This window comes from Antechinus flavipes, chromosome 4 (assembly GCF_016432865.1).
Source record: "Antechinus flavipes isolate AdamAnt ecotype Samford, QLD, Australia chromosome 4, AdamAnt_v2, whole genome shotgun sequence".
NCBI lineage: Eukaryota > Metazoa > Chordata > Mammalia > Dasyuromorphia > Dasyuridae > Antechinus > Antechinus flavipes.
This window is the reverse complement of record NC_067401.1, coordinates 189,956,739-190,017,686: the sequence shown is the minus strand read 5'-3', so window position 1 is coordinate 190,017,686 and position 60,948 is coordinate 189,956,739. Positions and strand designations below refer to the sequence as shown.

The 60,948-nt window shown below is 39.0% G+C and overlaps 3 protein-coding genes and 1 long non-coding RNA gene across 5 annotated transcripts; 2 read left to right on the top strand and 2 right to left on the bottom strand.

The window, feature by feature from the left end:
* Positions 1 to 842: 842 nt before the first annotated feature.
* Positions 843 to 3,887, bottom strand: LOC127559175 (uncharacterized). The gene is made up of 2 exons (XR_007953072.1): positions 3,672 to 3,887; positions 843 to 1,695 (listed from the first exon to the last, which is right to left on the bottom strand). It is a non-coding gene; the product is annotated as an uncharacterized LOC127559175 (long non-coding RNA).
* A 1,644-nt stretch (positions 3,888 to 5,531) lies between these two features.
* Positions 5,532 to 19,638, top strand: ABHD16A (abhydrolase domain containing 16A, phospholipase). The gene is made up of 20 exons (XM_051996217.1): positions 5,532 to 5,702; positions 6,770 to 6,826; positions 8,007 to 8,073; positions 8,287 to 8,373; positions 9,729 to 9,814; positions 11,619 to 11,692; positions 11,939 to 12,061; positions 12,553 to 12,667; positions 12,742 to 12,843; positions 15,277 to 15,340; positions 15,990 to 16,039; positions 16,518 to 16,641; positions 17,544 to 17,648; positions 18,187 to 18,250; positions 18,358 to 18,414; positions 18,523 to 18,585; positions 18,666 to 18,742; positions 18,823 to 18,921; positions 19,070 to 19,116; positions 19,302 to 19,638. Exons 1-20 carry the CDS (start codon positions 5,571 to 5,573, stop codon positions 19,383 to 19,385), a joined length of 1,677 nt encoding a protein of 558 aa, XP_051852177.1. The 5' UTR covers positions 5,532 to 5,570; the 3' UTR covers positions 19,386 to 19,638.
* A 16,262-nt stretch (positions 19,639 to 35,900) lies between these two features.
* Positions 35,901 to 40,388, bottom strand: CSNK2B (casein kinase 2 beta). 2 transcript variants are annotated; one of them, XM_051996215.1, is made up of 7 exons: positions 40,305 to 40,388; positions 39,551 to 39,633; positions 38,873 to 38,975; positions 37,369 to 37,484; positions 36,679 to 36,754; positions 36,349 to 36,538; positions 35,901 to 36,156 (listed from the first exon to the last, which is right to left on the bottom strand). In XM_051996215.1, the coding sequence occupies exons 2-7, from the start codon at positions 39,620 to 39,622 to the stop codon at positions 36,066 to 36,068; spliced, it is 648 nt and encodes a 215-aa protein (XP_051852175.1). In that variant the 5' UTR covers positions 39,623 to 39,633; positions 40,305 to 40,388; the 3' UTR covers positions 35,901 to 36,065. The 2 variants fall into 2 exon arrangements, with proteins under 2 accessions (XP_051852175.1, XP_051852176.1); XM_051996216.1 differs by having other exon boundaries at positions 40,309 to 40,384.
* A 3,118-nt stretch (positions 40,389 to 43,506) lies between these two features.
* On the top strand, positions 43,507 to 46,555 carry GPANK1 (G-patch domain and ankyrin repeats 1). The gene is given in 4 exon segments (XM_051996675.1): positions 43,507 to 44,329; positions 44,535 to 44,605; positions 45,878 to 46,250; positions 46,252 to 46,555. Coding segments are annotated over 4 exon segments (708 nt in total). The 5' UTR covers positions 43,507 to 44,128; the 3' UTR covers positions 46,315 to 46,555.
* Positions 46,556 to 60,948: the final 14,393 nt, after the last annotated feature.

Genomic DNA, 60,948 nt, shown 5'->3' with positions numbered 1-60,948 from the left:
CAAAATAGATGAGTATTTACAAAAATATAAATTGTCCAGATTAACAGAAAAGGAAATAAATCACCTAAATAGTCCTATTAAGGGGTGAGGATACCCTAATAGTGATGAGGGTCCCCAGGCCAATGTCACAGGTGAATTCACCATCCCAGTCTGCAAGCAAGGTTTTTGGCAAAAATGGGTTCATTTCACTGAGAAACTCTTTCCCTTAGTGAGCAAAGTTTTGGGTATAGAGTCTTGTTTTTTTATTTAGCCTTCTACGGTTTGCTAGTAGGGAGTGATTAGGGGCTAATTTCTAAATCACTAAGGCTGGTGATTTTTCTCCAGACCAAAGTAATCCCCAAATTAATTGGAGGTGGGAGTAAGAACCAGGTAGTTTCCCCAGAGCTGGGAGATTCAGATGGATGGGTATCATTTTTAGGAATTTCCCCAGGCCAGGTGGCCCACCCTATATAAAGATTAGGGGGGACACAAAGTCCTGTTTTAGAAAAAGAAATTGAACAAGTCATTAATGTACTACTCCCTAAGAAAAAGTCTCCAGGGTAAGATGGATTCACTTGTGAATTCTACCAAATATTTAAAGAACAATTAATTACAATACTATGTAAAGTATTTGGAAAAATAAGTAAAGAAGGAGTCCTACCAAATTCCTTCTATGACACAAATATGGTTGCTATCTAAACCAGGAAGAGCCAAAATAGAGAAAGAAAATTACAGGCCAATCTCCCTAATAAATAGTGATGCAGGAAATGGCTTCAAATAGTTGATATGGTCTTTGAAAGAAAGTAGTGTTAGGGGCTTTGTTGAAGGTTTAGCATGAGAAAATGAGAAAATACCAAGCTAGATTAATGCAGGGTCAATTTATCAAATTGATAGATAATAGCAATGAATAAGATTGGATATAAGCAGGACTGGTGTTGATACTTACAGATCTCATTGTACATGTACTCAGGGCCTGTTTTCCAGGTCCCTGAGATTATGATTGTTGACCATTGCTATTGCTGAGGTCTTCAGAGTGTTTGTTGTTATACATAATACCTTGATAGGGGATGCATGCACAGGTATAAGCACAAAGATCTGAGAAGACCTTCCCCAGCTTTAACTTGGCTATAGTTCTTTAGGCTTTATATGTGGCACTGAGAGCTACAGGATATAAAGAGGCAGGCGGAGAGGCAAGAGAAGAGTTCTGAACATGTAACAGATTGGCAATAAGGCTGTCTGCTATTTCCCACTCCTCTGGTTCCTGACTCTTCTCAAGAAAATGGCTGGCCATGTACTCTGAAGACCAGTAATGGTAAAACCCCTGGCTGCCCTCAGTGGTAGGATCTAGGCAGAAGAGCACCAGAAAGATGGAGGTCATTTCTTTTTTAAAGTTCCATTTAGTTATGGACTCTTCCTTCTTGATGGCCAATAGATCGATACATTATCCAAAAATGCCAATCTTTCTCAGTTCTTGGTTACGCTCACATTGTGTCCAAATCAGGAGAGATAGTTTTTCAAATGTCCTGTTGTTAAGGAGAAACAAGATTAAGGTTCATCTGGTCAGTGTTATAGGTTTGGTGAAAGAATTTGCACACTGGGGCAGCATAATGGATAGAGCATCAATCCTGAAAGCAGGAGGACCTGAGTTCAAATCTGACCTCAGACACTTAATACTTCTTTGCTGTGTGATTCTGGGCAAGTTACAACTCCAATTGCCTAAGCAAAAAAAAAAAAAAAAAAAGAATTTGCACACTCAGTCTCCAAGTTAAAAGGCAAAGATTTACAGCACTGCTTGACAATGGGTTATTCAAGGGAAATCTAGGTAAGAAGCAGAATCTAGAAGATAATCTTGCAGAAAAAAGAAACAAAGATTAGGTTGATATGCTAATATTATGATATAGAGGTACAATTGCAGAGTAGTAGGGGTAGTGTAGTTCTCATCATTATGTTCTACAAGTTAGGAACCAACTGAATCAGTATTAAATTAATACTATTGGCCAGCATTGTTTGTGGTATTCCCAAGGCCAGCTAGCCTTCTCAGGCCTTGCAACTTTTTCAACTTCATCACCATACAAAGTATAATGGTATGTATTCAATTTTCCTTCAATCAGCAAGAAGCATTTATTGATTACATTCTAATCATTGTGTCCAATACTAGGAATAAAAAAACAAAATGGACACTGTTCTCATCCTTAAGGAACTTAACCTTCTAATAGTGGAAAAGAGTATGTGTATATGTGTGTGATATAAACTGAGATCTTTTGGGGAGAAATTATGGGGAGATGAACCCTGAAATTTACCCCTTCTCAGGGAAGTTCCTTTATTTCAAATTCTTCTCTGGGAGAGGCCCATCCTCAGGGAATCAAGATAAGTGGTCTCACTCAGTTGGAAATCTTGGCCAGGGATGTAGTCTCACCCTTTATTGAGTTGAAGATTAGTCCGGAACCACTCCCAGTTAAGTAATTTTATTCAATTGAAGATCTTGGCCTGATAGTCAGCTCAAACTGCTCCCCAGCCCCTAGGCCAAGATGTAGTCATATAATCAGTGGTTGGTCAAACTATCCTTGCAGAAGTCCCAACCAGGATTATGCCCACTGGTGTAAATATTGTCTTCTCAGTGTCAATAAATCCCTTTTGCCACTTTGATTTTGGGTTTGCAAATTCTTTCACATTGAACCTGTGACTCCGATCAGAGGGCATTTCCCACTCTAGTTCTCAAACCTCGTCACAACTATTTGATTTTTGATTTTCTTCCTGAGTTATTTTTACCTTCTGAATCCAATTCTCCCTGTGCAGCGGGAGAACTGTTCGGTTCTGCAAATATGTATTGTATCTAGGATATACTGCAACATATTTAACATATATAGGACTGCTTGCCATCTTGGGCAGGGGGGGGGGGGGGGGGGGAAACGAAACATAAGTGATTGCAAGGGATAATGCTGTGTAAAAATTATCCTGGCATGGATTCTGTCAATACAAAGTTATTATTAAATAAAATTAAATTTTCAAAAAAAAAAAAAAACAAAAAAACCTCGTCACAACTACCAAAGATCTCACCGTGTGTGTCTATGTGTGTGTGTGTGTGTGTTTTATGGAAGAAAGGGATTGCTAGAGAGAGCAAGAAAAATTTCATATAAAGATTTCCAACATTTTTTTGTCCTCTGTACTCCTTGGCTTTCAGTAAGCATTCCTGTACCCTATATTTAATAAGAGGAAAAAATGAATTTGCCATGTCTTTATATATGACTTAAAATAAATTAATTTTCATAAAAAGCTTATGTAGCATTTTTTAACATCAGAGCAGAGTCAAATTGTTGTGGTTGGAAAGGGACCCCAAAAGTTTGGGGTCACAGACAAATGTCATGGGGTGTCTCAAAAGAATTTGCAGGCTTGAACCATATCCAAGTCAAGGGGCAAAATTTATTTGACATTGTAATGCCAATTAAAGTGGACAAAATTCCAAATGAATTTAGCAAAGAACCAGAAGCAAGGAGACACTTTCGGCTAGATCTTCATTTCATTGATATGCTAATTTTATGGCCTAGAGGAGAACTGAGGAGTGATTTCAAGAATTTGCTTAATCATGACCTGCAAATGCTTAACTTTGCATTTACTATTGCTAGTCTCTCTTAATTCCCAGGCCCTCAGAGAAACCTCTGGTCACTGTCTTAAACCAATTTTACCAAGCTTACCACTTTCTGAGGTCTTCAGAGGTTTCTGGCTACTGTTGCATATGAACAGCAGTTGCAACACAACAAAGCACTCAAGAACAGTTGTATGCAAGCTCAGGATCTTTATTCACCTGTCCACATCCTAGCCTTTGACCTCCTGCATTCTTGCAGAGCTCCAAGGTGAAAAGAGCTCCTCCTCCTTACAGTTTAAATAGGGCCTATGAGGTCACTTGAATAGCCAATCAGAGAAGGAGACACTCCTTGTTAGGGAAGCTATTTTAATATGGCCAGAGTTACCACCCACAAGATAACCTCTTTTGGCTTATAGAAATTACTTCCAGGTATGTCAAGCATTTCCACTTGTTTACTTCCTGATTGCACTGAGCTGTGACCTTTGTCCTCTGACCTTTACACTGACCAGCAGATCTAAAACTATCCTAAAGCTGGTAGATTTTAGAGTCATTGACAAATTGTTAGAACAATAACATCCTAAGGTTAGAGTCTCAGGATCACTAATCTATTTTCCCTGAAGTTTAAGGGAAAAAATATTATTATATTTCTAGGCCAGAAGAGTTTTACAATCATTGACAAACATTTTGCCAGAACAATAGTACTTCAATGTTGGGGGTGGGGTGGGGTGGAGAACGCAGGATCACAGATTCCAAAGCCAAAAGATTTAGAATCACTGATATTGTTATGACAGAAGCTCCTTAAGGTCAGGGGACTGTAAAATTATTGCTATATTTCCCCTAGAAGCTATATCATATTATTATAAATAACGAGACTATTTATAAATAAATCTATGAAATCATAACAAGGATAAAACTTGGTTGACAAAAACAATGCCAACATTGTTTTTTGTCAAGCAAGGTATCTTATGATTTCTGAGATACCTATATATGATTTTAATATTTCAATTTGTTTTCTGCTTTAGACTGGATTTGGACCAGTACTGAGAATCCTTTATTTACAAAGATAAGTTTATATGTGAAATTTAAAACCTTGTGGTATGAATGGGATGTATTCTTTCAAGAGTATTCCAAAAATGTTTGTACCTTCATTAACTGGAAGCTATTTGGGCACTTATGAATATCAATTAGCACGTATTTGAGTCTCTGTTTCCCCTCCTATCTCCCCAAACTCACTAATCTGGTTTTGGTAAAGAGAAATTATTTCATCTATCTCTTACAAAAATTTCAGATAACTTTTTATTTTTTCTATCCAGCTTTCGCTGCCTCAGAATTCCTTCTCCAATTCATAACTCCCCCCCTCCCCGCCCCGCCCCCATTGTTATTTTCGAAATGTTTCACATATTCCCTGTAACCTCTGGGAAGCACTGATATATGTGATGATGGAAACCAGAGGGTTCCAAAAAGGTGAGGCAGAAGAATTTTCTAGAGAACAGGTACTTAATGTAAACTTTGTATCCTTTCAGCACAGAATTGGGCTTAAGCTAAATTTTGTCTCCTTCCTAGCACCCCGTAAACAGTTCTGTACACAGACGGATCTAACTAAACTTTGATACTTCCCCAGTTCCAAGTAAAGTGCTCAGCATACAACTCTGCTTAATCTAAATTTTGTAGCACCAACAGTAAAGTGCTCTGTGCAGCCCCTGGTTTAATACTTTTCCAACGGAATCTGAATAGCCCCAAGCCTACATCCAGGCCGCCTAGTCCAGTCTTCTTAAATCCTTCTTCCCCACCTGTCAGCTCTTCCAAGAAAGACCAGGTAGCGCTAAATGCTTCCCAAAACTGATTTAAGTCTGGACTAAGAGTTTAAGGAAGATGCCGGCACTATACGTGATGACGTAAGGAATCACGCATGACCCAAGAGGCTAGAGAGAAGGCGGGGCGATTTGACGGGGTTGGGGGGGTGGGGGGGAAATTTGCCGCTGAGGGAGCCGCGGCTGGAACCGGGGTGATGGCGAAGCTGCTAAGCTGCGTCTTAGGCCCCCGGCTCTACCGGATCTATCGAGAGAGGGACTCGGGAAGAACCCAATCTAGCGTTCCCGGGACACCGGCTGCCGTCGCCACCTCTCCGACTGAGTCCTGGGTGAGTCTTGTTCTTCTCTCCCCCATCTGGAGTCATGGTATGGTCCAAACCCGTTGCTACTTTAGCTCCCCGGAAGCACCCATAATTGGAATTAGGGGGAGAGTATTAGTCTGCCTATTTCCCCACAAATACTGATCATCTGGATCTTTCCGGTGTAATTTAAGTGCTTGTGGGTGTGAGCTTTTTTTCCTTTCCCTCCATTGTGTTTACACCTTCCTAGTTTCTCATTTATCTCGTTTGCTTTTTTTAATCTTACTCCCCTCTCCTCTTTCCCCCGCTCCCCACTCCTGGTACGGCACGCCACCCTACCCGTGTATGTTCTCATGGTTCATGCCGAAGCGCAGATGCTATTAGAAAGGGTGTGTTCTTAATGGTGTTTGCCATTAAACTCCCTATGTCTCAGTTCGAACTATCGCTTTGTCCTTTTCTCTCCGTGTGTTTTACCTATATTTGGCTCTTAATTTCCTTCTCATAATGACTTCCCATCTACTTATCCGATCGTTCCCCGCCCCACGAAGTGATGGTTTTACCCTTACCTCCTTCCCATTCTGCCAGACCTGGAGAGCCCCACGGGGCAATTCTATTTTTAGAAGCAGGAGACATTTTATATCTACTAATTATGTCCACTGGCACAAACTCCCCATTCCCTTTTTCTAATTTCTCCCATATTTTCAGGCTTTCCCAGTTTATTCTTTCTTCATAAAAGACCCCTTCCTTCTCCTGGGTCTCCTTCCCACCCCACCCCCACCCCCACCTTGGTTTCATCCATTCCCAAGAAGGGAGTTGTGAAAGGAGGACAAAAGTCATTCATTGCTTTCTTCCATAGTCTTTAGTTCTTTGGATTTTCCTTGGAGTAATAGTTGGAGAGATGGAGTGGGAGAGCCAGATCTTAAGGGGGTCCTCTCTGGGAGAGAGGAGACCCCAATCTAGAGAAGGTACTTTTTTGCTTAGAAGACCGAAGGAGATCCGAGCACCCAGAGGCGTGGGAATGGGAAGATAGGGGAGACTCTAAAAAGAAACCCTGACTGGACAGGGCTGGGTTTTTTGGGTTTTTTTGTTTTTTCCAGGAGTCCTATTATCAGCCCAGGGCCCTAGAGAAGCATGCTGACAGCATCCTGGCTTTGGTGAGTTGGTCCTCTGCACTCTTCCCTCCCCAGACTTGGTCATTTTTATGTTCCCCTTCCCAGTGTAGAAGACTGATTAGGTTCTGAGCAAAGGGTTTTGAGTCTCAGCTGAGGAATTCTTTCTTCCCTTCTGTTATGCCATACATCTTCCTCTGAGACAGTACAAGTCATGAAAACAGGGACCTTCCCCGGGTACTAAGTACAAATACTACATTTCCAAAGACATCTCAAGCAACCAGGCTTTCTTTGCTTTGGTGAGAGCTCTTCTCTCCACTAGTTTTCATGTCAACATTTTTTATACTGTCATTTGGGGACCAGAACATACCAAGAAGCAGTGATGTAAAACATTCAGACAAATTGTATAAAAAGAGGGACTATATACCTTTTAAGTTTGAAAAGATATTATTTTTTTTAGATGTGTACCTGAGGAAGTTTCTTATTGTATCAGTATTCATAAGCAGTATTGATCATGACAGATGCATGATACAGTGGATAAAGGGCTGAGCCTTAAGTCAGGAAGACTTAAATTAAAATCATTGGGCACTCCTTAAACTGTGTTACAAGTCACTCAACCCTTTTCTGCCTTAGTTTCCCCATCTATAAAATGGGAAAAATAATAGCACCCACCTTATAGGAGTGTTGTGCAGATCAAATAGGATGATATAATTAGTTAGGCTTCCTGGAGAAGCTAAGAAGTAAGCACTGTGCAAAGTTCAGTCCTAGAAATTTACTACTTATGTAACCTGATTAAAGAAAACAAGTTAATTGTCAGACATACAGATCATATTCTTGAGGCTTGGCTGACTTGGGGAAAAGTGCATTTCCCCTCCTATTTTTCCCCCCACCCCTCCAAATCACTTCTCTGTTGCCTTTTCTCCCATGTATATCTTAATTTTCCTTTCCCTTTATTCTTTGACTTCCCTGTATGATAGTTTGCACAGCACTTCCAGTCTTCTTATCACCATTATTAATCACACTTGGAAGAGTGAATTTTGGCAGAATGGAACATACTTTCCTTAAACTCCTCCTCCCCTTAATGTGGTTGTTCCAAATAACTTTTCATGCCACTATGGAATGCTTGGCTTTCTCCAGATTGGTCAGAATCCAGTGTTGGAAATGGGGGAGCAGTCAAAGCAAGAGGAAAAAATTGACTGTCTATTTGTCCATTTTCCTACCACAGGCCTCAGTTCTCTGGTCCATCTCTTATTATTCCTCCCCCTTGGCTTTCTTCTACTTGTACAGAAAAGGTCAGTGTGGAGTTAAATGATTGGGTGGGATTTTGAATAGTGTGAATTTTGATGTAAAGGAGAATCTTGTCTCAGGAGAAGGGTTCCTCTTCTGTTAGTAGGTATAGCAAATGCTCCCCAGAAGGACCAGCAAATGCCCCAAATTAGCCTTAGAATAGAGGGGAGGAGCAACTGATGAAGGCAGAGCTTGAACTCAGCTTTTTCTCTTTTCAGGTTACTTGTGTATGTCAAAGGTGGTGCCCTTCTCTCATTATGCAGGGACATTGCTATTGCTTCTAGCAGGTGTGGCCTGTCTTCGAGGTGAGCAAACCAAAATAGGCAAATTCAATATGCAGATATTTATTAATCACTTCTTGTGCTGGGCTTGGGGAAATGTAGAAAGCACAAAGTAAGATTCTTTCCTTGTAGAATTTAGAGTTTCATTGGGGAGATAAAACATAGTTGAATGAAAGATAAATATAAAAAGTAGCTTGTGATAAATGGCAATGAATGGTTTGGATGATGAATGTATTGGTTAGAGAAATTCCCCAAAAAGGTAGAATTTGAGCTGGGTGGACAGGACCTAGATTAGTGGAAAGAATAGAGGAAGACATTATATTCCTGAAAAAAATATGATGTGAGCATGGAGGTGGCCTAGCAAATAATTTAGGAGACATTGAGGAAACTAGTTTGATTAAAGTGTTTTTAGGGAAGTGGTGTGAAATAAGGCCTGGAAAGGTAGTTTGAGATTAGACTAGATTCAAAGAAGGCTTTGAAATTCTAAATTGGAATTTATTCAGCCGACCAGGTAAACGATAAAAGTGATGCTTTCTGAAGATTAATATGCTGGATTAGAGAAGAATAAGATTGAGTTAGGAGATTGTCATAATGATCTTGGGATGGGGTGATATAGACTTGAATTAATGTTCTGGAAAAGAAAGAGATGGATGAAAGTAAGAGATGGTTTCAAAGGGAAGATGCATAAAACTATGAGAGAAAGAGGCATTTTTTTTCCCTTTTTGATCTGATTTTTCTTTGTGCAGTTTGATAAAGGTGGAAATATGTTTAGAAGAATTGCACATGTTTAATCTATATTGGATTACTTGCTACCTAGGGGAGGGAGGGACCTGGGGGAAAGGGAGGAAAACATGGAGCACAAGGTTTGCAAGGGTAAATACTGAAAACTGTCTTTGTATATATTTTGAAAAATAAAAGGCTATTACAAAAAATAAGCAAAAAAAAAAAGGTACTAAAGAGTTTTTGATACTGTGACTAAAATAATGGTAATCTCATAAACAGAAATAGAAAAATCAAATTTTTTAGTAGTAAAGTTGAAGAAATTTGGCAATGAAAGGAAGAAGAAAACTAACATATAGATTAGGGCTACATGGATCATTAAGATTGGGGAGGCTAGAGCATGTTAGAGGTGGAGAGATTGAAGAATCCAGGAAGAAGGAAGTCCTTGAGGATACAAGATCTCTAAAGAACTGGAAGGTAAACTAAGGTCAGCTCCTCTTTATTTTCCTTTGAATCAGAGCTTTTATCTTGAAATTCTTGAATTTCCATGTAATACCTTTTCTACTTTGGCTTTCTCTCTTTATAGCTTCATTTCCCATTTCCAAAATCTAGGAGTCTTATCTCCTAAACTAATAGATTTTTTTGGTACATTCATTCAGGCATTGGCCGGTGGACCAATCCTCACTACATTCAGTTCATCACCATTTTGGAAGAGACTCATAGGAATAACTCCCCAGAGAATAAGGTATGGTCTTAGGTGACAGGTAAGAGGAAAGGGAGAGCTAGAAGAGACTTCAGAGATCACATAATGCATTTTATATGATATGGAATTTAATAAACCTAGAGGGACTGATGGACTTACTCAAGATGTGAGATTTTGATCTCACACTAGTAAAGCATCATGTTTCCTAACTCTTTCCTTGCTCTTTCCTTTATACCATGATGCTGGAATGGCACAATGCAATATATAGCTGTCTCATCCTGCCCCTCCCTTTCTTCTTCCTTCCTTTCTTCCTTCTTTTCTTCCTCCCTCCTTTTCTTTCTTCATTCCCCTTTTACTTCCCCAGGTCTCTTTTTCCTTTCTTATCTCTTTCAACTCCTTTCTGTGCCCAGGCAGGAAGTATAGCAGCCACTCATGAGAGTGGCTTTACATTAGTTCATATAATTCTTCCCAGGTTTTTCTGAATCTATTTTGATTATTATAGCATAATTCTATCATAACTTTTTTAGCCATTCCTCAATTGGTGGGCATCCAGTTCTTTGCTACACAAAAAGAGTTACTAAAAAAAAATTTTTTTTATCGGTCCTTTTCCTTTTTCTTTGATACTTTTGAAATACAGACCTAGTAATGGTATTGTTCAATTTTACAACCTACTGGGCATAATTGCCAACTGTTCTCCAGAACGGTTGGACCAGTTCATAACACCACCAACAGTTCATCAGTATACCTATTCTTGCCTTTGTCCCCTCTAGTATTTGTCATTTCTGATAGGATTAAAGTGGTACCGCAGATGATCTGTTTATTTTGCATTTCTTTAATTAGTGATGATTTAGGGCATTTTTTCTTATGATTATAGATAGCTTTAGTTGTTTTTTGTTTTTTGTTTTTTTCTGAAAACTGCCTATATCCTTAATGGCTCTAATTTTTATAAATTTGACTCAGTTCTATATTCAGTATATATTTGAGAAATTAGACCTTTATCAGAGAGACTTGAAATAAAAATTTGTTGATAATCATTTTTATCTCTTAGTCTGGTAGTTCCCTTGATCCTCTTTTAATTAAATCTATTGTTGCTTTTGCTTTCTCTGAGATCATGATTACTACCCCTGCCTTTTTTTACTTCAGCTGAAGCATGTTAGATTTTGCTCTAGCCCTTTATTTTTAACTTGTGTATGTATTTTTTTGTTTCAAGTGTGTTTAAGTCCAGCATATTGTTGGATTCTGGTTTCTAATACATTTTGCTATCTACTTTTGTTTTATGGATGAATTCATCTTATCCTTTTACAGTTATGATTACTATGTATGTCTTCCATCTCTTTACTTTTTCATCCCTTCTCCTACATGCAAGACAAATAAGTAAATTTCTTTTAGAATTAGGGTTACTAACAGCTAATAGATTAGGGAAGACTATCATGTAGAAGCTGTCCCTTAATTGTTTTTAGGGAAATGAATAATTTTCAGTGATAGAGGTTAGGTGTGAGTGTATTCCAAACATGGAGGAATCAAAGACAACTAGTGCAAAGGCACAGATAGGAGGGAAAGTGAGGAACATCTAGAAAAACAACTTGCCTAGACATTAGAATGTAAGAAAGGCAATATATAATCAGATTGAAACAGAAGAGCTTAAATCTGATTTCAGAGGCAACAGTATATAGAGATATTATTGAGAGAATAGTATTATACAATCAGGGTGGAGTGGAAGAGGGAATAATAATAAGTTTGGTTTTGAACATAATGTGTTTGATGCCTACATGATATTCAATTTAGAGAGTATTAATGATGGGTATACTTATTTTCTTCCCCTTTTTTTCCTTCCCTGAAAACATAGAAACAATTATCTGTTTACAATTTTGACTTTAAGAGCTGGCCTGTTGACTTCCACTGGAAAGAACCCAGCAGCTGGTGAGTCCCCTGCTCTCCTGTCCTTTCTTTTAATCGTGTTTGTCCTACCTTTTAGGGATTCAGCCATTTTTTCCTTACATATCTCTGTACTCTGCTACCTCTTCATTTCATCCCATTCTTTCCTTCCTCCTCAGCCATTGCTTAGCATGTCCCTTTCTCAGATACCATTTCTATTAGGGACTCAGGCATCTTTGTCCTTGGTTCCAACCCTGTTGGTGTCTTCCCTCCCATGTCTCTTGCCTTCAGGAAGGATACCCAACATGGTCTCTCCCACAAAGGAGTATCTCTGCTTCGAACTGAACCACTACATCGGGGAACAGCTGATAATTTCCTCAACCGGGTTAAGAAGCTTCCCTGTCAGATTGCCAGGTAGAGGATTGGGAAGTGAGATTCTCTGTTGAGGGGAAAATCTAGAATCAGAAAATTTTGAGATCTAACTCAGTTCCCTCATTTTATGTGTGTGGAGTAAACTTCTGTGAGTGAATTACTCCTTAGTTTTTTAACAGGCTTATGTAGTGGGAGGAAGTGCTAGAGTTGTGATAAGTCTGCTAGTTTTGAACAAGATAGGTAATTCTAGATTATATGATTGTTTAGTAAGTATGCTGTGAAATTCATGGAAAGGATGGGATTTGAAGAGGGATGCTTTTTGTTTATCAATTTGGGTTTACATTTGGTGGATTTGGAAGAATGCTGACAGGGTTACTGTATTTGATACTAGAGGTTGCTTTGACACTTGACAGGCTAAACTTTTCCAAGTTGTTACATGGAGGGTTATAGCTTGCTAATGATTAGGAGTTTGTTGTGTTCAGAATCAGGGTTCTGAGTGCTTCCTGTAAGATTAATGCCATGTTTTTTCATAGTTTTTTGGTTGCACATACCCTGGGACGCCGGATGCTGTATCCTGGTTCTGTGTATTTGCTGCAAAAAGCCCTGATGCCCATGCTGCTGCAGGGCCAAGCTCGACTGGTAGAAGAGGTGAGACACTCTTGACCTGCCCCTCTTTACTCACTGGCTCTCTAAAATTAACCCATTTCCTTTTTGTTTTTCAGTTTAATGGTCGACGAGCCAAACTGGTAGCCTGTGATGGTAATGAGATTGATACCATGTTCATTGACCGGAGAGGCATGTCAGAATCGCAAGGACAGAAGCTGGTGAGTTGAAATTGGAGGATAAGAGAGTTTTTTAAAAATTAGATGTTGATACAGTTGTAATAGAGAGTTTCATCTGTAAAATTAGGAGGCTAAACTTAATGACTTTTATTCACATCCTTGTTTTGATTCTTATCAGCTTTATAAGTTATTAGAAATGCCTGATCCAGACAAAAACTGCTCTACTCTGGCACAGAAATTAGGTCCGAGAATGCTTAACTGGGAATAACTTAACTTATACAGCTGATTCTAATCAGAACAAGAGCAATCTTCAGAGAGAAGCAAAGGGAAATAGATTTCTGCTTTGCTTCTGTCCTTTAAAAACCCTCCCCTGACTAAAGGTTCCTTAATATAGAAAAACCAGTGGATGAATATTAATTGCAAGGTGCAGAAACTTATCTTGAGGGGGACAACATGGTGCAAATGTGAATCAGTAGCTCAAGCTCATGGCTTGAAATTCATTATAACTATTATAAATCCTTCTAGGCCTGAGTTTCCTAATCTGCAGTGGACTGGTGGAATTTAGTAATTTCTAAGGTCTCTTCTAGCTTTAAATATATGATCCCATACTTCTAGAAATACACTATAGTGTAGACATTGCTTTCTAACAAATATGGAGTAGGCAGCTCCTCCATTAATAGATGCTGGGTCCTTAGGCGATGGCAGTAGAAAATAAAGAGTATCCCTAGTCTTGAGGAGACTAGAGGACAAAAGCATACATTTATTTCTTTGTTTTTGAGACTGGGTCTGCATATCTTGCCAGAGCTAGAAGTGTAGTGGTCTCTCATGAGCCCAGTCCCACTGCTGAATGTCAGGGGAGCTTTATCTGGCTTTATTTTTGACCTGGGCTGGTTCTTAGGCAGCTTAGTAGTTCCTCTAATATCCTATCCTCCACCACACAATGTCAAATTGACAATTGAGATCATATAAAGCACTATACTTAGACTCAGGAAGACCTGAGTTCAAATCAGGCTCAGACTAGGTACCTAGTTGTTGTGTGACCCTGGGCAAGTCACTTAAGAGATGTTTGCTTCCTTTGTAAATGAGGATAATAAAATAGCACCTCCCTCACAGGGTTATGATGAGGATCGAATATTTGAAAAGGGATTTGCAAACTTTAAAGAACTGTATAAATATTAGCTGCTGCTATTATTACCACATTCAATTTTAGTTATTATTTAGTACAGATACTGATAGTGTCAAATGTAGTATCTTAGTATTTCCTAGATCAAAGGATACACCAGACTTAACTTTCCCAATAGCAGGGAGTACCAGTTTGTACTACTTTCCTTGATCCAAAAGCATCAGTATTTTGTAGACTATCAGAACTGGAAAGGTTTTTGCATCCAATTTAGTATAAGAGAGGAAGCGTACCCAAAGGTCTAGGTACTTGTTGGAGGTCACAGGTTGTTTTATTTTTTTAATAATTTTTATTTTACAAAAACTTTTTTTTTATTTACAAAACATATTCATGGGTAATTTTTTCAACACTGACCCTCGCAAAACCTTCTGTTCCAAATTTTCCCTTCTTTCTCCCCATCCCCTCTCCTAGATGGCAGGTAGTCCAATACATGTTAAATACGTTAAATTATATGTTAAATCTAAAATATGTATACGTATTTATATAATTATCTAAAAAGGAAAAAAAAAACCTGAGGAGGAAAACAAAAAGCAAGCAAACAATAACAGAAAGAGTGAAAATGCTATGTTGTGGTCCACGCTCAGTTTCCATAGTCCTCTCTCTGGGTGTAGATGACTCTTTTCATCACTGAACAATTGGAACTGGTTTAAATCAACTCATTGTTGAAGAGAGCCATGTCCAATCATATAGTTTTCTTGTTGCCATGTATAATGATGTGGTTCTGTTCATTTCACTAGCTAATAGGTTTTGAATCAGGACTCAAACCCTGGGTATCTTTCTTCTAGCTTCATTTTCTTGCTACAACCTTCTGCTGGCCAAGTAGTTCTACATCATAATTTAAACAATATGTTTTGTGGTAAATTAATAGAAAACAAGCCAGTGGTCTGCTTCAGATTAGGATTAGTCAGGGACTACTTTCAAGAAGTGTTGAATTTCTTGGGAGTGTTCTGAGAAATAATTATTCCTACTAGTAAAACAGGCAACAACGACTGAAAGACCTTTGAGGGGAAAAAGCAATAGAGAGCTATCTTTATTTAGGGCTATGTGGTTTAATGACTAAATTTTTGCTGTTAAAAAAATTCTCGAAGGAGCTAGAGGGACATGCAAATCTACTTTGCATTTTAGTTTTGTGCACCATATATAGTCATTTTCTTAAAGGAGAATTCCAATGTGGCCTCCTTGTTTCTCTCTGAAGAATCTAATCCAATCACTTCAACTGACTCTTAGTTATGCCCTTCTCGCTTGAGAGCACTAGGGGAAATGTCTCTCTCAGACAAGATTCCTTCCTCCCTTAGGTAATCTGCTGTGAGGGGAATGCTGGATTCTATGAGGTTGGCTGTCTTTCTACTCCTCTGGAAGGTGAGACCTCTAAACTATCCCTTTGTTACCTCTATTTATTTTTGTTCATTGGTCTAATCCAAGTCCCCTTTCTTTCTCAGTTCATATGGCTCCTTCCTTCCTTGTGTACTTAACATTTTTTACCTTCTGAGACCTCTTTAACCCCCTTGGTAAGACTCCTTTTCCTCCACATGCCACCCTTCCTTAGCTCCCTTTTGGTATAATTTATCTCTCCTATGATAACATATATATCCCTTTCCTTGGTATAAATGTACTCCTAACTTTCACTTTCTTGATATTCCCCTCATTACAGTGTCCCTCTGTTAAGTAAATGCTCCTGAGTATCTGAGGTAGGAAGAGGTGTTAAGTAGTTTCTTTCATCTGTCCTCAGCTCCCCCTTCTTTTTCCTCCCTGCCTCTTCTTAGCCCTTGATACAGTCTTCCTGCTTTGTGTTAGAATATGTTGGAAGAATTTATCTTTAAATTTTGGAGTGTTTAGAACTCTCTGATAAGTTTTTACTATACTTCCTTTGTCTCTTTTCCCTCTCCCAAGAAGGTGTTCCATTCCTTTGTAATTTTCAGGACATGAGATCTCAGGATTCTGAGATCACTGAGTTCAGATCACTGTCTTCCTCCCTCTCCATCCCTTTTCCCCCAACCCTGTATTACAGCAGGATATTCGGTCCTGGGTTGGAATCATCCTGGCTTTGCTGGCAGCACGGTGAGAGCCTTTCTTTAGTCCTTTGCCTCCCAGTTCTCAGATTGGTGTAAAAAATTTCCATTCTCCCATGGGAGAGGGAGGTTGTAGATCTCTGTACTATCGCCCTGGACTTTCCCCTTTGTGTAATCTCCCACCTAATTGGGTTTGCCTGGGAAGTCCAGTTGTTGGGAGGTGGGGACTTATGGAGATAGAAATTTTGGACTTTTTTTTCTGCTTTTAGATACCTGCTCTTTCTATATTCCAAATAGATTGGGAATATCCTTTATAAGAAGATAGGGAAAGGATATCATTAATTAGAGGAACTACCTTTTCCACCATTTTTTTTCTCTACATCCACTCTGTCAATAGTAGGCTCTGGGAATATTTTCACTGGTTTGGGAAGGTTTTGGAAGTTTCAGGAAGGAAGGACCTGTTTTTAGTTGGAGGTGTATAACCTTTGGTGCTGCAGGAACATTTAATCTTTACTTTGCTCCTGTAGGGAGTGCCATTCCCTCAGAATGAAGCCAATGCCATGGATGTGGTGATCCAATATGCTATCCATCGTCTCAACTTCCAGCCAGAGGACATCATCCTCTATGCTTGGTCCATTGGGGGTTTTACTGGTATATATCTCCCCATGCCCGAAATGTATTATATAGCCTTTGCTTCTATCCCTACCCAAGGTGGTCTCCCTGAGCTTTCTCACTTTGCTTTTCACCTACTACTCAGCTAATATCTCCTTATAGAGCATTGGAAATTAGAGTAGAAAAGACAATGAAGATCATTCTTGTCCTAATTTTTCATTTGATAAAAGTGGAAACCAAATTCTGGAGCAGAAGAAATGACTTGCTTAAGATTACAGTTAGGAAGGGGAGGGTGGGGATTCAGTAGGAAATTAGGCAATGAATACTTTCTCACAGCAATGGATTCAGAATTGTGCTATGGTTTTGTTTGTTTTTGGTAAGACAATTGGGATTGTGACTCCCCTAGGATTAATAAACTAGTAAGTGTTAAGTATCTGAATCCTGATTTGATCTCAGGTCCCCTTGACTTCAGAGAAAGTATTCTATCTATTTTGCTGTCTAACTGCTCCTGTGCTATGGTTTGAGGACAGGGATAGAGAGAATTGGATGGATTACTTATGAGGCTAGAAGAATGGGATACATCCATATTCCCATATTCTTTATCATTCTCTTTTATCCCCATCATTTTGTGACTTTGCTCACTCAGAGTATTACTGAGATAGGAAAGAAACTAGGAGAATATTAACACTTAAGAATGAGGAGTATCCTATGTATTCCTATGTATATAACCTTAATGATGAAGACAAATTTAATTGAAATCCTACTTTCTCCTGAAATAATATATCTTAGTAATTAAAACTTGGAGATTAGGAATAGGAAGAGAGACTAAGAATCTAAAATGAAGTGAATAGCACAGAGTATGGGACTGAAGGGGTGGGCTTTAATAGGAGTTGGAAGGCTTTAGTTCCTATCCTGATTGTGCCTCCTCTTCCCTCATCCAGCCACATGGGCTGCCATGTCCTATCCAGATATCAGTGCCCTGATACTAGATGCCTCCTTTGATGACTTGATACCTTTGGCCCTAAAGGTTATGCCTGACAGCTGGAGTGAGTGGGGACCCATGGAGAGGGCTGGGGGGAGGGTGGGAAAATGGGATGTCCTTTGAAAGGGGCAAATCTCTGATGAGGAAGGTCTGGGGAAACTGCTGTAGAGTTGCTGACAAACAGGGCAATACAATTCCCAAAGAGGGCTCTGAGAATTCTGATTCCATCTTCATATATGGAGTCCTCTTTCTATTCCTCATCAAGATATGCCAGATACTGCCAAGCTGAACAAGTATGGCTATAGACTGTATTGTTCAGGGGCTAGCATTTCTGAGTCCCTTCTCCAAAAGATTAGCTATTGGGGAATTTTTTTTTTTTTTTTTTTTTTTACCCCAGCAAACTCATGAAGATAATGTACCATGGCGTGGTCGGGATCAGGCTTGATGGAGGAAGTTACCACACTGATGAAATAATAGATTTCTGAAATATAGTGGAAATAGCCATATCCCTTTCTTATGTAGGCACAAGACTGCTATCATGGAGGGGTAATTTGAGATATTCTTGTGGTTTTAATGATTTCCTTTCCTTTCTCCTATTCCAGAAACCCTTGTGACTCGAACTGTGAGACAGCACCTTAATCTGAATAATGCTGAGCAGTTATGCAGGTAAAAGAAAACCCAACAGGGCCTCAGGGCTAATGGGGTGGAAAAGGAGAGAAAGTTGTTTTTGTTTTGATCTCTGATTCCATGGACTGGTATTCTTGTTTCTCCAGATATCAGGGGCCAGTGCTACTGATCCGAAGAACCAAGGATGAGATCATCACCACTACGTGAGTCATGAGATCAGCTTACATCTGTTTCCCCCAGTTTCTCCATCCCTATTTCTCAGAGTCCTGGAATTTGGACTTCTCTTAAGTCTTTTTTCTTCTAATATCCAGGGTCCCTGATGATATTATGTCCAACCGTGGCAATAACCTTCTGTTGAAACTTCTGCAACACCGGTGAGAGGTGGGGAGAAGCGTTGAAAGTAAGAGTGGGGAAAGGAAAGAGAAGAAGTCTTGACTTCAACCCTCTCTCTTAGGTACCCCAAGATAATGGGGGAGGAGAGTCTTCGAGTGGTGAGACAGTGGTTGGAGGCTTCCTCCCAGCTAGAGGAAGGTGAGAGGAAGGGGGCTAGGATGAGGACTAAGGATAGCTCCTGCTGAACTATGGTTCTGATTGTGTCCTATTTGCCCTAGCCTCTGTGTATAGCCGCTGGGAAGTGGATGAAGATTGGTGTGTGTCTGTTCTTCGATCCTATCAGACAGAACATGGGGGTGACTTCCCCTGGAGTGTTGGTAAGGCTTGGGGACTTTTAGAAGTTCATATTCTGGGAGGAAGATTTAAGAGATGAAAGGGGGAACTCTGGCTAAAAATTTTAGGCTGAGTAGTTCAGGGGATAGGGAAGGGAATGCACTATATTTGATTAGCTGCTTTTTTTTTCAGGTGATGACATTAGTGAAGATGGGCAGCGGCAGCTAGCCTTGTTTTTGGTGAGTTTTGTTTGATTTCCCTCTCTTTGAGTCTAGATATGAAGGGTGATCAAGATATTCCCAGGGAAATGGTTAGGGAATGCCTAAGAGAAGACGTTTGGGGAAAGAGAGAGAAAATCTTTCAAATGTTTTTACTCTTTGACCTATTATCTTAATTTTTTTCTTCATATTTGGCTCTCTTTCAGGCTCGGAAACATTTACACAACTTTGAGGCCACACACTGTACCCCACTTCCTCCCCATGAATTCCAGATACCTTGGAAGCTCTAGAAGAGCCTGAAAGGGGGGGATAGCTTTTTGGGGGGAAAGGTATAATGAGTGGGGAATCCTTTTCTCTGTGATGCTTCATGTTCACGTAGTCTATTGTTTTGGGGGAATAGAAGGATTGTCCATCCTCCTTTTTTCCCCACCCCCTTCCACAGCATGACTTTGGCCTCCCCTATCTTTCTACATTCTCCTTCCTCCTCCTTTAAAGGTTTAAATGATCACAGATTATTCATAATAATAAAAGGTATTTTTTTTATCTGGCTGGCTGAGTTTGTGGTGGTGAAAATTGGGGTCTTAAGGTGAGGGAGTCTAGGTTCCAGAGGATACTGGGCCTTAGGGATGACTCCTGATGGATCTTTTCTTCTCTGTTCAACCACTCATCTCTTTTGTCCTCTCAAGCTTATAGTCTTGAAAATGGTTACCTCTTATTCCTCTGCTAACATCCAGTTCACCACTATCAGTCCCATCTTTTCTCTAATCCCCTCATTACCTTTTGCCTATACTTGACTCTCACTTTTGTTTCTCTGCCTTTGGGCTCTCTATACATTACAATAAGCAAATTTATCTGATCAAATTTATATTTCTTAAACCAGCCCAAGAGGGTTCAGCATTGACTTCTCCCCCCCAGTGGTAGGACCTTTTTTTTTTTTTTTATTTTATGTTTTCTCTCTGTAACTCTTTCCTGATTACCATTAAAATCTCCTTTTCTTGGTTTCTTCTCCCCCTTAAGTTTGCATAGTATTATCTGCTTTCTGAGTACCTGGTTTCTGGAAATTTTTAAATTCTTTAAATGTGGGAACTTGTTGCTCATAATAAGTGCTTCCCAAGCTTGGAGGTTTACTTCATCTTAGTTTTTTGTGGTTGTGTGGCATGTCTCTTTCATATCTCCAGTCCTAGTGCCTAGGATGAGACTAAGACCCAGAGAAAATAGTATTTTATTTTCTCCAGTTACATGTAAAGGTAGTCTTCAACGTTCATTTTTGTAAGATTTTGAATTCCAAATTTTTCCCCTCTCTCCTTATCTCCTCCTTTCCCAAGACAACAAGCAATCTGATACAGGTTACACATGTACAATCATTTAAAACATTTTCCCACTAATCATGTTGTGAAAGAAAAATCAGAACAAAAGGGAAAACCCACGATATTAATAATAATTATTAATAATAAAAACCACAAGAAATAAAGTGAAAATAATATGCTTCGATCTGCATTCAGTCTCCACAGTTCTTTTTCTGAATGCAGATGGCATCCCAAAGTTTATTGGGATCGCCATGGATCACTGAACTACTGAGAAGAACCAAGTCTTTTATACTTGATTGTAAGACAAATCTTGCTGTTACTGTGTATAATGTATTCCTGGTTCTGCTTGTTTTGCTCAATGTCAGTTAATGTAAATCTTTCTAGGCCTTTCTAAAATAAGCTTGTGTATAGCAAAACTGTGATTTCCTCTAACACACGCACACACACACACACACACACACACACACACACACCATATGATGATAAATTAAAAAGCATTCCTTGTCAGAAAAAAAAATTATAAAATGCACAGAAAATATTCTAAAGTATGTGTGTGTGTGTGTATTTTTTCGCCCATTTTTACGGTGACAAGTGCTTCCTTGTTGGCATCTATTTTTTGGTTTTGTTTTTTGAGAAGCTTCAAAAGAAGTATCTAAACCATTTAGTTTAGTGCAACTTGGTCAAGTGTTACATGACTTTAAACCTTGTTGAAAAATATTCGAGGGGGTGCAGCTAGGTAGTGCAGTGGATAGAACACCAGCCCTGAAGTCAGGACAACCTGAGTTCAAATCTGGTCTCAGATTCCTAGCTGTGTGACCCTGGGCAAGTCACTTAACCCCAACTGCCTCAGCAAAAAAAAAAAAAAATATATATATATGTATATGTATATGTATATATATATGTGTGTGTGTGTATATATATATATATATATAGTCTAGGATATAGATATAGTCTAGAAATCTATCTTCATGTCCTGGACCCTTAAATTTTGAAATGTCTTGTAAATCATGATCATATTACCAATAGGTAATATTTCAAGGTATGATAAATACTTAGTGTGAGGTATATTACTAATGATTACAATATGGATTGATATTCACTATCATCAATGAAAGCAGAAATAAATTAATGTTTCAGATGTTAATAATTTCTCATTTGGGGGGCCAACTTCTTGTTAAAGTTAATTAGTTTACCTTGCAAGATGAAGAGCTTATGCTAGGTATAGAAGTAGTGTCAACTTTTTCATTTTCTCATTGTTTGGTGGTTGTTATTCCTATAATAATAATCTTTTAAAGTTATCTATCTATTTTGTCACATAAGCTGTAAATCCTATGGTGAATAAAAAGGTTAAAAAACATAGTTTCATCGTAATTATTTTATTAATAAGGCCAGTAGGTCATTAATAACAGGATGGCCATTTTGGCCCCCTCTGTTGAATCAAAGACCATCACCTAATTTGCATTTCTATAATCTATAATCACTCACAGTTATATACCCTTTGGAAGAGTAGGTGTTCAAAGAGGCTAAGAGTGACATCCTGTCAAAAATATCTTTATACTCAGACCATCTGTAGCCTCGGGCTATAGACAGAAAAAGATCTGTCTCAATCCAAGCTTGGATAGAATAACACAATAGGCTTCCTCACTTTAGATTAAATCCTTTACTGGCAGGATTCTGACCAAGATCATGGAGAGTTAATTTCATTATCAGTAATATCCTTCCAGAGACTGAACTTTATAAAATCAGGAATTTTGAAGAAAGGGAGAGCTCCCCAAGATACTGATTTTTAATAATTATTTCTCTTTATCCTTTTAAATGGGCACAAATATCTTATAACAGAGGTGTGCTCATGAGCAAAGCAAAATTACATAGAGTTCAAGAATCTACCCCAAAAATTCATGGGGAATATTTGTGTCTGACCTGTGCAGAGCATTCAGAGTTCATATTGGTCTGATCAGTCACAGCCAGATACACTAATTTGACTCAACATAATGATGTCATTTTGGTCCTTTTCAAAGAACAAATGACAAAAATTGGTACAAGTATGTCTGCCCCGTCATCCTTTCTGCCTCAAGGAACTCATACTCTTTCCTCAGTTCCTTGTTATACCACATTACTAACCTTCATCTCTCAAGCTCTGTTCCCCACTGCCAACCTGCTGTATTACCTAGGTAACCACAAAGCCAACTATGTACTACAGGAGCAGCTAGATGGCACAATGAATAGACTACTAGCCCATTTTTTCCATCATGTGCCAACTCCTCTACTTTCCCCTTCCAGCTTTTTTGTGCATGCTATCTTTCTCTCTTAGATTATAAATCTTTTTTTGTATTTGTATCCCCAGTGTTTAACCCAGTGCTTGGCATATAGTAGGTGCCTAATAAATGCTTATTAACTGATTGACATGGGTTCAAATTGCAGCTATATTATTGTCTATTCAGTCAAATCATCTAATATTAGGACTGAGAGTGCCACAAAAAGTTTTTATAATAAACAAATAATAAATGAAGATAATTTTAAAAGTAAATAAAATATATAAGTATTATTTTTTAAATGTACAATTTGTTATTTTTCAGGTTAAAAATAAACAGGACTAGAAATTATAATTTTTTTCCCTACAACCCACAGATCACCTTAGGTCTCCTTTGTACTGTCTATTCCAGGGCTGCTATACACTTAGTTGAGTCACCTGACCTCAACTGCCAATAGGCAATTATGTCATCACTTCGTGGAGTCATTTATCAGTCACCATTTCTTCTTACTTCCTAATCCAAAACATTCCTCCTTGGTCACCATCCTCTTTGTGGATTGTCTATACATAGGCTAAAGTGCTGGACCTGAAGTCAGGAAGACTTTCCTGAATGTAAAGATGGCTTCAGATACTTACAAACTGTATAATCCTGGGGAAATCACTTAACCCTATTTGCCTCCTCCTCTGTAAAAAGAACTGAAGTAAACCACTCCAGTATCTTTGCCAAGAAAACCCTAAATGGGATCGTAAAGAGTCAGGCACAACTAAAATGAATGAACAACACTCCTATTAGAAAATAGGTTCCTTGAAAATAATAACTGTGGGCATCTCTGGATAACAAGTGAGTGAACTCTTCTCAACATCTACTTAGTTGACTGACCATACAACATTACTTTGCATCTGTTCATTAATAAGTCCAATTAATTGTCTAATGGACGATATAGGGATAGTGTATTGTTTGGGATTATTTTACATTATATGACATATATATAAAACATTAAAAAATTTATTCATTTTAAACTTAAATACAAAAGAAACAAAAAGAACATTCCCATGCATACAACAGAACATAAGAGGGTTCAATATAAAATAATAAATTTTCATTTCATGAAAACCCAAGTAACAAATCCTACATGTTTTCAAAGCAACATAGCTTTTCTGTATTTGCTTCTAGGTTTTTTTAAATTCTCTGCTGGGCACTTTTCATTTTTTTTTTTTCTCCCTCTTTCCCTCTCTCCCTATTCCTTCAGAGAATGCCATAATTAAACACAAATATATATATACAAATACAAACATATCCATAAACATATACATATATACACACATATACAGACCATGTTATGCATATTTCTCTTTGTCAGTTCTCTGGAGATAGATAGTATTTTCTTTCATAGGTCCAATTCTTTGTTTTTCTAAATCAACCAGTTTATCACTTCTTAAATTGCAGTAGTATTCCATCACAATCAAATACCATAGTTTATTTAATCATTCCTCAATTGAGGAGTATCTATCATTTTAACCAATCTGATATATGTAGATATTATCTCAAAGTTAATTTGCATTTCTATAATCAGTAAAGATTTAGAATATTTTTCATATATATAATTACATGTTTTTTTAAAAACAGCATGAATGTGATAAAATATTACTGTATTGTAAATAAAAGGATGGGTTCAGAAAACCTGTTAAGACTTGTATGAACTGATGCAAAGTGATGTGAGCAGAGCCAAGAGAAAAATATCAGCAATATTATAAAGAATTGGTAACTCTGATCAATAGAATGACCAACTACAGTTCTAAAAGGTCCTTGATGAAACATACTATCCAATTCCAGAGAGAGAGAACTGATAGAATCAGAATGCATTTTGAAACATTTTCTTTTCTCTCTCTTTTTTCCCCTCTCTTTCTCTGTTTGCTAATGTTGGAATTTGTTTCACATGACTATCCGTAATTGTAATAGGTTTTGCTTTTCTTGTTTTCTCAAAAGGTGACAGGAAAGATAAAGAAAGAACTTGGAAAAAATAAAATAAATGTGAATTTTTATTAAAAAAAAAAAAAAAAAAAAAAATGAATGAAACAGTGGACAGAGCACCAGCCCTGAAATCGGAAGGACCTTAGTTCAAATGTGACCTCAGATACTTAGCACTTCCTTCCTGTGTGATCTTGGGCAAGTCACTTAACCCCAATTGCCTCAACCCCCTCCCCCCCAAAAAAAAAGAGGAAAAAGAAGAAAAAAGAAATGCAAAGAGGTTGGGCATTCATGATCAGAGAGCATAGAATCACAGAATACTTATGTTGAATGAGACTTCAGAGATCATTGAATTATACTTGAATAAATATCCCCTTTATTTATTTGTTTGTTTTTTGGGGGGAAGTCAATTGGGATTAAGTGACTTGCTCAGGCTCACTAGTAAGTGTCAAGAGTCTGAAGCCAAATTGAACTGTCTTCCTGACTCCACAATCTGTTCTCTATCCTTTGTGCCACTTAGTTGCTCTTGTACAGAGTTTTTCCAATAAAGAGATCAAGACCTAGTAGATGGAACAGTTTTGGTTCATTAATATAAATGTTGTCATTAGTATGAATGTTCATATTCAAGGTGTTCATTAATAGGAATATTTAAATCCCTGACTTGGAGTAGAGTGGAAGATCAAAGCAAGTGGCAAATTCCTTGAAAAAGAGAGGGAGAGTGGCCTAGAAGTGGGCAGGTTATAGAAATAAGGATCTGAATGTGGTAATGTGTTTCGACAGCAAACATTAAATAAAGGGAATGTGTTGAAGAACAGCCATATATATGGTTGCTGCTGGCATCGATGAGCAGAGTGAATCTCTTCTCTACAGTGCTTTTCCCCCTCAATAATAACTGTGGAGGCTCTGCTGGATAGGGGCTGAAGGCCTGGGGGATGGTGTGATTCCCAGTCTTCTTGGACTCAGGATCCTTCTGAGTCTCAGAGGAGATAGTGGCCAAGGTGGAGATGGTGGTTTAGCAAATATTGCCTCTTGTCTCTGTAATTGTTTTACAGTTAATTAAAAGAGGTATTTCTTCCCCCAGAAATTAATGGAACTTTTAGAAACTTAAGGAACTAGGGGTAATCCTTAGTTTCTCTATATATGACCCTGCGAGATATTGTTTGCAGATAGAAAAAACAATCCATCATGATACTAAAGCAGTTTACAATTTAGAAAGTGGCCAAGGGTGAGAGATGAAGGGAAGGATGAGGGTTGAGGAACAGATATATGAATACAATACAAGTTAGAGGAGAAGTACATAAAAATCCCACAGAATGATCTGAGAGAGATTCACCTAGGCAGTTGATGACACAAACTGGACAGTGTGCTAGGTCTGGAGTCAGGAAGTCCTGAGTTCTAATGTCATCTCAGACACTTAAATGTGTTCCTAAATAAGTCACTTAACTTCTTTTTGCCTCAACTGTAAAATGAGGATAATAATAGCACTTTACCTCATAGGATTATTGTGAGGATCAAATAAGATAAAATTTACAAAGCATTTAGCATAGTACTTGACATATAGTAAATTCTGTTTAAATCTCCTTCTAGCTTAGAATATTAGAGAAGGCTTTAAGGGTGAAATAACGATGAATGGCAAATATCTACTAAGAATGGCAGTCTGGTCCCTTCTATAACCCTCTCCCAATCACCTACCCACTTTGAACTCTTTTTCTTCACCATCCTGCATTCTGATTATTGATGTCTTCCTCACGACATCATCCAGGGATAACACTCCTAGAAAAGGGGGCTAATCATCTCTACTAATTCATAACCAACAGCTCCCCACCACCACCACCACCACCACACACACACACAGCAAGCAAGCCAGCATACCAAAGTATGCTGGGAGAGACACACGAAGCACCATGTGCTGGGCCAATCACAACCTTGATCACCACCTTCCCTTAGACACCTGACAGAGGCAGCCCAGGACTAAGAGCATTGGGCATAACTTCCAACACAATTCAGCTAGCGCCCTGGGAAAGAATCCCTGAGGAGATGCAGCCTGGCAACTGTTTCTATAGGTGCTGTAGACACAGATCTAATAAAAGATGCAGGAAAAAAAATTGTTCCCAAAGTCTTTGACACAAATAGTTTGTCAGAAACTGATAGAAATTTATCAGTGAAAATGACATTAAAGAGGAGATGTCTTGAATGCTTAAGATCTAGGACACCTTTCTACCTGATTTGTAGCTCTAACACAGGTATTGTCTTCTTCTTTCAGAATATGAAAATGTGAGCTTCCTCCTTAAAAAAAAATAGTATTTTCTCCCAGTTATATGTCAAAACAACTTTTAGCTTTCATTTGTACAAGATTTTGAATTTTTTTCCTTCTTTCCTCCCTCTCCTTTTTTACTAAAGTGATAGGCAATTTGACATATTTGTAATGCTGGAGAAACTGAGGCAAGATAGAGATTAGAGAGTTTTTAATATTTTATTTGGATTTCTGAGAGAGAGAGATAGTCTAGAGGCAGAGAAGAATTCATTCTGTCTCTAGGGCTGAATTAGACTTTCTTCTCAAAGAATCCAGCAGCAATGTGAGATTCCAATGAAATATTTGTTTCCATAGGTCTGGGTAGGCAAGGGAGTGGAGTTTTAACATTGGTAAATGGCTGGAATTTTCAAAAAGGGACCATCAATCTGGTTCTGACAGGGTGGGAGTAGGACATAAATTCTTGAAAACTTAGGAGGACTAAGGAGCCAGGAAGTCTGAACTCCCCCTTATCTGGATTATACATTTACAGTTTATGACTCTTTTGGAGTGTCAGAATGACCAGATCTCCACAACCCTAATTATCTCAGTCCTAATAGTCAGGAAGGATTGCAACCTGGGGGATTGAGGCAGAACAATTTAGGGAAACGGAGTCAGGAAAATTAGGGAAACTGAGGCACAACAATATATATGTGCAGTTATGTAAAACACATTTCCCTATTAGTCACTATTGTGAAAGAAACAAATAAAAATGAAAAAAAGTGTTCAAGATGTGTTTTGATTTGCATTCAGAGTTCATCAGTTCTTTATTTGAATGTAGGTAGTGTTTTCCATCATGTGTCCTTTGTACTGTCTTATATTGCTCAGAAGAACTAAATCATTTATAGTTGATCATCATATAATGTGGCTGATACTGTGTTCTATGTTTTCCTGGTTTTGCTCATTTCACTTTTCTTTTTTTTCTTTTTAGTAATAGCTTTTTATTTTCAAAATACATGGAAAGATAGTTTTCAATTCACCCTTGCAAAACTTTGTGTTCCAAACTTTTCTTCCTCTCTCCCTTTTTCCCCTAGTTGACAAACAATCCAATATAGATTAAACATATGCAATTTTTCTAAACATTTCTACATTTATCAGGCTGCACAAGAAAAATCAGATGAAAAAGGGAAAAACTTGTAATGGCTGAGAAACTGAGCAAGATAGAGATTAGAGAATATTTAATAATTTATTAAATGGAGAGATTTACTGGGACCAAATGGATCCATGGTTTGGTCCTAGAGCTGAATGAGATTATAGTCTCAAAGAATCCAGCAGCAAATGTCAGATGCAGGATTCTTTTATAGAGTAACAAGAACAATGGATGATCTAATGGGAAGTACTAGAGAGGCTCCTGATATTCTAATGATGTCTAAAATGGATAAAGACCTTTATCTCCTCAAACATTAAGAAGGAATAAGTATAGCCTAAGGTCTAAGATATAAGACCTTTATCCTATCAAACAATAAGAAGGAATGGTTATAATCTGAGGCAGAGTAACTGAATAGAACAATTAGGGAAACTGGGTCAGGATATTAAAAGAGAACTGTCGCACAACAAAGAAAGAAAGGGAAAAAAAGCAAGCAAACAAACAAAAAGGTGAAGTTGTGATCTACACTCAGTGGCTATAGTCCTCTTTCTGATGGCTTGCTCCATTAAAGGTCTGTTGGAATTAGCCAGAATCACCTCATTGTTAAAAAGTCAAATCCATTGCAGCTGATCATCACATAATCTTGTTGCATACAATATTCTATTGCTTCACTTCACTTCACACCTGTTCCTGTTTTTCCAGGCCTTTCTGAAATCAGTCTGCTGATCGTTTCTTATAGAACAATAATATTCCATTACATTCATATACCATAACTTATTCAGCCATTCTCCAATTGATAGACATGCTCTCAGTTTATTGTTCCTTGTCACTACAAAAAAGGCAGCTACAAACATTTTTGAACATGTGGGTCCTTTTCCCTTTTTTTCTCATTTTACTTTTCACCAATTCATATAAGGCTTTCCAGGGTTTTAAAAAATCTGCCTGTTCATCATTTTCTATTGTGTAATATTCCATTATATTCATATACCACAGCTTGTTTCAGATATTTCCTAATCGATAGGTATCCCTTCAGTTTCCAATGTTTTTGCCACCACAAAAAGGGCTCCTATAAATATTTTTGTACAGTTCTCCAGAATGGCTGGATCAGTTCACAACTTTGCCAATGTATTAGTGCATCAGTGTCCCAATTTTCCCATATCTTTTCCAATATCTTTTTTTTTCATTTTTTGTCATATTAGCCAATCTGATGATAGGTATAAGTAATACTCAGAGTTGTTTTAATTTGCATTTTTCTAATCAAAAGTGATTTTGAGCACTTCTTCATATGCCTTTAGGTAGTGTTATGCCACAGTTCTCTTTAACTGTCCTGACTCAGTTTCCTTGTACAAGTTTCCCTTGTCTCAGTCTTCTTAATTACTCCCCTAAGCTGTAAATCTCCCTCTGGTCCATGAAGGCTGAGGACCAATTAGTCTAAGGTTATAAATTGTTAACCCAAGCAAGATAAACAAGAGAGTAGACTTCCTGATTATCTTCTGTCCTTGAGAATTTACAATATCCCTCTAAAATATTCCAAGGTATTTCACTAACATCTTTATCTCTGGGTATTCAGACATCCTGTCTCTGGGTTCCTCTTTGATTCACAGCCTTTCCCGCTCTTTCCTACTCTTTCCCTCTTCTTTGTCTCACAAAGATATATAAAGGTTAGAAATTCTCCATTCATTGCTGGAGAATGGCGGCTGGCTGTGGATGCTGGACGCTGTATTCTTTGAGATGACAGTCTCCTCCAGACCTGGGACCAACATGAATTCCTTGGTCCCAGTATATCTTTATCTCTGTCTGACTGGATAAATTTGAGAGGAGAGTCCAGTCAATCTTACTCTCCCATTAATAAAATATTAAAAACTCTCTAATCTCTCTCCTGCCTCAGTTTCTCTGGCATTACAGTAGATTTGATTTTTTTCATCTGAACACTTTCTACTAATATCCTTTGACCATTGTCAATGAGGAATGGCTTGCATGATTTGGCTCATCATATGTATGCTAATAAAGACTTTATTAAAGATACTTGCTATAAAGATTGTTTCCCAGTTTTCTGATTTCCTTCTAGTCCTGGTTGTGAAGCAGGAGGGAACTGTTTCCTTTACTAAAGTTGTGGTTCCTTTAAAAAACTGTATTTCCTTTTGATCTGTGATCCCTTTCAGAGTCTCAGTCCTCCTGGGGAAAGCATATTCCCCCAGATAAGTTATCTTTCCAGAATGCCAGGGCCTTTGATTCAATTAGAAATCCTGGAAGTGTTAATTCCAATAGAAGATCTGGGCTGAAAACTAATAAGAATCTAAGCTAGGAACCTTGGCTCCTGGGGCCCCCACCAAGAACCCTGGTCTGATCAGCTCAGGCTGTCCCAACCCCCATCAAGATACCCAATATAACAGCCTCCCTCAACTAAGGTCTTTGCAGATGGCCCATGCATTTTGCTAGGACATTCTCAGTGTCAAAACTCCATTTCCAATAGATCTTGTCTACTCTAGAAGTCAGTCCCTAGGAAATTTATTTCTATCCAACAACAAACTTTCATTTTGCAACTAATAATTCAAGAATGAGTGAATTCTTTCACTCAAACCTGAGGCCTATTTGAGGGAGATATTTAACAACTCTCTTATTGCCACTAACCTCTTGATTACCAAGAATTGAGAGCATTCAAACTGCATCAGTTGCATTGGTTTTGTATGTATTTTAATGTAATTAAATTTATCTATTTTATATTTCATTATGTTCTCTTTTATTTATCATGAATTTTCTCTTTCTCCATAATAGACTATTCTTTCTAATTTGCTTATGAGGTAACTGTTTATGTTTAAATCATATACCTATTTTGACTTTATTCTGGTATATGATGTGAGATGTTGATCTCTATAGTTTGTGCCTGATTATTTTTTAGTTTTTCCATTAATTTTTTTTCAAGTTCATTTTTGTGAGTTCTTATCCTAAAGGCTGGGGTCTGAGTTTATCAAGCACCAAATTACCATAGTCATGTTTTACTGTATCTTGTGTACCTCATCTATTCCATTGATCCACCACTTTATTTTTATTTATTTATTTATTTTAATGTTAGATATGTTTCACCACTTTATTTTTTAACCAATATCAGATAATTTTGATGATCATTGCTTTTAAGATCTGTTATTACTGGGCCACCTTCCTTTTTTCCCCATTAATTCCTTTGATATTTTTGACCTTCCAGATAAATTGTTATTTTTTTCTAGCTTCATAAAATAATTTTTTGGTAGTTTGATCGGTATGAGATTGAATAAGTGAGTTAATTTGGGTAGAATTGTCATTTTTATTATATTGACCTATCCATGAACAATTGATATTTTTCCAGTTGTTTAGATCTGACTGTGTGAAAAGTGTTTTGTAATTGTGTTCATATAGGTTCCTAGGTTTACCTGGGCAGGTAGATTCTCAAGTATTTTATATTGTTTACAGTTATATATATATTTTTATCTGTTTCTGCTGGGCTTTTTTTGGCTATATAAAGAAACACTCATGAGAATGTGAGTTTCTTGAGAGCCCTTTCTGACTGGGGACGCTTTTGCTTTTGCTCTAATAAGAGCTTAATTTAAAAAAAAATTACATCCTTCTCCAAGTCATCTAGGCTGGCAACTTAGCAGTTATCAAGTCTCATTGATTTTATTTTGTTAACAGCTCTCATATGTTCTCAATACTCTCTAATATTGTTTCCACCTTGAGGTAAGGTCTCATCACCTCATAATTGGATAATTGCCATAGCACAAAATATGGTTTGGAAAATTTTATTTCAAGTTTCTTTCCATTTCAATTCATCCTTCATTCAGCCGTCGACCTGATCTTCCTTAAGTGCAGGTCTGACCATGGCACACTTCCTACCTCCATTCAATCATCCTATTATCTATGGGATAAATATATAATCCTCTTTTTAATAATAGTTAGCATTTACATAGTCTTTATACCAGGCACTAATGTTATCTCATTTGATACAACCATCTTGGGAGGTAGGTGAAATTATCCTCATTTTAGAATTGAGCAAACTGAGGCAAAGGATAAGTTACCCAGGGTTACACAAGTAGTGTCTGAGGTGAGATGTAAACTCAAATTTCTCTGACTCCAGGCCCAGTGCATTATGCTACTTAATTGATTCCAAAAAGAAATAATTTGGCTTGTAAAAACCTCCATATCCCAGCCTCTGCCTACCCAGCTAGTCTTCTTATATCTTATCTAAATTGCACACAACCCTAGACACTCCATCTTCTGAATGGAGTATCTTCCTTGATTGTCCTCCATGCCAGGAATTTTCTCCCTCTTCCCTTTACTTCTCAGGTTACCTGGTTTCCTTCAAGTTTCATCTTCTACAAGTAATCTCTTCCAGAACTTTTTTATCTTAGTATCTCCTTTTGAGACTAACCCTGATTTTTGAGAAGATACTGGGATTTTGTTTTAATTTGTATCTATCTACATTCCTTAATACAGTGCCTGACATAAAAGGAATTTAAATGCTTTTTGACTTGATTGGATATGAGGGGAGCCTGACTTTGGGGTCCTATCTTTCTGCCATCCCCACTCTATTCAGAGAAGACAACTACCAGATGGCTCAAGGTTAGACCCTGGCATCCTGGAGATTACCTTTACAGCCTCAAGTTTGAGATTGGCAAGCAGTTTGATGTAGATGGGAGGGGATAGGTGATTTGAGTCCTGGGCAAATCTATTTTTGCTATTTGGCTATTTGGCATGTGAGGGATTCAAGAAACTCAGCTGGACAAATTTCAGAACTGCACTGGACTGTTGTGCTGCATTGGACTAATCTGTTCCACTTAAGTAGTACTTAATTAGCACTCTTTTGTCTCCTATCATCCTTTTCTCCTATTTCATATCCCTTCACCCTAATCTCATTAAATTTGACTATGGGTTTTTTTGCATCATCAGTTTATTATTGAGTAAAATTAGAGACAAAGACTAAAGTGTGGAAAGACTAGTTCCTTCTCCTCCAAGGGAGGGGGGCAAATAATGAGTGGAGATCATGTTTAAATGACCCAAACAAAACAGAGGGAAGTTGATATGGAAAACTTATTGGTCTGCTAGAATTTAGATGTGGACTTTAGTCCTGATTTTTGCCATCAATAATTAAGCATATATATATGTGTGTGTGTGTAGTTTTATAGAATGGACAAAATATTTTCCCCATAACAATTCTGAGTGTTTTCTTTCTACAGATGAGGAAAACGAGGTCTAGAGTCAACCTGAAAAATGTTCAGCCTTGGGAAGGCATGGCCATTGAGCTAAATCAGGGCTTCTTAAACTTTTTCCACTCATGGACTAGATGACCTTTGTGGTCTATCATCTGGAGTAGTAGAATGCCTAACAATGTCTTGCATGTAGTTGAGATGTTTCATGAATATGAATTGACTTAGATTGCATTGGAGAATCTGAACAGGAAACTTGTAGGCAGGATGTAGGGGTGGGCCTTGAAGAAAAGATTGAAATTTGAGGGATATAATTGGGGTGGAGATCACTAGCTATATTCTAAAGCAAGATTAGATTTGGGACCAAGCAAGTTCAATGGTCTCTACGAGCGCTCTAGAAAGGGCTGGTTAGGGGTCAAAGTCTGAAGGTCATCCAGTTTGGCTGGTTGAGTTTTGTGGGAGAATAGGTGATGGTGACCTAGAACTGGGAATGGAATTGAGGAAATCCAATACAACACTAGTATTTTTATCTTGATTCTGTAACAAGACCTGGTCATAGAGTGGTGGTGAATTACAGAATGGCTCAAGGAAACATCGAGAAGACACTGAGCATTTTGCCAGGCTATCCTTCTTCTGGCTGTCACTTATGACTTCCTCCTTACTGCCTGAAAGGAAAAAATTCTCTTTGTTCCACCCAGATCCCCAAAAATGTCCTTACACCATTCTGCCTCCCCAACTATCTTTTTAGTTCCAAATCGTCCTTAAATACCTCTCAACTGTCATTCTGTCCTCATTTTGTGTATATCGTCCTCTGTCACACTCTCTTCTCCTTCAAATATTTAGTTTGGGGCACTGACCTTTTTTGGTAGCCTAACTACTTTTATTGCCTTCAAGGTATGTGAATCCTTTCCCAAACTTTCCCACCACTGGGGTCAAAAAGACAAAATCATGCTATAGTGAAGATTTGTAGGGATGGACTTGAAATATATGGTAACATGATCTGAGTAAAATTAGAGGAGAAAGATACTGAGAGGGTGAAGTGGGAGGAGGAGGAGGTAAATCAATTTGTTATCTTATGTTTTTTGCACAGAATGAGGACAGTGAAGAACTGGCAGTAAGGCTGAAGGTAGCAGGAACCACCAAGATAGTTTGGGACTAAAATAATTTGGGAACAATAAGGCAGTCTAAATATTAGTGAAGGGCGATACTCTGGATTTAAGTAATTTCAGACAAGACTGGAAGATCTGGAAAGTTATCAGTTTAATTAGGTGGGGGAAAGAGGTGGAGCTCACCATTGTGAACAATGGTAGTTAGGTAGCCTCCACCCTTGGCTGTGAGGCAGATGTCAAGAGCCCAAGATGCAGCCTAGCTCCCTGGTCTCCAGGATGCATCCATAGGTAGCAATGGATTAGTTTGGGGTAGATAGAAGGGAAGAAAGGAAGGGGGAGTTGAGGCGGAGTTTGGCTCCTAAGAGAAGAGGGGCTTATTACTGAGCAACAATACAAACCCTCTCCTTTGGTAGTCATCTTTCTATTGCCAATCAATTTGAACCCAAAGTGAAAAGGATGAAAAAGAACTGAAGCCCAAGATTGTCTTGCTCAAGTCACCCAGTGGCAGAGATGAGAAAAGAATTCAGGTCTTTTCAATCAATCCAGGGTTTTGCTCTATAACATGCTTACCCAAGGTCAAGTCCAGCAACACTCTGTAAGGAGGATGGAAATTTAAGGGATGATACCTAACAGAAGATGCAACTCTGGCAATCAGTGTGTTGCCTCAGAGGGCAAGGCTTTTCTGGATTAGGATTTATATTACTATTGCCATTCCCCTAAGAGGGTTGTATATATGCATATGGGGGTTGGAGGTGGGTGGCAGAAAAAAAAGCTGCCCACAAACTTGGGAGGAGCAGTGTTCTCACCCATTCAAGGTCTCAGGGCTGAAGCTGTGTTGGAAGGGGCTGGTGAGTTGGGGAGTGGAGAGTAAGACAAAAATGGTTCTATTTCCATATGGCCAGGTGATATCTGTCTTCTAAAACTCTTCCGGCTCAGAGATGGCAATTTTTAATTGGATGATAACACAAGTCCATTCCTGAATTTCACACAATGTTCACCACCTGGGGCCCTAAAGCTCTAAAATTGTCTGCTCTTCAAAGTTGCAGGAGTGGACAAGTGGAAAAACATGCCAAGGGCTGGAGGCAGATCCCACATTACCCCAATAGGCCATAATCTAGTCACTTTTTTCCGGGCAGACATCGCTGACCTCACAATTCAGGCTCTTGCCTTGGAGACGTAGGCCATCCAGGTACCAACAAGCATTATTTATGCTCCTATCAGATTTAACTATTTTTTTTTTTTGGGGGGGGGGGGTTAGATCATCATTCTTTAGTTTCTAAAACCAATTTTATCTGAAAGAATTTGGAAAATTTTGAAAGGGACAGAAACCACAGAAACCTTGCTTTTAGAAGAACTTCTCAGTGAAGTCAGGATTTGAAATAATTTACCCACCACCTTTCTATGATCTGCCTTTAGTCTCTATACTCTAAATTTGACTTCTGTTCTTCTCTCAAATATAACCTTTCATTTTATATTGCAAACTAGGGCAGTTTTTTTTTTTTTTTTTTTTTGGGAGGGGGGTGTGGATGAGTGGTAGGCTATGAGTATCCAGGTTTTGGTCATATTTAAAAACTCCTCTCCCCCCCTCCCCTTCCCAGTCATTGGGCTGAAGCTGTGCCTTTTCCTCCACTTTATTTCATACTCCCATCACACCACCACAATAATGACTTCTTCTTAATTTAAACTAAAAACCATTAGGGGTTCTGGAAAGGTGTGTGTGTCCTGGGGGAGAGGGAATGGTGTCACAGCCTGAGGTGTTGGGGGAAGGGGAGGAGCTAAATCAGCGGATGGTCTTGACAGGGCTCTTGAAGTTGCTGGCTGCCTGAAGCTGCAGTTGATAGGCCATAGGGTGGATCTTGAAGCCATACAGCCTGGAGAGAAGAAAAGATAAGAGGGAAAACTGGGACTAGTCCCTACATTTTCATCCCACTATTGAGTAGGATCTAAAGGGTGCCCTTTGTGATCATCTCCCAACAAACTATCTCCACTCAGTTTCCAAGGAAGTGTTCCCAAGAACCAAGAAAAGAGTGATAGTGAGGTCCAACCCATTCTTCAATTCTCACCTGGGCACAAATTGGTTGGCAGGCCTTTTGGGCCTGTACTCAGGATGCACCATGAAGAGCATGTGGGGAAAGCCAGTGCCAAAGTAAGCACCATCTGTGTGGTGGTGCCTGGACGACTTGGGAGTGTAAACATCCATGCATTTGGGGCAGTACAGCTTCACCATGGCCTCACCTGGTATGTCTGAGAGTCCTAAGAACAGTAGGAGGCAGTTTCAGCATCTGGTTCTTCACCTTCCCCCTGCTTCCAACCAAGGACCCAAGCATTTGGTTCCATAAATCCCAACTCCACTCCTCCTTAGGAATTCCTTCCCCTCTATTCCCAATACTTACCAATGGGCAACATGGGCTGATTCTCACAATATACACGGGGACAATAGCCAAAGTCTCCCTGCTGGTATTTTTCCAACTGAGAAGGGGAATATAATTGAGAAATAGAAGCAATGTTAATGTACTGGCTCAACAGAGACTATACATACAAATAAATTGTGTATGTGTATCTTGGTAAATAGATGTATAAATATTCTTGGGACACATTTCCACCACAGGTATAATTATAAAGTGCTACCCTGATCTTTAAAACTACAGGAATCTCATACACACATACACACACACAAAAACACAGAGTAACTACCCGAATTATTCTTTTTCCTTGGCTCCCATTATGACTTCTTTGTTTAGACATGAAAATTCTTAACTTTGTCCTTGTGAAACTAGTGGTCATCTTAAAATGAAGATAGTCATCCCCACAAATGTTAAATGGTTCCTACTTCCCTAATACAGAGCATTAAAAACCACACAGAAACTACAGATTACAGAAAAAATGTGTCATGAATAATAAACAAAAACTAATTGTGGAATAGCCTAATTTTGAACTTCATCCTCCCAGATGGGAAAGTCCTATGCAAGTTTTAACCCCTTGCTTTCTATCTAAGAATAACAAAAAAGTAATGTGCACTTAAGTTTCTTTTCATTTCCTCAAAAATCAGAAAACAAAATTGGATTGAGGTGGGATAACCTCACCATCTGGGCGATGCCACGGTTTGTAAGGATGTAGCGGGCATGAATCAATCCATACAGCATCTCAGCTGCCTGCTCGATCAGGTCACTCTGGTTGGGGTTGTCTTCCAATTCCTCATCTGAAACATGTCCCCCACACCCAAACCAAGACCCATTTAGCTGTCATTCAACCCTTTTCATATTGAACCCTACCCATCCCAAAGAAATATCAATCAGGTCGACCTTCCCTCCACCCTCCTTTTGTCCCCAGCCCACTCACCCTTACCCTGCCCAGGAATCTGGGCCCAACTGTCTAACCACCTTAGAAAAAGAGTTCTTTCCACAAAATATTACTATGTAAATCTGAGTTTCCTCTGCTTTCCCTCCCACAAATCTGAAACATGAACCAAAGCAAACGATCTGGTTATTAGGTGGCAATAGGAAGTTAAAAGACACTGAGAGAAAGGAAAAAATTGGGGGTAGGAGGAGGGCAAGGCAGAGATAAGGCAAGGTAACTTTTGTAATTAAAATCAAGAAGTGGTAGGCGTTGTATAGCAGGTCCAGAATACTGAGGAATTCTATTACAAAAAAACTTGGGTTAAGAGTTATGTGTGCTGATTTGGAATTATGCTCAAAAAGTTATCAAACTGTACATACCCTTGATCCAGCAGTGTATACTGGGCTTATATTCCAAAGAGATCTTAAAGAAGGAAAAGGGACCTGTATGTGCAAAAATGTTTGTGGCAGCCCTTTTTGTAGTGGCTAGAAACTAGAAATTGAATGGATGCCCATCAATTGGAAAATGGCCGAATAAGTTGTGGTATATTAATGTTATAGAATATTACTATTCTTTAAGAAATAACTAGCAGCATGATTTCAGAAAGGCCTGGAGAAACTTTACATGAACTGATGCTGAGTGAAATGAGCAGGAGCAGGAGATTATATACTTCAACAATACTACTATATGATGATCGATTCTGATAGACATGGCTCTCTTCAACAATGAGATAAACCAAATTAGTTCCATTTGTTCAAAAATGAAGAGAACCAGCTACACCCAGCAAAAGAACTATGGGAAATAAGTATGAACCACAACACAGCATTTCCATTCCCTCTGTTTTTGCCTGCTTGTATTTTTGATTTCCTTCTCAGGTCATTTTTACCTTATTTCTAAGTCCGATTTTTCTTGTGCAGCAAAATAACTGTATGGATATATATATACATATATTGTATTTAACATATACTTTAACATATTTAACATGTATTGATCTGCCTGCCATCTAGGGGAGGGGGTGGGGGGGAAGGAGGGGGAAAGCTGGAACAAAGGTTTTGCAAGGGTCAATGCTGAAAAATTACCCATGCATATATCTTGTAAATAAATAGCTACAATTAAAAAAATAAAATTAAAAAAAGTTATGTGTGCTGAAAAAGAACTAGGAGACTCAGATTCAGGTAACTAGTGATCAGGGAGAAGATACAGGGATCTGGGAAAATTAAATTTTGGGGGGTGGATAAGTGGGTATCTCACCAGGTTCCAAGTCGAGGATCATGTCTAGTGCCTGTCTATAATGGGGCACTTGTTCATTGAGCCCTGTGAGGTTGAACTTATCTTGGATATAGTCTTCATCCACCTGTTAGAATGCAGAAGTGAGGGAAGAACTCTGGCTTTTGGATTACTAACACTAGGATGGGAAGGGATTCAAGTTACCACTGACATGTCATATAGCATAACTATCTATTTTGTCCCTAAATGGGTGCTTCATCTCAATGCCCTTACTTCAGATTACTTCAATCAGACAGTAACCTAAAGAAGCTATCTCAGTCTTTCTCCTTATGACAATAGAGATTCTTAGTCTGGGGACCCCGAACTTCCCCCCTCCCATTCAATATTTTGATTACTATATCAACACAGCTTACTTCCACTATAATCTTATGTCTCTAAAAACATTATTCTGAGGTGTCTATAGGTTCTACCAGACTTGGTAATGTCTACTAAATAAGATCGATCCAGACTGTCTTTAGGATCATAATGACATGGTATATAATGACTGTTGAAAGAAAGCAACAAGTCCTGTGTGGCTAGCACAGAGAAAAGAGACTAAGCATCTAATTCCTAGAAGGGAGTGGACACATTGGAAAACATTTGTATCTGAGGACAATTAGTAAATAGGGAATTTGAGGAGCCCTTAATGACAAGAAATCTTACCTCACAGAAGAATTCATTGCCACGAAGGCCACAGAACCATGAGATCCATGATACTTCCTCTGAGCTACTCATCTTTACGTCAGCTGAGGGAAAAGAGGTTAGCTTGGAGGACGAAAGGCCAGCCTCTCCAGAGCTACCTTGGCCCCCTTTCCTAAGGAAGTATCACCATTCCCCTCTCCAGGCTACTATGGGGGTATGTTGCTCCTCAACCAGATGAGAAATCCTCTCTAGCCTCTCCCCTGCTCCGCAAAACCAAGGCTTCTCCATCACTCACCTTTTGGGTTAAGCCTTTTTTTTCCCCAAGGCTCAGAAAACCTGTGTCCCTCCCCTTTCCTTCTCCCCCCTTTCCCCGACTTCCCTCCCCCCCCCCCCCACGCCGTGTGTGTGCGTATGTGTGTGTGTCTGTCTATCTGTCTGTCTGTTGGGGGAGAGCGATCCAGGCCTGGCCCAGGGGCCCTCTCCACAACTCCTTACCGGCCCCCTTCAGCTGCCCGGAAGGCCCTCTCCTCCCCCCAGGAGGCCGAGTCCCAACCAACTTCCGCAGGGCCGGTTTCCTGGACTGTTCCCTCCGAGGCCCTCAGAGTCTCCGGAGGTTTAGGACTTCTCTGGGGAGGGCCCTCGGCGTCTCCGCGCACCTTAAGTCCGAGGCCGCCTTGGCCTCCCCTATTCTTCCTTAGGATCTCTCCCTCCCCAAGGCCTGGCGTCCTCAGGTCCCGCCCCCAGCGTGCGGAGAGTCACCCTCCCTCCCACTCACCTACCGGGCCGGGACTGGGGAGGGAGAGGGAGAGGTTGCTCCCAGGGGCGGCAGCGGCAGCACCGAAGCCGCGCAGCTAAGGCCGCGGACCCGACCGCGGCAGGAGAAGCAGGGGGGGGGGGGGGGGGGGGGGAGGGGACGGGAGGGCGTAAAGGGGAGGGGAAGGGGGAAAGAGAAACAGGAGGGCAGGAAAGTACACGGAGCGCAAGCGCAGACGGTCAAGTTTCCCGATGGAAGACGGGAGGTGAAGTTCCGAAACAGTGGTAAGAAAGGACTAGGAGAATACGACTTCCGGAAGTCCCCTTTGCCCCTGCCCTATCAGTGAAATAGGGCAGGGGCGGAGCCATAAAGGAGGGCACTGGAGGCTGCTAGCTTAAATGCTGGAAATGGGAACCCGAGATCGAGGTTAACGCTAGTGCACATGGGAAATGTAGTCTCATACCCATAGAAGGCAAGACCCAGACTAAGTAGGGTTGGAGAATCTTACTCCAACATGTCTCTCAGGTAGAATATCTAAAATAACGATCTAGCTCTTCACTTTATATTCAATCTACTGCATATCTCCCAATCATCTTCCTGTTATCCCTCACCCATATTCCCAATCATCTCCTCTTTTCTCATCATCCCCCTTAACTAGCTTTCATCATCCCATTCTTCTCAATCATCCTTCATTGATTAAATACTTTAACAAGCATTTCTTAAATGCCTGTCATGTTCAAGGCACTGATGGGGTTGGAATTACAAAAGAAACCATGAAAAAGTCCCTGTAAATGCCAGGCACTTACATTCTGTAGATGAAATACATATATTCTAGTACTCTAGTTGATCTGTGATTTCATTGATGTGGATATTCCTCAACTACCCCCATGTAGAAGAAGTATATAAATATAAGATAATTTGATAGAAAATCAAAATCTAGGAGGATTAACACAGGATTTTTGTAGGAATTGGCATCTGAGTTGAATCTTGACAGAAGCTAAGAATTCTAAGAGAAAGATGGTGGAGTACATTCCAGAAATGAGGGACATTTTTCTTGTGCATTTCCTAAGTTGGAAAGTCTTTCCCCTACATATCTCATAGGTAGAATGTCTAACATAATGGTCTAGCTTCTCGATTTATTTTTAATCTTTAAAGGCACAATATGGCACAGAATCAGGAGATGGAGTGCCAAATTCTAGGAAAAGCAAACTGACCTATTGGTGGTCAGTTTGACTATGACACTAATGAATGAAGGAAAGTAATGTGCAATAAATTTGGGAAAGGGAACTGGAACCAGATTCTGGCTTTAAATGCTAAATTGAAGAATTTGTATTTTATCCTAGACTCAACAATAGCTTATAGTTCAACAGAACAATAGTTTATAATTTTCTTGATTAGGGGAGTGATGATTTTAGCAAGATCTTTTTTGCTTCTAGATAGATTACTGTAGATTGGAAAGGGAACAAATTGGAAGCAGAAAGAGCACCTGGAAATTATCGAAATGGTTCTGGCTAGGTGTGAAGAGTGCTGCTTGCATGGTGGGAAATGAGTTCTATTCTGGACATGCTGAGTTTGAGATTGCTACAAAACATCCAGTAGAGATGTATGGCAGCCAGCTAATACTTTATTCATAATGTTTTTGTCTTTGTATCCCAAGTTCCTATTACAGTGGTTAGTACATTGTAGATACTTAACAAGGTTTTGTGGAACTAATTGATATAGGACTTGGAATTTGGGGAAACGATTAGGGCTAGATATATACATTTAAGAGACCTTTGTATATATGGGAATTGATATAAAAGAAATGTTGCAGAGAAAGAGAAGAGGATTCAAGATAGTGCCTTAGGGGAGCTAAAAACCACCTTATAGTGGTTTGAACACCTATGATGTTCCACTAAAGGAGACTGAGGAGTGGTCATTCAAGTAGGAGAACCAAAAGAGAGAAATATAATGAAAGCTAAATTGAGATCCAATATTTAGGAAGAAGGGGTGATGAACAGTGTGAAAAACTAAGAGGTTAAAAAGGATGAGGACTGAGAAAAAGCCATTGATGTTATAAAGTTAGTAATTTATCATTAAAAATTATTAATAATCTTGGAGAGAACTGTTTTAATTGTGGTAGTGGGAGGCTTTTTTGGTTTGGCTGTGAAATAGAAATAGCTTGAGTGTATGTCAGGGTCACGTGAGGCTTTAGGGAAGGATGAGAAAAGCTTTAGAGCATTTTAGTAGACAGTGGATAAGAATTTGAAGATGGGGGAGCATGCTCATGGACATAAATTGAAAGGTACAAGTTGAGAGGGAGTTGAAAAGGAGAAAGGATGTTTTCTTATAGGAAACTGGCACAAAAGAAAATGGGGAACAACTGAAAGGGTTGATTTATAGAATAGGTGAGAACAGAGAGCTCTTTTAGGATGGCTTCTCTTTTATCAGTAAAATATGAAGGCCTTCCCTCATCCCATTTTCCTTTATCTTCACCCCTCCATCATAGTTTATCTCCAATCCTTATCCAATTTCATTATTCCCTATCTTCTATTTTCTTCTCCAAATTGCCAATTAGCTCACACCATCCCCTATCCCTACTTCTCCAATCATTCTTATACCAATTTATCCCCTCTGCCAGCTCTATCAAATAGATCCTATTTGGATCTATAGTCTTAGAATATAATCTATTCTCCTCCAGGATACTGAGGAACCAAGTTTTCTTCATTGTCCCTTCCCTCCAGAGACTGGAGGGAGTATGACACTAGGGAGTGAAAGGCTTTAACCCCAACCTCCAGAGAAGGGGCTTGTCATAGGAAAGGTCGCTAACCTGAGGCACCAGCCATCCTGTTAGTTGTCCCCTTGCCCTTGTCCATCTCCTCCTCCTCCTCCTCCTCCTTCTCCTCCTCCTCCTCCTCCTCCTCCTCCTCCTCCTCCTTCTCCTCCTCCTCCTCCTCCTTCTCCTCCTCCTCCTCCTCCTGTCTTAGGGGCTAATCTGGCCTGCAGCAACACGGGGCTCTTTGTTGCCCTCAACAACAGCCCAGCCCTCAAATGTTGGTTGTTCTAAGAGTGAGAGGCAGCGTGGCCCTAATTCACGTTTAGACTTGGCTACACCCTGCAGGCCTGTGCCCACCTTCCTTGGGCAGTTGACTCCACTGAAACCCCGTCTCTGGCCCCAGGAAATGGGCTTTGGGGGCCACCTTGGGAGGAACGAGGAGCATTGTGGGGCGTTATGCAAACGAAGAACCATAACGGCCAGCGCCCTCCCCTCCCCCACCGAGGCCTTCGAGCCTCTGGGCACGCGACAACCTCCTGCTAAAGGGCCATTCGAATCAACAGGGGCTGCTAAGGGGTGGAGAAAACGTGGGAAATGGCGCAGGCGCAGAATTACATTTCTATCTTTTTTTTTTCCCCGACCCTCGTCCCACTCCAGCTCCCAGCTGTACATTTTGCAAACTTATATGGGTGCTGCCAAGGTGGCACACTTCAGGTTTTACATCAGTTCTTGACCGCGCCATTCCTTCGCACTGATGCTGTAGTTTGACGCAAGCGCATTCGCTTCAGCTATCTGCTTCCGGATCATTTTCGGTGCCGGCGCCGGAACTGAATCTTGGTCTGATTTTGTTGCTATTCGTACTGAAAATTGCCGCACTCTTATCAAGTTTACGGAGTTGGAGCCGGGGTCCCTAAAGGAGTCTTGTCACCTTTTAACTTACTTCGTGTTGGCCGGTGGCGTGCAGTTCTGGGTAGGGGGCTTTGCCTTCCTTTTGCTGGATTAGTTTAAAAGAATTACACACTACGTGTTTTAGATCAAGAACGTTCGTTTCACGTTGGTCCTGTAACTGCTCCCGGAGGCTGCAGGCTTGATGTTCTCCCTCCGGGACAGTCATGTCTCACCCATCCTCGTCGCCTTCACCCTAGCCCGTGGTTCGAGTGACCTCTGGAAGAATGGGTGGCAGCAGCCGGAGCCAGAACCCCCCTTGGATGGAGCCGCGGTTTGGGACTTCTATGAAGCCGTGGTTAGGGTGGAGGTAGATTTCCCCAAAGGGCCCCCAGGACCCTCGCAGGCACCACCCGGGGGGAGAAAACGGATGCGGAAAACTAGGTTGCAGAGATCTGGGGCTGTGGAGAGCCAGGGGGCTTGGGACTGACAGACCGCGAGACTCCAGCGGGCTGCGCAGGAGGGAAACATGCGGAACTGCGCGACCTGTTGGAGCCCGAGACCCGGGGGCCCGCAGGGGCAACATCAACGCCTGGGACGCCTTCTGGTAGATTCTGTTGTGCGCTGCCCGGGCCAGGCAGAGGCAGGCGGTGCGCTACCTCCTGGCAGAGGAGCTGCCTGGGTGGGTGTTTGTGAGCCGGGAGGCCAGCTGGTGGAAGAGGCCAGCTTCCCCGAGGTGGCCCGGTTGATCCAAGAGAGCAGTTAGTGGGAAGGTCTTTCGAGAACAGCCCCTTGCCACTATCCCATTGAAGCTACCTTTCATGAAAGGTCCGAGTGGGCCAAGCCCTCTAATTACAAAGAAAGGATTGCAACCTTCCCTGGTTCTAGGAGCTCTTTGTCTAATGGGAAAACACATGCAAACAAGCCATTGGAGTTAATTAGAAAGAGGAAAGGTGCTAGTATTAAAGGAAAATGGGGAAAAGCTTGTGCAAAGTGGAGTTTTAGCTGGTACTTGAAGCCATGAGATAGAGATGCAGAGGAAGAATATTCTGGGCATGAGGCTCAGCTGGAGAAAATGCCTACTCTGTAGACAGGGAATGTCGTGGGAGAAACAGCAAGGTGGTCATAATCTCTGGATGTCAGAGAATGTGGGACAGAGTGTAGGGTGTAGGGAGCCTAGAAAAGAGAGCTCCATTGTCTAGGACTTTAAATTCCAAACAATTTTAAATTTATCCTGCAAGTGATAACCATTGGGTCTGCTGTTATTTTTCCATGTCTTTTTCCATGTACCTCCTTTCCAAGGTTGTGAGGATCAAATGAGATAATAGTTGTAAAGCATGTAATAAGTTTTATAAATGTTAGCTATCATCATCATTATTGTTATTACAGTATTTTACCCTATTTCATTAAAGAATAAATGGTCAGTAATACCTACCTTCCTTTTCCCCAAGGATCCTGATTGCTTTAGATTGTTCCCTGTGGCAGCAGGGCCCTGTTTTCCTTAGTGGTTGTGAGATTGTACCCTAGGAACATGGTTTAAAGACCTGGTCATTCTTTTCAACTCCAGAGCAGAACCAGTCTTGGGGCTCCTCTCTAGTAATACAGTTTTTGAAGACTTATCAAATACCTGTAAAATCTATATCTAAAATATAAGTGTATGCTGGGGGTCGGGTATACAATTATACAGATTGGGATTTTGGTCCTCAGATTTGGGGAAATCACTTAATCTGGGTTTTAGTTCCTCATTTGTAAAATAGGGGTGAAAGTTGGACTAGATACCTTCTAGATCTCCTACCATTAAGTCTATGATCGTTTGTGCATAAGTATTACATTAGGTTTAACAAAAGGCACAAAAAAGCTTCCAAGCACTTTAGGAAAATTAGAGTTAGAGATGTGCTTAGTTATGTGACTAGCCTTCATGGAAGAAGTAGCAACTGAACTGAACTTTGAAAAGAGGCTCATCTTCACTCTTTTTTTCCCTTTTTTTTCCCAGGCCCTGTTCTCCATTGCCAAGGTACTGTGAGACTTGCAGCTCCCATTACTGAGACCCTAATCATAACAGTTCTACTGCTCACCTCTTATCTCTGTCCCATATGCCTCAGCCATCTTTGTTGCCTCCAGGATTTCCTGCCTCTAGCCCTGGCTTCTAATTATTGGTAAAGGAAGGTTGAGAGCCTGGATTGAGACTGCGGCCCTGGACTGAGGGGTGGACTGCTCCCATTCCCACAATCCTACAGAGAGACCAGGAAGATTTAGGTTACAGGCCAGCTTCCCAACTCCAAGTCGCTTAATTCCCAGTAGGGACTTTCAGGGTGTGGCTGAAAGAAAAAGAGAAGAGAAGAGCGACCTTGGGAGCAGAACCTACGGACTTATATAAACCTTGATTTCTGATCCTGATTATATAAACTGGTTTCTGCTCATAGACTGGAGACTTGTGACTAGCCACTCACAAAGTGCTGCTTACAGTTTATTGCTGTCATATGAGCCTAAATTTGAAATTTCAGTCCATTGGTTCTTTCTAGAACTTGAATGTTGGATTTTCTGTTTAGGTTGATTGAACTTTTGCTGGAAGGAGATTGCAAAGGTTGATTTGTCCTTGTTTAAAGTACAAAAATAAAATCCGCCTTTTCAACTTTGTTTTGTGATGTAGGGCAGATTTGAAGGATAATGGAACTTGGAACTGGAATGGGAGAATAGGAGCAGCAGTAAGTTTAGACTGAGTTAATCTATTGGCTCAGCTATGTGGTTTAAAATGATAGGATTTAGAGCTAGGAGAGATTTAAAATCATTTCATTCAATCCATTTTTACAGAAAGGGAAACTGGAACCCAGAGGAGCCATTACGTTTTAGGTAACCAATAAATATAAGTGCTAACCCTTACCTGATTAAAAGGAAAGAGGAGATAAGTATTTTAAGTGGAAGAGACGAGAATGGAATGCCTTCCAAACTAGGCAAGGGCTATTCAAGCTGTAATCACAGAATAAATTTCCACCTTGGCCACATCCAAAATTTCATCTCAATGCATTTTAGTCTGTCATGGGTTGAGCAGCATTCTTCTGGAATCATGAACATTTCATTCATCATTGTAATTCTTTAAAAATTGTTTTTATAATATATTACTCACTTTTATTGGGTCATCATTCTTATATCACATTCCCAACTGAAGATTTACCCAAAGCTTTTAAGCCTCTTATCACTATACTAACTCAGTGACCTTATCTTCCATGGATTCTATTTTCTATTTGCTAATTTTCTATTGCTAATGATTTCTGAAACTGTACTGTAGTAGACCTGAGCCTTACCTGGCTTTGAGATAATAGATTTTGAACTCTTTTAAAAACAAAACTATCACATAATTCACCTCTCTCCCAAATTTGTATTTCTCTCAAAGGTACCACTATTCTACAAACTTAGATTTGCAATCTTGGTGTCATCATTTCCTCATCCCACATAGCCAATAAATTGACAAATCCATTTTCCATTTCAACATCTCTCACATTCATCTCTCTCCCTGTACACACAACTCCCTAATTTAGACCCTCATCATCTCTCTGCCTTAAGCTCTCCTCTCTAATTTGTCCTCAATGCTTCAAAGACAATTTTTCTAAAGCATGGATATAACTTATTCCCCTACTTAGTGAACTAGTTGCACCCAACTGTTATCTTCAAGATCAAATATAAAGTCCTCTCTTTGGCATTTAAATTCCTTCACAAAGTGACATTTTGAATATACATTATTTGAATAATGAATGAATGAATAATATACATTATTTCCTTCACCTACTCAGTTATCCAGTCTTATTGACCTCCGTGTTAAACCTCACATAAATCCTCCATCTTTTGTCTGATGTTTCTTGGGAGTGTATGTCTTCTGTAAGTCCATCAGTGCCTCTCCCCTTCAAAGTACCATGTTTCCCTTTTGTTGTTGTCCTTGAAATGTAAGCTCAAAGGCAGGAAATGTTTCTCTTTTCACTTTGTACTCCCAATGGGGTATGGCTTCTAGGGGAAATACAGCAGTGATCCTGAGATCCCTGACCTTAGAGTGGTGTTGTTCCAACAATCTGTCAATGATTCTGGCCTTGGGACAGTTCAACAAACATTGCTAACTCTCAGATAATCAAGTTCCTGAGACAATAGTGAATAGATCACCCCTCAGACCTACCGGTAAGCCATAAAATTAGCAAGTAACGTGAAGTTCCAGTCTCTAACTTTGTCCTATAAATTTATCTTCTTTCTCCTGGTTCTTTGCTAAATCCTTTTGGAACTAAGGCTGCTTCAATTGGTGCTACAATTACAATAAACTTTTTTCCTTGATTTGGAAATTGGTTCAAGCCTGTAAATTCTCTTGAGACACCTCTCGACACTGGTCTGTGATCCCAACCTTTTGGGGTCTCCTTTTGAACCTCAACATTTGGTGGCCTGTAAGGGGAGAGTCTGGCCTCTCCTGGCTTCATCTCCTCATTGTCAAGGTAAGCCCCCTTTTCTACCTTAATCCTATAGATTGAAACATGCCAAGCAACTGGGAGAAGTCTTGTCTGGGTCATCTTGAATTCCATCCTCAGCAAATTTTCCTTGACTGGGGACACCTAAACTTGGAAATTCTTGCAATTTTTAGCAACAGTTCCCTCCTAGCTAAGGAACATTTGCTACTCTCCCTGGGATGTCAGAAGAAGCAGGCATTATAGGATAGCTTTTGGCAAAGATGGGACAATCTTTTTCTATGACATTTTTGTGTGTCTCTATATGTCTGTGTCATGTTTGGTCTGGAAACTAGATTCTGTTACCTGGAAAGATTTAAAATGCAGCCAGCAAGAAAAAACTTCTATGCTGTAATTAAAACCTGGGAAAGATTTAACATCTTTGATTCCTAGCTTGGTCCTTGCTGGTGGTTACAGATTTTCAAGATTTTGAGAGCAATGATTAAAGAGTCTGGCAATTTGTCATGTTAAGATTTCAAGAAAAAAATTCCTAAGATATTGGGAGGGAAACAAAAAGAACAAAAATTAGGTAAATAGCAACTTTTTGCTAGCCCTTCTTTGATATCTATCTTGTCTGAAGTCCCCTTCATCTCCATTGGGAATGCCCCAGAAGATATTAAGGGACCCTTTCCACTCCAGTCCCCAGAGTCCTGAGTGTATCTTGGTGGTGGGGATTGCTAATAAAATCGATATAGCCCAAGTCCCTCTGTTTGCTAATTTCCCTCATCTCAGATCAGAAAAAGATCTTGTAGGGAAACTCAAATTCTGCCCCATCTATAGATATAGGGGAAGAAAGCATACACCTTGCCCAAACACTTGCCCAATCCAGCTAAAAACCTATGTAAAGTTAGAACATTTATATAAGCATTTATTTTATTCTAATTCAATTGTGATCTTGATAACAACCATTACTATTTCTCTTTACAAATCAAAAAACTGGGCAGAAGTAAAATTTGCCATAAATTTCATAGCCAAATCATATCTGCAACTGAAACAGAATGGTGGGCTTACCAAATTCAGAGGCTGACTAGCTTTCTTATCTCACACTGCCATGCTAGGTGGTGGTAGGGGCATCTGGATTCTTCCTAGGCATTTGCTGGACAGAACCTGCAAAAAAGACTAGGTTGACTGGGGCCAGGATCTCCTTTTGATGATAGTTTCAAGTAACCAGGGCTCAGGGAATGCTGACCATAGGGTCTGACCTCCATTGCATCCCCACGCCTCCTAGCTGGATTTGAGAGGTTTTTGGGCAAGGTGTGTGGGATAGTAGAGATTAAACCCTTGAAGAAAAATGAATCAACCTTGGGAAAGGAGTACTTGTGTTCCTACTGAAATATCCTAAGTGCTATCCTTTAAAGTGAATTCCATCCCTAAGTCTTAATAGTGGGAAACAATTTTCCTCTGTATTCAGTCAGATAATAAAAATTTATTAAGCTACTAAGCTACTAGTTTGTCCCAGGCAGTGTGCTAAGCACATTGGATATAAATGTCACTGCCCTCCAGGAGCTTATAGGGGAAGAAAAAAACAAAAGGAAGCTGAAAAGCTGGGGTGGGAGAGAAGTTACAAGGCAGAAAAAAAAAAAGAAAATGATAGAAGAAACCAAGGAAACAGAAGAAAAGGGTGGGTTGTATATGGGGAAAGTTAGTGAGATAAAGAAAAGGAGATGAGTTTGAGATTAAAGATTTAATGAATGAAGGAGATGGAGGGGGGGATATTTAAAATTAAGAGGTCACTAAATTGGAAAAGATCACTTTATATCCCAATCCTAAAGAAAGGTGATAAGAAATGTTCAAATTGCTGAACAATTGTACACATTTCATTCACCAGCAATGTTAAATTTAAGATTCTGCAAGCTAGACTTAAGGAATATGTGAACCAAGAATTACCAGAAGAGCAGACTTGTTTTTTTTAGAAAAAGCAGAGGAACAAGAGACCAAATTGCCAATCTTCTCTGAATTATGGAGAAAGCAAGGAAGTTCCAGGAAAAAAAACATCTACTTTTGCTCCATTGGTTATCTTTAAAGTCTTTTTGACCTGTAATGTCCAGGCTAGCTTTCTGGAGGTCCTTCTGATGGGCCTTAGTTTTTAGGTGGAGAAATGATGAAGGCAGGAACCACTACGAGGCTGGTCAAAAATGGAATGTGTCTCTTCCAGTCCTTCTTAGCCCTAATATACCTTATTGTAATTACAGCATACTGATTATGTGTGGACTAGAGAACCATTACATCACCCTACTAGGCTTAACTATAAGTACTTTGCTGACCTAGATTCAAATACATCTTTTCAGAGGTCCGGTCCACTACAACTATCTGAATCACAACAAAATGTGGCAAGTCCTCAAAGATATGAGAGTTCATCTTATTTGTGTCCTGAGTAGAGAGTTTATGTGGGCCAAGAAGTAATTATTGGAATTGAACAAGGAACAAATGATTGGTTTAAAATTGGAAAAGGATCATGACAAGATTGTCACCTTATTTGTTTAACTTATATGCAAAGTAAATCATGAGAAATGTCAAGTTGGATGAATCAAAAACCAAAATTAAGGTTACTGGGAGAAATAGCAACAATCTCAGATATGCAGTAGATACCACTCTGATGGCAGAAAGTGAAGAATTACTAAGAGAAGAATTAAGAATTTAGAATTTTGGGTGAAAATAGGAGAATGTAAAAGCTAACTTGAAGTTTAACATAAAAAAAGGTCTTAGCAATTGATCCCATCACTCCTTTGCTGATAGAGGGAGAAGAAATGGAAGTAAGATTATATAAAGCCCAAGATATCTTTTTGATCACTTCAGATGATGAGTGCAAGCCATGAAATTAAAAGCAAGCTTTTTGTAAGGAAAGCTAAGGCAAATCTGGACTGCTTACTAAAAACACATTACCTTGCAGCCCGAGGTTCATTAAAGTCAAAGCTATAAGTTTTTCCAGAAGTAATGTGAGAGTTGAACTAGTGAATTGTGCTAGAGAAGACTTTTGAGAGTTCATTGGAAAACAAGGAGATCAAATCAGTCAATGCTTAAATAAACTAATTCAGGCTATTCACCGTAAGGTCAAATACCAAAGCTAATGTTAAATAATTTAGCCACATAATGAAAAGCTGGGATTCACTGGAAAAGACCCTGAGGTTGGGAAAGATTGAAGGAAAAAGAAAGGGGGATGGGAGAAGATGAGATGGAAAGCTAGTATCATGGAAATGTGTGGGTGAGTAGCAACCAGGAAAATAAAGACACTCAGAATAAGAAAAAGCAAAAATGGGTATATTATGATCTCTGGAGAAAGGGCATCTTTAATCTGACAAGGTGTTTGTCAGTAAAAGGAGTGCAAAGTAAAAACTGCAAAACACAAGATTAATCTGAACGAAAAATTCCCTGTCCCCCTAACCTGGCCTTCCCCCCCCCCCCATTGTTTGGGGAAGTACAGCCTTACATTCTAATCATGGAAATCTATCCCAGAAATAAAAAGAATAAATTGCCTTACCAGGAGATCATTATATGATCAATTCTGATGGATGTGGCTCTCTTCAACAATGAGATGAACCAAATCAGTTCCATTTGTTCTATAATGAATAGAACTAGCTACCCAGAGTAAGAACTCTGGGAAATGAGTGTGTGAACCACTACATAGCAATACCAATCCCTCTATTTTTATCTGTCTGCATTTTTAATTTCCTTCACAGGTTAATTGTACATTATTTCAAAGTCCCATTCTTTTTGTGCAGCAAAGTAATTATGGATATGTGTACATATATTGTATTTAACATATACTTTTAACATATTTAACATGTATTGGTCTATCTGCCATATGGGGGAGGGGGTGGAGGGAAGGAGGGGAAAAATTGGAACAAAAACTTTTGCAATTGTCAATGCTGAAAAATTATCCATGCATATATCTTGTAAATAAAAAGCTATAACAACAACAAAAAGAATAAATTGCCTTTAAAAGAGATACTTAAATGCTAGTAATCCCAAAAGGAGGGGATAAACACCTGCAACTTTTTTAGCTATTTTTTTTTTAGCTAGTTCTATTATAAAATCTCAAGTTACAATTAAGGTATAGTTTAAGGCTATGTTCCCATGAGAGTGTCTTCACTCAAGTTAATTACATACAATCCCTCTTCTTTTATTTATTAACTTTTGAAGACTTCTCATACTATTCTTGATACATTTCCTCAACCATCTTGTTTTTGGTCTCCAATACCTCTGGATCTGGCTTGTCCTTTTTTTCTACTTACTGGAGTCCATCTTTGTCTAATTGAACTTCCCTCTCCAGGTTGTTCAATCTTTCCTCTGTGGAAATCCCAGTCATGTCCCTGAGGTTAAATTTTTCCTATGAAACCTACTTGTGGGCCAAACCTATTTGTGTGGCTGCCACTCTCTTTTGGGTAAGCCCACCTACACCACAGCCTACCACAGCATTCTGCCTTGTGGTGTTTTTTCCCTTTCCCCATATCACATGGAATCTCTTGTAACTTCACTATACTTTCGATTCCACTTCTCCCTATAGCTAACTAGCTCTTTTAGGGTATTAAATACTTTTCAGGATTTAGCCTGCCAGACAAGGGTATACCCCAACCTCATGGGGTATTCCCTTTCTACTGGGAAATTGTGAGTTCCACCAAGGAACTTATTAAAGCCTTTTCCTTGCTAACTATATGCTCTCTCAATACTATAACAAATCCAGTACCATTATTGTCTGTTATTTTCTACCAAAGCCTGGCTGGAATCTAATGAGCCTATTCAGCATACAAATTAGGGTTGTATACACCCAGCTCCCATCTGGGGCCATCACCCCAACCATTTGCATCCCCAGTAATTAGAGTAGGTAACCTTTCACAAATAAAAATGCCTATCAGGAACAACAAAATATGAAAAAAAAACCCAGACATATACATCTAGCAATAGATGACTAGGCCAAATATTCACTTAATGACCATATATTTTCAGATAGAAAACTACAAGATCTTACATCTACTGAATACTTGCCCTGATTATAGAAATTTGCTATGAGGAAAACGCAGGGACATGATTATAATCAAAAACTATTCCTTCAGAACTCAACCTGAAAGTACATATACGACAGGATAAGGTATCTTTAGCTCAGTTTAACTTTATAGCCAGAGTCAGAAATAATTATGCAGGTTCTTTCACTACTAAAAAGTGAGTCAGAAGGATTCCACCTTAAACAGAAGCCAAGGTTGTCCTCCCAAATCCTGTCCATATACTAACTTCCACCAGTAACAATTCAGGATCACATTCCTCTGAGTACCTTGTGGCATATTCCTTTCCAATGGTGGATTACTGTCTTGATGATCTATCAGACAATCATATCTGAATTCAAAACTCCAAATAATATCAGCCATAGTTGCAAGAAATTTTATCTCAAATAGATAAAATGGATAAGGCTCAACATAACTCTAAGTAACTTATTTAACAATTTTAGAATTTTTCTAATAACCATAGCTTAGCCATAATTTCTTTCCCCCCCCATTTTTCTTTTTTCTTAAGGTAATTTTTAAAAATCATAGCTTTTTATTTACAAAATATATGCACAGGCAATTTTTCAGCATTGACAATTACAAAACATTTTGTTCCAAATTTTCCCCTCCTTCCCCCCACCCCCAGATGGCATGTTGAACAATACATGTTAAATATGTTAAAGTATATGTTAAATACAATATATGTATACATGTCTGTATGGTTATTTTGCTGTATAAAAAGAATTGGACTTTGAAATGATGTACAATTAACCTGTGAAGTAAATAAAAAGTGCAGGCGGACAAAAATATAGGGATTGGGAATACTATGCAGTGGTTCATACTCATTTCCCAGAGTTCTTTCGCTTGGTATAGCTGGGCCACATCCATCAGAATTGATCATCATATAGTATTATTGTTGAAGTATATAATTCTCTCCTGGTCCTTCTCATTTCACTCGGCATCAGTTCATTAAGTCTCTCCAGGCCTTTCTGAAATCATCCTGCTGGTCATTTCTTACAGAACAATAATATTCCATAATATTCATATACCATAATTTATTCAGCCATTCTCCAATTGATGGGCATTTATTCAGTTTCCAGTTTCTGGCCACTACAAAGAGGGCTGCCACAAACATTCTTGCACATCAGGTCCTTCTTTAAAATCTCTTTGGGATATAAGTTCAGCAGTAACACTGCTGGGTCAAAGGGTATGCACAGTTTGATCACTTTTTGAGCATCGTTCCAAATTGCTCTCCAGAATGGCTAGATCCATTCACAACTCCACCAATAATGCATCAGTGTCCCAGTTTTCCCACATCCCCTCCAACATTCCACATTATCTTTCTCTGTAATTCTAGCCAATCTGACAGGTGTGTAGTGGTATTTCAGAGTTGTCTTAATTTGCATTTCTCTGATTAATAATGATTTGGAGCATCTTTTCATATGGTTAGAAATAGTTTCAATTTTTTCATCTGAGAATTGTCTGTTCATATTCTTTGACTATTTATCAATTGGACAATGTTAGCCATAATTTCTATTCCTTTAAGTGAGTTTCCCTAAATGTTTTAGGGAGAAAGCAAGATAATTCTTAAAATTGAGATAAAATTGACTTAACTTTAATGAGATTCCTTAGATTCTGATTAAATGTTCTAGACAAACTGAATTGCAGCTTGGTTATTTTCCAACGTATGCAAATCATTTCCCTTTCTTGAGTCAGGAAAAGGTGTCAGTTTCTGACAGGGCCCTTAGAAGTCTGACTCTAGATATCAAGTTGTAGCAGACTGCTTTTCTGTTTTCCTAAAATTCCCAAAAATTCTAAATTTATGCAGTGCAAATAATCCCTTTAGTGGGCTTTAATTAGAGCTCCTTTAAAATTCCTTTTACTATCATATCTCAAATTTTGAAAATACTTTACACAAACATAGAAATCATTTATCTATTGGTCACATCAAAAATAAAACAAAACAAAATCCAATAACCCATAAAGTTATCAGATATGAAACAATTGTATCCAATAAAGGAGTTAACATTCATATAGCAAATAAGAAAACTGGGCAGAGGTAAGATAATTTGCCATAAATTACATAGCCAATACATATCCACAATGGAAACAGAGAATGATGGTCTTACCAAATGCAGAAGTTAACTGGCTTTCCCATCTCATATTGCCAGTCTGGGTGGTATGCCAGGGGTATCCAAATTTTTTCCAAGCAGTTCCTGGATAGAACCTGCTGAAAGCTAGGGTGATTGGTGCCAGGATATCCCTTTGATATCCCTTTCAGGTTCCAGGACTCAGGGAATGCTGACCATTGGGCTTTACTCCCACTCCCCCAAAACTGGGTTGGGGAGGTGTTTGGACAAGGTTGTGTGGGGTCCCCACAGCTGCTTCTCCTATTTCTACAGGTGAGGAAGAATTTGAGTTTTAAATCTGATCTGAGATGAGAAAGATTAGCAAACAAAGAGACTTGGGCTATGACGATCTTGTTAGCAATCCCCATCACTGAGATACACTCAGAATTCTGGAGAGTAGAATGAAGAGGGTTCCTTAATACCCTCTAGGGTATTTAAGAGCAGAAGGGGACTCCAACAAGATAGGAGTTAAGGGAGGGTTAGCAAAAAGTTGCTAATTATCTAATTTGTTTTTTTCTTTTGTTTTCTTCCAGGATGAGGTAAATTCCTGGAATTATCCCCAATATTTCAGAAATTTTTTGTTGTAATCTTAAAATGACTAATTTGCCAAACTTCTTAATCATTGCTTTCAAAATTTTGAGAATCTTCAAAGATGTTATTTTGATGTTTAATTAGCTAACTTTTGTTTAGTCCCCAGAGTTGAAATCCACAGAAAAAAAGCTAGGTTTTTTTTTTTTGTTTGTTTTGTTTTTTTAATGTTAGGCTTTTAAAGAAATATTTCTAGCATTCTAACTACAACATAGGACTTTTTTCTTGCTGGTTGCATTTAAAATTTTTCTAGGTAACAAAATCTACTTCACAGAACAAACATGACACAAACATTCTGCACAGAGACACAGACAGACAAAATGACATGAAAGAGGACTGTCCCATCTTTGCCAAAAGCCATAAAATTTTGCCAAAAGCTATCCTTAAGTACTTCTGTCTTCTCTGTCATCCCAGAGAAGGTGAAAGGGTGGAAAATTTTTCCTAGGAACTTTACAGAAAATTGCAAGAAGTTCCCAGTCTGGGTGTCCCCAGTCAAGAAAAACTTGCTGAGCGTGGAGCTCATGGTGACCCAGACAAGCCTTCTCTCAGTGGCTTGGAATGTCCTGCTATAGGATTCTGGGATAAAAAATGGGGAGCTCACCTTGACAAGGAGGGAATCAAGCTGGGGGGACACTAGACTCTCCCAGTACTGGGCTACCAAATGTTGAAGTTAGGAAGGGACTCCAAAAGTTTGGGGTCACAGACTGGTGTCATGGGGTATCTCAAAAGAATTTGCAGGCTTAAACCTATTTTCTAGTCAAGGGGCAAAGTTTATTATAATTGTAATGCCATTACAAGTAAGCTGAGTTCCAAAAGAAATCATCAGCATGCTAAGAGAGAGAAGACCCCCTTATCCAGCATTCTATCATTGACATACTAGTTCTATGGCCCAGAGGAGTGGCTCCCAAATTTGGTTATCACTAACAGATTATCTATCTGACCGTCAGCAATGAACAGTGGAGTGGTCTATTCACTATTGTCTCAGCAGTTCATTTGTGGGAGTTTCCTGAGGCCAGAAGCTATCTGACTGAGGTGTGATCTACTCAGAATCAGAGAGTTTCCAGAGGGAGACTGCAAAGTCAGAAGATTAGGACTACTGACTTATTGTTAGAACAGAAGCCCCCCTAAAATCAGGGGACCTCAAAATCATTGTTATATCCATCTCACATTCTTGCTGTTATTGTGTTCTGCTTGTTTTGCTGAGCTTCATTTCATGTAAATCTTTCTATAATCAGCTTGTTCATCATTTTTTATAGAACAATAATATTCTGTTACCTTCATGTACCACAGCTTGTTCAACCATTCCCCAGTTGATGGGCATCCTCTCCTTTTCCAATTCTTTGCCATCACAAAAAGAGTTGCTACAAACATTTTTGCACATGTGAGTCTTTTTCCCTCCTTTATGATTTCCTTGAGATACAGACCCAGTAAATGGCAACAGTCCATTCTTGAGGTTCCTCCACAGAGGACACTTAGCTGCCAGACTTCTGTCTCTCTCATCTTGAAATAGCCCAGTCAATAAAATTCAAGACGGCCATAGTAATTCATAATTTAGAAATAAATTTATTTCTGACTGGCCTAGCCTAGATGGTCTACATGGCCGGGATGGACCTCCAATTGCATTCTGGCATGGTTTCATGCCCAACTGAAGTAGGGACAGCCTTATAAGCATTCTTATTCACCCTTGCTGGCACATTGTGACATTAAATAGTGACTCAACTTTACTGGACAAAAGATACAATGGCAGATGTTTAACATAGTTTATAGGTCAGGGTTATCGAACAGATACCCCACATTGTTGAGCAGGCACTTTGAAGTGAAAAACACCTCCTTTAATCTAGCTGAGCAGATCTTTCTCTGCAAGCCTGAGGCCCTTTAACCTAAAATTGCAGGAGAGGAGGGGAGGAGAGGCCAGTCCTTTGTCCATTTCAATCTGAAGTCTGGTAATATATTTACACTCTGCTTCTTCCGACCTAGTAAACACCCACTCTCCTACAAACTGCAAACTCCAAAGGTGTTGTCTGGATCAGCAATCCTTGTTTTCCAGGGGCTAAAAAAGGATAAGGTCCCAGGATATATCTTAAAAACATATCTTTTGTTTCAAGAGGGAATTCCCTTCACTTTTTTTTCCCTTCTTTCTCCCCAATAAAAGTAAATCAAATAGTATTTTATATGGGTAAAGTCCCAGATCACTTCTGAGAAGTGTTCAATTTTTTTTTTTTCTTTTGCTGAGGCAATTGGGGTTAAGTGACTTCCCCAGAGTCACACAGCTAGGAAGTATTAGGTGTCTGAAGTAAGATTTGAACTCAGATCCTTCTGATTTGAGGGCTGGTGCTCTATCCACTGCACCACCTAGCTGCCCCAACTTTTTTATTTTTTAACAGAGCAATAGGTAAACATTTGTTTCAAGGCAATTTAGTCTCTAACATCAAAACTGATATTTCAAAAGAGATGAAAGATTATTTTAAAAATATAAACAAAACTTACAAACGAAATAATACATGACATACAAATCATTAACAACTCAGTCTCAGGAAATGAAATTCAACTAAAAGAAAAAAAAAAAAAAGAATGTTCTTATCCAGGCAAATTTACAGGTATTATCTATCGTTTAAAAAGCACTAATTCCTATGCTAAACAAATTGTTTTCAAAAAACAAGAAAGATGAATATCTATTAGACTCCTTTAATGAGACAAATGTGGTTTTCATTTCTAAATCAGGGAAGGATAAAGAAATAAAAGTGAAGTATAGACTAATAAAACCAGTGAATATCAATATAACATTTTAAATAAAATCCCAGCCAAAAAAGATAATAGACAACAGACTTAGTGTAAGAAAGTCCTTTGAACTATATTAATGTTGCATAACAATTATGTTCAGATAGGCCAGTACATTTGGTCATAGCCTAAGCCAATTTATAACATAAAAATTATGAAGTTAGATAGCTAGGGTCATTTGAGAAGTTGTAATAAGTATGATGTTACAACACACCTTATAAGGAGCAAAGGTAGGACTGAGCTGCAGCAGAGAAGCCAGATATCACGGAGATTTATTGGCTTTATGGACCTTGATAGAGGAACTATTCTGAAGGAAATCTTGAGAAATGGTTGACTCTTTCCCTCATTTCCTCTTATGATGCCCTTGGCTCTGTAATATAATTTGCTGTGTTTTTTACCCAAACATTTCCAGTACACTTAATTTTGTTTCATCCACAAAGAAGGTAGGGGTTGACTAGACATAGATATACAAGTAAAGTTAGAGAATCCAACCTCTGATGAACTATTAAGAAATTTCCTATTTGAAAGCTTACAGTGACTGTGATAGAACTTATAATTTTTTTTTTTTTTGGTCTAAAATAAACTCTTTAAGGCCAAAAGGGAGACATCAATAGTTCTTAAGCTTAATTAAGCTAATTATTGAAACAGGATTTTATGTGAGGAAACAGTAAAAGCTTTCCTTCTCCCCTACTATTATGTAACACAATTCCCAAAGTGCTACCAACAGCAGTAAGGTAAAAGAAAGAAATCAAAAGTGTAAATGTTGCCAAAAAAGAAACAAAATTATTCCTATTTGCTGATTTGATGTGATAGTTTTGATTGGTAGGTGGTAGGCTAGCCAAAGCTAAATCCATCCACACCTCTCTCTTTTGTTTTCTGCCATTTTAGAGCAGCAAGCTCCGAAATGATTAATTAGTCAATGAATAAGTATCTTTATGGCTGAGTACTCAAGAGGAAACTAAGGGCAGTCAACATAATGCTAGATAAGGAACCAGGATGAGCAGTTAAAATTTGACCTCTGAAAGTTTATTATTTGTATGATCCTGTAACATTTCATTAACCTTTTGTTTGCCTGAGTTTCCTCATCTGTAAAACAGGAAAAATTGCATCTATCTCCTATTTATTGCAAAGATAAAACTATGATATTTGTAAAGTGCTTTGCAAATCTTAAATGCTAGTTAATATTATTACACCTAATTTATTTATTCCACTCTTTCACAGCTCATACAATCTCTCAAGCCTTTGAGTGAAGTTAGTTGATTGATTACCAGGTTTAATAAAGGGCCAGAGATTTATTTGGAATATGCCCTCAAATTACTCAAAACATAAAATCCCTCTGATTTCTTTTCTACAAACCCTTATTCTATGGCTAAATATGTCTTCTGACTTCATTTATAACTCTAAATTCATAAAGTTCAACTCTTTAACAAACTTTATTTTTATTGATATTGTTTTCACATTGTTTTCTTTTCCCAACTATAGACTTTTTATTCCACTGCTCATAGAGACATCCCTTACACCAAAAATTTTAAAATGTTGTGCCACAATTCTCTTTTAAGTCCTTACCCAGTTTCTCTAATTGTCCTATTCAGTTACTCTGCCTCAGGTTATAATCATTCCCTCTTAATGTTTGATGGGATAAAGATCTTTATCCATTTTAGACACCATTAGAATATCAGGAGCCTCTCCAATATTTCCCTCCATTATGTCATTCTAGGTGCCTGCCTTCATTATGTCATCCTCATCCTAGGTACCTCCCCTATTATGTCACCATTCTTGTTATCCTATAAAAGAATCTTGTTATCTGATATTCGTGGCTGGATTCTTGGAGACAATAGTCTCATTCAGCCCTGGGACCAAACCATGGATCCATTTGGTCCCAGTAAGTCTTTCCCATTTAATAAATTATTAAATACTCTCTAATCTCTATCTTGCTCAGTTTCTCTGGCATTACAAAAAGACAGATTAAAAAAAAAAAAAACAAACAAATTTTCCAAACTAACAAAATTTCAATTGAATTTGAAAGCATTTATTCTCAACAAACTGTATTTTATAGTATGGCATGCCTGTCTTGCA

Bases quoted from the DNA above. Each gene is read 5' to 3' on its own strand.
- ABHD16A (XM_051996217.1), top strand. From the start codon at position 5,571: ATGGCGAAGCTGCTAAGCTGCGTCTTAGGCCCCCGGCTCTACCGGATC. The intron at 17,649-18,186 runs GTGAGTGGGGAC...CTCCTATTCCAG, and splicing joins GGTTATGCCTGACAGCTGGA to AAACCCTTGTGACTCGAACT. The intron at 18,251-18,357 runs GTAAAAGAAAAC...TTGTTTCTCCAG, and splicing joins AATGCTGAGCAGTTATGCAG to ATATCAGGGGCCAGTGCTAC.
- CSNK2B (XM_051996215.1), bottom strand. From the start codon at position 39,622: ATGAGTAGCTCAGAGGAAGTATCATGGATCTCATGGTTCTGTGGCCTT. The intron at 36,539-36,678 runs GTAAGTATTGGG...TACTGTTCTTAG, and splicing joins TCAGCCCATGTTGCCCATTG to GACTCTCAGACATACCAGGT. The intron at 36,157-36,348 runs GTGAGAATTGAA...TCTTCTCTCCAG, and splicing joins GCCAACCAATTTGTGCCCAG to GCTGTATGGCTTCAAGATCC.